At 38.2% G+C, this 70,083-nt stretch overlaps 7 protein-coding genes across 14 annotated transcripts; 3 read left to right on the forward strand and 4 right to left on the reverse strand.

The window, feature by feature from the left end:
* Positions 1 to 1,665: 1,665 nt before the first annotated feature.
* On the reverse strand, positions 1,666 to 3,576 carry LOC109173647 (probable protein phosphatase 2C 25). Of its 2 annotated transcripts, none has more exons than XM_019322908.1 (4): positions 3,078 to 3,576; positions 2,547 to 2,885; positions 2,328 to 2,464; positions 1,666 to 2,202 (listed from the first exon to the last, which is right to left on the reverse strand). In XM_019322908.1, exons 1-4 carry the CDS (start codon positions 3,543 to 3,545, stop codon positions 1,998 to 2,000), a joined length of 1,149 nt encoding a protein of 382 aa, XP_019178453.1. In that variant the 5' UTR covers positions 3,546 to 3,576; the 3' UTR covers positions 1,666 to 1,997. The 2 variants fall into 2 exon arrangements, with proteins under 2 accessions (XP_019178453.1, XP_019178452.1); XM_019322907.1 differs by having other exon boundaries at positions 1,666 to 2,159; positions 2,285 to 2,464.
* Positions 2,752 to 12,447, reverse strand: LOC109173642. Of its 4 annotated transcripts, none has more exons than XM_019322897.1 (12): positions 12,069 to 12,435; positions 9,199 to 11,505; positions 8,555 to 8,684; positions 8,335 to 8,420; positions 7,603 to 7,841; positions 7,200 to 7,286; positions 7,015 to 7,114; positions 6,639 to 6,849; positions 6,426 to 6,552; positions 5,881 to 5,941; positions 5,638 to 5,779; positions 2,752 to 2,840 (listed from the first exon to the last, which is right to left on the reverse strand). In XM_019322897.1, exons 1-11 carry the CDS (start codon positions 12,156 to 12,158, stop codon positions 5,639 to 5,641), a joined length of 3,579 nt encoding a protein of 1,192 aa, XP_019178442.1. In that variant the 5' UTR covers positions 12,159 to 12,435; the 3' UTR covers positions 2,752 to 2,840; position 5,638. The 4 variants fall into 4 exon arrangements, with proteins under 4 accessions (XP_019178442.1, XP_019178441.1, XP_019178443.1 ...); XM_019322896.1 differs by having other exon boundaries at positions 6,426 to 6,555; XM_019322898.1 differs by lacking the exons at positions 6,426 to 6,552; positions 6,639 to 6,849; positions 7,015 to 7,114 and having other exon boundaries at positions 12,069 to 12,445.
* Positions 12,448 to 21,678: 9,231 nt separating this feature from the next.
* On the forward strand, positions 21,679 to 22,647 carry LOC109173524. The gene has a single exon (XM_019322765.1). The coding sequence runs from the start codon at positions 21,679 to 21,681 to the stop codon at positions 22,645 to 22,647; it is 969 nt and encodes a 322-aa protein (XP_019178310.1).
* Positions 22,648 to 23,551: 904 nt separating this feature from the next.
* LOC109173645 (internal alternative NAD(P)H-ubiquinone oxidoreductase A1, mitochondrial-like) lies at positions 23,552 to 36,560 on the forward strand. Of its 2 annotated transcripts, XM_019322903.1 has the most exons (8): positions 23,562 to 24,303; positions 25,180 to 25,393; positions 25,484 to 25,644; positions 25,850 to 25,915; positions 26,246 to 26,406; positions 26,489 to 26,603; positions 27,075 to 27,254; positions 27,340 to 27,842. In XM_019322903.1, the coding sequence occupies exons 1-8, from the start codon at positions 23,854 to 23,856 to the stop codon at positions 27,490 to 27,492; spliced, it is 1,500 nt and encodes a 499-aa protein (XP_019178448.1). In that variant the 5' UTR covers positions 23,562 to 23,853; the 3' UTR covers positions 27,493 to 27,842. The 2 variants fall into 2 exon arrangements, with proteins under 2 accessions (XP_019178449.1, XP_019178448.1); XM_019322904.1 differs by lacking the exons at positions 27,075 to 27,254; positions 27,340 to 27,842 and adding an exon at positions 36,511 to 36,560 and having other exon boundaries at positions 23,552 to 24,303; positions 26,489 to 26,669.
* Positions 33,514 to 36,959, forward strand: LOC109173646 (internal alternative NAD(P)H-ubiquinone oxidoreductase A1, mitochondrial-like). Its single transcript, XM_019322905.1, has 8 exons — positions 33,514 to 33,954; positions 34,995 to 35,208; positions 35,311 to 35,471; positions 35,662 to 35,727; positions 36,060 to 36,220; positions 36,332 to 36,446; positions 36,531 to 36,710; positions 36,798 to 36,959. Exons 1-8 carry the CDS (start codon positions 33,514 to 33,516, stop codon positions 36,948 to 36,950), a joined length of 1,491 nt encoding a protein of 496 aa, XP_019178450.1. The 3' UTR covers positions 36,951 to 36,959.
* Positions 36,960 to 38,584: 1,625 nt separating this feature from the next.
* On the reverse strand, positions 38,585 to 41,630 carry LOC109173643 (zinc finger CCCH domain-containing protein 66-like). 3 transcript variants are annotated; one of them, XM_019322902.1, is made up of 3 exons: positions 41,371 to 41,630; positions 39,007 to 40,978; positions 38,585 to 38,973 (listed from the first exon to the last, which is right to left on the reverse strand). In XM_019322902.1, the coding sequence occupies exons 2-3, from the start codon at positions 40,966 to 40,968 to the stop codon at positions 38,899 to 38,901; spliced, it is 2,037 nt and encodes a 678-aa protein (XP_019178447.1). In that variant the 5' UTR covers positions 40,969 to 40,978; positions 41,371 to 41,630; the 3' UTR covers positions 38,585 to 38,898. The 3 variants fall into 3 exon arrangements, with proteins under 3 accessions (XP_019178447.1, XP_019178445.1, XP_019178446.1); XM_019322900.1 differs by having other exon boundaries at positions 38,585 to 40,978; XM_019322901.1 differs by having other exon boundaries at positions 38,585 to 40,982; positions 41,373 to 41,569.
* Positions 41,631 to 52,813: 11,183 nt separating this feature from the next.
* Positions 52,814 to 57,843, reverse strand: LOC109173763 (protein SMAX1-LIKE 6-like). The gene is made up of 3 exons (XM_019323057.1): positions 56,332 to 57,843; positions 55,107 to 55,350; positions 52,814 to 55,014 (listed from the first exon to the last, which is right to left on the reverse strand). The coding sequence occupies exons 1-3, from the start codon at positions 57,507 to 57,509 to the stop codon at positions 53,116 to 53,118; spliced, it is 3,321 nt and encodes a 1,106-aa protein (XP_019178602.1). The 5' UTR covers positions 57,510 to 57,843; the 3' UTR covers positions 52,814 to 53,115.
* Positions 57,844 to 70,083: the final 12,240 nt, after the last annotated feature.

Genomic DNA, 70,083 nt, shown 5'->3' on the forward strand with positions numbered 1-70,083 from the left:
ATTTTTCTCCCTGATATATTAAATGGACATATTTACCCTTAAAATAAATATTTCATTTATTTTTCTTCTCCAACAAATTATAACCACGATTTGAAAAAATAAAATACATTAAGTGTTAAATTTAGAATATTTTAAAAATAAAAAAATAAAATTTTAAAAGAAAGTTTGAACCAACCGTACAAATTGGATCCAAAATCGTGAACCGACGGTTCAAAATAAAACTCAAATTGCGATTATATATACTTATATGTGAGAGCCAATATAAATGCGGAAAAAAACATACACTATTTGCAAATATTATAATTCTAATTTAAGCTATTGCTAGTAGTTGTTCCGATTTGAACCTCCGGTTCACGGTTTAAGATCCATTTTTTTTCCAGTTCACGATTTTAATAAACGGAAACCCAAATATTGGGTTATGTTATGAATCATAACCGAAATTTTTTTATTTGATTGCTATAATGTTTGGTTCAGTTCGAACCGAACCGTGGTCATCCCTACGTATAAGCAATAATTTGGTGAAGAAGAAAAATAAATAAAATATTTGTTTTAAGGGTAGAAATGTCCATTTAATATTATCAGGGGGAAAAACCGTCACTTCTATAATAATTGAGGGGGCAAATATGAATGCATGAATAACTCAGGGGGAAAAAGTGTTATAAGCATATAACACAGGGGGAAAAAATGCCATTTTTCCTATTATTTTTCCTAGAAATTAAATTTGAAATTTTTCATATAAACTTCAAGTCTACAACAATCTCTCTTGAAATTCATAGTAGCCCAATTTCCCAAAATCTATTATGGACCATCCCGCAGCCTAAACGAACACCAATTTGAATGAACCCAACTTTTCTTTTTCTTTTTAATAGGAGAACACCTATTTTGACTTAATATAATTCTACGTAACAACATATATTATTTACGGAAAAATCTACCATCACTATCCGAATGTACATTCTTGATAAAGTCTGCCTTGTAATTTTAGCCGACAAGAAATTAAATCAGTCTAAATTATTCATACCTTACCAACTCAAACTAAGAATGGTACAAAGTAGCTCTTGAGATTGAAGTTGAAACTTTGTAATTACCAATCTAACTGTTTTACTGACTCGAGTCCTCTATATGACAACATTTAATTATACATGATAGAGTAATTATACATTATTATAATTATACTTAGCCAAGTCAACATCAGAAAGAGTCCAGTCTCCTCTAGTCAACATGACAACATCCGATAAATTTCCTCTTTGTACCTCGGATGACAAAGTCATCATTGTATTTCGTACTATGTAATTTTTTTTAAGAATAATTGTTTAACTTTAATTTTTCAAATTTTTAAGTCACTATTATTTATTGATTTTAAAATTAAATTTGCCGTTTCATTAATTTTTTTTTATTGAAATTGTAAATGTAAATTAATTAATAATTTAATTTTCTGAAATTTTAAAACAACTTACTTCTAAAACTAGAGAAAAAAGTTAATAATTAATTTTGTTTGAAGACTTCAAGCAATAGTTTTCGTATGCACAGTTATGTTTCGCAGTCTTCTTCGATTCGTTCGAAGAAGTCAATGGAAGAAGACGATGGACTAACTGTAACTAACAACTGCCGTCTTGGACTTAGCCTCTGATTCATGAAAATCGGTAAGATCCATTGCAGAAAGAATTAACAAATACAGAGTAGATAAATAGTAAGTCTGGTGTGATTTAGTTAAACTATATTACTTTCTTTTTATAAAAAAAAAAGTAATATATTTAAACTAAAAAGAATTACAATGGATGTTATACAATTTACAACACAGAATTTCTAGCAAAAATGATAAATTAGAAACCAAAAGGTCAGGCGCCTAGAGCGTTGAATATGTTCTACACATCCATCATCCATGGTCATCTCCGGTGGCGTGAGATCATTGGAGAAATGAAGGCCGTCTCTGGTCAGTTAGCGGCGAAAGAATTATACTTCCTTCTCTCTCTGTAAGCCTATATGCAAAGATCATATCATTGAAACTTTCGCAGTTGAACTAGCATCACACTCACATCGTCAAAAGAGCCTCGTGAGACTGAGAGATCGACGAGCTTCCTGCAGGCTGACAGCAGTTGGGGCTTCTCTGAGTCTGTGCATAACGGACGAACAGCATCTACAGCTTCCTGATTACTAACCTGCAGAGCAGACGAGCACGTTTGTTGGTTTAGTTTAATCCCAATATCCATAGATGTTCTGGGAGATAGATCAAGTTCAAGATCATAGATTTTCTGTTTGAAAGATCAAGTTCGAGATCAATCACCTTATCCCATAAGCCATCGGATGCAAGGATCAAGAATTCGAGTTCATGAGTAAGGGGAAGAATTCTGGTTTCAGGTTCTGCTATAACCCATTGTTTAAGATAACAATCTCCAATACTTCTGGACACTGCCAGGGATCCCTGGATTCGCCAAACGCCATGGCAATAATCCACATAGCCACCCTATATCAAAGCACAAACAGGTCGGTCAGGCGCTATTCAGATATAGTATCATCACACAACCAGTTCAAGAAAACGAGCTTACCGAGGCCTCAATTCTACCCTTTTCATCAGTCCTCGAAGGGCGGTGATCGGATGTCAGTGGCTCAGCAACCCCTCCTCTACTCACAACAGCCCGACAATCACCAGCATTCGATACCACTAGATTGCCTTTCCTGATCAGGGCTGTGACACAGCAAGCCCCGCCTCGAAGATCTTGCTTGAGAAACTCGGAATCTGTGTTCAAATATCCCCACTTCACAGCCTCCTCAGTGTTGTCATCCCCCCTCTTCTCAACCTCATCAACAATATTCATATCCAAATTCTCTGCTGCAAACTCTGCAGCTTTTGCTCCTCCATGCCCATCAAATACACCAAAAACAGCCTGAAATAGCAGATTCCTTTATTGCTTTATGATGCAGTACTCGCTAATTTTAATCTCCAGTTCATCTATACATTAATTAAAAGTCCCTAAAAAATCTAATATTTTTGGTAACAGAGCACAAAACAACCAAATTCATAATTTCAAAAAGCTTGAGAATCTAAGATTGAAACTTGAATATAAACTAGAGGATACCTGTTTGGAATCGTGGTGAAGGTTCACCTTAGCCGAGTACCGATCTTCCATAGCAAATCCTCTTCTTCCGCGCTTACAACACACCGAAAACTCATCGCTCTCAAACTCCACCACGCTCTCCATAGCCGCGGGAGTCGGCGGAACATTCCCGAATCCCATCGACACAATTGGAATGTCCAATCTCGCCGGCCGCTTCCGCTTCAAAACAGTCGGAGAAGTGGACGCGGAACACTCGGAAGAAGCTCGGTTTAAGCCGCTGGGCGGCGGTTTGTGGAGCCGGAGAATCCGTAGCGGTGAAGACGGCGAAGAAGAGGAGGAAGCTGCTCCCGACGGGGAATGGATCCGGGATAGGGTGTCCGGCGACGAGGAAGATCCGGCGGCCGCCTTGCATGGAAGAGAAGAAGAGACGGAAACCCTAGAGGGAGAGAAGACCGGAGAACTGGAAATCGCAACGGTACAAGACATCATTTCTCTAACGTTCAAATTTTGATTTTTAGGTTTTCTGATTTATGGAGATTTGGAAGGGAAAACAGAACGGGCTTTATATACAGGAAGGGAAAGTGGGGTAGGCTTTCTAGGTAATAGTCAAAATGGTCAAAATGGGCCCCACAATCTCGCCTTCCCCGTGTTTTAAGAAGAGATTTTTTCGCAATGCTTTTGACCATAAATTTGTGCACCCTAATCTAACATTGTCTCAAAATGTAATTTACTTTACCAATTTTTATCAATATTTTTTTAGTCGAGACCGCTATATAAGAACGACGTTTACTATATACGCATCTTGTAATTTTTTTTTATCATTTAAAAAAAATTATTTTTTTATCTCATTTTATATGTCATTTTTACCATACATTATTCAAACTAACTATTGTTCTTTTGTTTATTTTCTTTAATATTTTTTAATTTAATAGTATTTTTAATATAATTTTGAAATATTTAAATTTTATATACTAATATTAAACTCAACATTATGAAAACTAAATTAAAAATAACTTCAGTTAAACATCATTAATTGAACCATATACATAAAATGTGTAGGTAAACTAAGGAATTGTTTCCCCTTTTGCCCCTTCAATTTTGAATGCATTTCACTGATAGTTAGTCTTTTCAACTAGTTTTTCAATTAAATACCATTTGAAACCTATATGTTCATTGTTCATAATTACTTAATAAGGCTAAAATATTAAGACACGTGATTTTTCTATCGTAGAATGCACATGCTAGTTTCATAAAACAAATTGTTAAAAAATTCAAAGTCAAATGACTAATAGTAGAAATAATTGTAGTTAGGGATTATGAGTTCTACTATGGAGACTTCCAAATTCTACTCTATCAATTATATTTCTGGGTAAGCATGAATAGGACATTTTCATCTTGTGGGTCCAGAAAAAGTAGTCTTAGTCCAAGATTTGTAAGAGGAAGTAAAAATTGAGAATAAAATTTAAGAGTACAAATAGTATTTTTTCAATGATTATGAGTCAAAAACTCAAAATCAAATTCAAACATCTTAATATTCGACTATAGCGAATGTAATAGAGTTTTTTCTTTTCTTTTTTTTTTTTAAAAAAAAAAATATTTTTTATATAAATATCATATAACTTGTAAAAAATGTCTTGTTTTTGAGAAAAAATTGTCAAATTTTATGTTGCAGATTTTGTCAAACACGCTGTTTAAAACGGATGAAAAGGCTTCTAGAATGATCTGTTGACTTATAGAAGTGGTAGTTTTTTTTTTTTTTTTTTTTAAAGATATAGAAGTGGTAGTTGTATTTTCAAAAAAAAAAAAAAAAATGAAGTGGTAGTTTTCTGAGCGTAACATGCCGACACGTGGCGTGCAGTCAGACTCAAATATGCAAAAAAGTAGCCGTTGCAGCGTGGTCGGCTGCCATTGGCCCTTAGCCAATGAGGGGTACGTGGTTGGGTGCCATTGGTTTGACTACGAGGACGCGTGTTTGGACGCCATTGGTTATTGACCAATGAGGGCACGTGGTTTAATAACATTGGTTTGCCCATGAGGGTACGTGGTTGGATGCCATTGGTTCCTCACCAATGGGGGCACGTGGTCAGATTTCATTGGCTAGCGCCATTGACCGTTCTGATCTCTCGTCAGACCCACCTTCATTAATTTCTCCGAAAAGAAAATCAAATGACGTCATATATACACTATTGACTGAGTATAATATAATGGAAAAAACATTAACCTTGTTCACAAAGACGAAATTTTCTCGTCCCACACCCTCATATCTCGATCCGATAAGGTCCTCATATCTCGGTCCGACAAGATAATAGATATGTAAATTACAGATAACTCAGTAGAGACTAATACCTAGTGAGAAAAACATTAATCTTATTGATGATGATGCATTAAAGGGGAAAATATGCAGCATTTCTTGAAAAGCTAAAACCACCCAAAAACAAAAATCCCCTTCAAGGCTTCACTACATCTGATCCTTCAAGACAGATTTTTTGTACACCAAAATGCAAGAACATAACAGTCAGCAGATTCATGTTTTCGGAAAAACCTATGTACAACAAATCTACACTCCCGGTTCTTATCAGTTGTTACGCCAGCTTAGCTTCCACAGGCTGCAGCGTTCTCCTGCGCTGGTAGCATTTGAACGTCTCGTCTTCCTTCTGCTCAGCGCTTGTGGCCGAGTAATCCAACGTCGCTTTATCTGAGCAGAGAGGAAGCGTTGATTTGAACTGCGTGTAGAGATTCAAAAAGGCGTTTAGTTGTGAAGACAGGATATGATAGTAGTAAAAGGAATGAGAGTGTGGTGGGGTTTAAGGAAGAGAAATTGTACCTCGAGAACTAGAGGAGCTGGGGCGCTGTCGTTGTTGGCACTAGATCCTCCTCCGCTTGGCCTGAGAAAAGCATAGCAGACAATCCGGTTATAATCGGTTCTGGTTTTAATATACTCCCAACGCACCCATGAACTGGCTCGGGTCGTTCAGAGCTTATCTCGTTTTTACTACAAGGTCGTCGACCGTCATAACAGTTATATTATTATTATTTTTTTGGTCAGACCACAAGGTGTCCTGAGCAGATCCTAACTGTAGGAGGCACCTTTAAGCCTGTATTATACTCAGACTAATACCCGTTCGCACCGGGCCGGCCCAATTAAGGGGCAAAGTGCTGGCCATATTGGTTTTTCCATACGAGAGGGAGTTTGAACTCCCGACCTCTTTTAAAGGACGAGAGTGCACGGCCACTCACGTCAACCAAGCTGGTTACAGTTATATTATCATGATTTTTATTGCAATGAAATGGAAGCGACCGAATCATTTAGTTCTATAATACTATCATAACTGATTCACGTGACAATAGCATAAGGGAGGAGGAACATACTCCAACGATGCTTGGTCGACAGTTTCGCTCCCGTTAAGTTCTTCGCCTTGGAAGACCTCGGAGATTGTGATATTCCCATCCAAGTCAGCATTACCGTTATTGTTATGGTCGAAAGACTGCTGATCTGCTTCTGCATTAAGGGCGTTAAAACGTTGAATCTAAATCCATAGAAAAGATCTCAGCTTCTCTTCAGAAAGGCGGAATACGGTTTACCTGCTGCTGATACACTCGAGTCGATGGATGGGACGTTTGTCAACAACTTTTGACACATGATTGTGCCGTGGAAATCAAGGAATGTGTATTTCAAGAAGTTCAATCTCTCGGAATCTTTCATCTCTTTGAAACCAAACGATGTGGTCCACGTGTCCAATGCACTGGAAACAGCCGGCAAAACTAGCCTTTCTACTCCTAATTCCACAAGTTGCTGGAAAACAAGTAGCAAACGGCGTAAGCAACCAATCAACCGTAATAAAATTTAGGGACTCGGAAGTTCTTCTCGTACAAAAAGAGTTCATAAACGAAAAAATTCTCAACCATCTTAGTGAATTTATAGCTCAATGAATCAACAATTAATAACTCATTAAAGTACCTTCTCAAGCTCGTTCATCAGAATTCTACACATCCCATGTCGTCGATATTGAAACCTCGTGGCAACAAGAGGTATTTCAGCGACTTTCTCGTCATGGACCCTTAATATGGCAAGTATTTCAGGTCAGTGTTTAGGAAACGCAAAATTGAGACACAATTTATCCTAACTTTATAATTACGAGGTACCTTACAGTAGCCACAGTAATCAGCTCATCGTTTTTCTCCAAAACCACAGTATAGAATCCTTGAAAATTTAGCCGGTTCAATTCAGACCTGCAATATGAACTTAATATTAGCCAACAAATCAAAACAGTTCCTATTACCTGTATGTGCCCGTCTGCCCGAAAGAAAGTCTAAATTAGCGATGAAATTTAGGAGTAAAAGAGAAGTTACAGTAAAATTTCCTGTAAGACAAAATGGCATGATGAATCTAGTAATCAATGGACATTACCATAAATAACAAACTTATTCAATTCTAAATCACGAATAAAGACGGATCACAAGTCATATTAAATGAAAGCAGAAAGCTTCCCAAAAAAAGAAGAAGAAGAAGTGAATATGGAGATTTCTGAAATACATAAAATCTCACCATCTACTAAAGATAACGTCTTTCATGAGATCCCTCCGGGTTCGAGATTCTTTGACGGGCTCAAAACACTCATGCATCACGCTAAGAGCAACGCTAAGTTTGCCATAATTCTCTGCCATAGACTCATCATCAGGGGCACCGTAATAAGAATCATTCGGATTTTTCAGCAATGTCCAAGTTAGCTTATCAGTGCCCACTGGAATTGGTTTACCCAACAGCTGACGAAGTCCCAAAAAAATCTGCAGAGAATATACGGGGCAATAATTTCAGTGGCAAAGTTGACAAAAACCGCTAGTACAATAATACACTAATACTTGATACTAAAATATTAAATATTAACCTAATTACCTAAAGAACATCTATAAATCCTATAATTGTAATTGTAAATTGTATACAAATGACGGCTTTGGACTGGAGGACGAGTGGAATTAGTTTGGCGGAGGAAAAACGATTTAGGAATTAGACAATTAGTAAGGTGATTTTCTTTTTAGGGCTATTCGCTCAAAACGATGTCGTCTTGAGCGAATAACCCCTTAAAAAAAAAACGGCACACAGTGTATATTCGGCCAGCTAGGTGGCGCCTAGGCCGCCTAGGTGCCTGGCCGCGTAGAAGGCCAACTCCGGCATTGCTCGAGGCGGCCGGGCACCGATTAATCGGCGCCTAGGCGCGATTTTTGCAACATTGTTGAGTAGGAATTGAAAACTAAAAGGTGCCATAAATGTGTGATGTACCTGTTCACATCTTGTATTGCAAAACCAATTTCCTTTAGGATAATTGTCCGGCTCTGAACTCTCATCTCCAATGCACCGATAATGATCTGCAACAATGCCATCATCGTAATGATAAATCAAACCAGGTAAAAGGCTGTACAATTATCCAAGAATAGATGTGCGTGTGTGCATGCCAACATGTGTGTATTCCTGAGATTCGTGTAGATGAGACAGCACTTACATTGATGCCCGCACTGATAACAGCAGAGAATGTTATTATCTGCGAATTGGTCATTGCTTTTATCGAACCCACTCTGGCCACAGATTCCACAACAGCATGACGGGCAGAACCAGTCGCCATCCGGAATAACCTGATTAAGCGTGAAATGCAGTTAAATATCAATAGTAGGTTGCACCTTATTTTATCAATGTGGGACTCTTAACACTCCCCTCAGGTGGACAACCGGGCCATTTTGAATCTAATCGACCCTCCCCCTGAAATGAAAGGGCCTTTGAATCTAAGGGTGGTTGACCACTTGAAATTGGACCGGACCCTCCCCTGAAACGAAAGCTCTAGACACAAACAGGGCTCTGATACCATGTTATAAACTAAGATTGGGTTAGGGTCACTCAACTGGGCTATAATGCACATGGGCCAAACCACACTAAAAGATTGAATCCAACCCTCTCTTATTTTATCAATATAATGGACTCATACAGAACCAGTCTCCATTTTGAATCACCTGATTAAGCACAAAATGCAGTTAAATATCAATTTTAGTAGCCCCTTTCCTTTTCTTTTCTTAGTTGTTGTTTTAATTACAATACATGACTCGTATAGAAGCAGTAGAATTGAACAACAGAACAATTATTAGTAGGAGATACCTTCATACCAAGGCAACTAGCATGAAATGAGGATGGGCACCGATCACATAGAATTAAATCACCACCATCGCGACAGATAGAGCATATATGGTCATTTTGGTTAAGATGTCGACTCCCTTGCACCATACGGGGTTCTGTCTTTGAGTTTTTCACGCTACTTTTGTGTTTCATCTCCAACTGGCACTGAAGTAACGATCTTCCATCTTCCAAAAAGATATTTGCCGAAGGCCGGTGATTAGTGCTTCCTGCATGGATTTCGAAGTTGCTAAGGCTATAAACGTTCTGGCAGCAGTTGCATTTGATTCCATCCCGAGTTATTTTCCCCTCCTTCAATGGGGGGTCATCTTTCCTTCCACAATATCGCACAATTGTCTCAGGAAGAACCACATTATTGTCGATCAACCAAGATAAAATGGTGCGAGGTGTCTGATGAGAGGAAGAAAGAGCGGCCTGCCTAGCTCTTTTACTTGATCTTAGCACACGGGGTGAAGATTTGGTATCTGCAACCTCTCCTTCTTCAATCGAACCCCTAGATTCATGGAAAGAAAGCTTTCTCTTCGTTCTCGATTGACTGGTCCTCTGCCCGTTTTCTGTGGGAAAAGTATCAGGACAGGACGCACTTTCTTCAAAATACCAATTGCAAGATGTTAGAAGTGAATAAAATACTTTTCTGGTAGGAGACACATAACGAAATTGATTCTTGCCTCGCCCCCAATAATTAAAGACTTTCCATCCGCTAAAAACTAGATGCTTCTTAGCTTCATAAGCGAGCCGTGCTATTTCCTTTTTAGAGCGAATGGCATTTTCTTTTTGACACAACACATAATCATTCACTGCTTGAGGGCAGTATTCAGGATCAATGACGACTTCTAAGGAAGGCGGGGGGCATGAGGTGAACCCATCGGGTGAGCTGCCCAATGTAATATCGAGTGAGCTATCGGGAGAGACATCCTGCCTTCTTGTCACGGGAACCATAGAAAGAGATTCTGATGCGGTTTCAAACTCATTACACGCTTGAGAAAGTGACATATATAACTTCCCAGAAGGTGAAAAATATCGTAACCTAGTAATTTCACTATCCTTTACGCACTCGATTTTCCAGCCCAGATATAAAAGATGTTGCCTTACTTTCGAATGTAAGACTGCTTTTCGACGGCTCAGCTTGAACTTTCTTTGGAACTGAATAATTGCATCGGGGCAAAACTCCGCTTCAAGAGCCAAGGGAAGCCACTCCACGGTACTCTTTCTCTTTCTAGAAGATTTGAGCTTCTCACTCGGCACCTTGGAAGTCGTACAAGGAAATGTTTCTCCATAATCATCCACCGAACTCCCGGGTGCTCCAATTTCACTATGAGATGAAAATGGAAGCGTGTGAAGTGGCAAGGATTGCGTTTCATCATGGCTCGGGATGAGTTGGGTATCCACATTCTTACCACTAAACCCGACCTCAACCTCTCCTATGCTCGGGACAAGACCGTCTAGAACCACTTCGTTTTCAACAATATGATGACCGTCTTCTACTTTGCTAGAAGATTTGGTAAAGGGTACGAGGGCAAGCAAATCATTAATATATGTTTCTGGTTTCAGCACGGCGTTGAGAACAGATTCAGAAAATTCCAAGAGCGGTCCTTCCTGTACAAAGCGTTCTGAGGAGTTCAATAATCCTAAGAATTGATCGACACTGAACTTTAAATTCTCAAGCATTACTTGGGATACCAATTTCCTCCAATAATCTGTAACAGAAAACGTCCACTCCTTTTGGCCGTTTTTTCCATTCTTCTCCCCCACTTCATACCAAATTTGCTTTACTGAGACAAAAAGGGGCCACTCTTGCTTGACTTCATCGATTATTTCAAGAAAACCCCAGTTATCTCGAGGCTTCCATTCTTCAGTAAGCTCATCCCAGTCTTGAGTTATCCGCAAGTTGCCAACACGGACCATCATATCATCACCCTGATCAGGAAAGAAAATCTTCCGCTCCTCAGAACCATCTTCGTGGTCAAAAATCACACCTTCCCACCACGCATCCTCAATAAAAGAATCCACACATTGTCCATACCGAAGACTAGATTTTGTGAAACCAATCGAAGGTGGCAAAGGCCTTATCACACCACGACTGTTATTTGGCTCCCGTTGAGCAGATTTGACACCATCAATCAAGGGACTGACACACACAAATTCAATCAAACTAGCAGATTCATCATCACATAGAATGTGATCATATTGCACATGACGAAACGATTTCTCACAGCGAATCACCTCACCAGCATGCCATGAACCCAGGAACCCTTCTTCCAAAGACCTCACCTGCACAAGTTCCATAACATTCAGCAAAAAGCAATATCTTAGATTAAATTCACAAAAAAAAGGAACAATTTTTATGCCACCCATTCAATCAGAGGTATCTATACAAATCATTACATCAAACTATTGCTACAAATAGAAGATTTTGAAGGCATCTGCATTTCTACTTCCTTCACTGAAACACAAATTTACAGTTGCATGAACAGTAAACCACAATCAAGAAAAGAAAATCATGGATTAATTTCCCAACTATGCTTCAATCCATTAAATTCAATGCCCATAATTGAGTGAACATTCACTAAAACCCACATGCAATCACAGAACCACAAAGGCCCCAATTCCCATTTCAGCATTACGCATTCAGACTGAGAATCACAAGAGTGGAGCAATGCAAGGAAAGATTAACCATGAAATAGCAATAGCCCAATAAAAAATTCAATCATTTAATTGAAACCCATTCACCCTTTATTAACAAAATCGCATATGGAAGAATATATGTCATGCGTAAATACACATAAAGATCGTATTTTTTTTTAACCCAGAAAGATAAATGAACTGAAGAATACCTCAACTTTCTCCCCAGAAAGGAGTTTAGGACGAGTCTGATCCCTTTTGCGTTTGCCTCTTCGGTTGCGTTCTTCAAAGTCAGCCGCCATTGGAGAGTCTTCAGGTTTAGGCTTTGCTCTGAAGTTTCAGTTTCCAGTGATAATCATGATATATATTTAGTATTGTACGACTTTCACGGTCCTACATTAAATTGAATTTAGGAATTCTGTTTTTTGTTTTTCAATTTCGATTTATTTTGCTCAAAATAAATTCTTGGATTCCAAGGAAACGCACTCGAAAACACGGCCTTGAACTGTTGGGTCTCTCTTTTAGTCTGTTGCTTTCACTCTCTCTCTATCTCTGTAAAGTGTAATCTGTATCTATATTTTGAAGACACAAAAAGTAAATACTCCTTGGACCATAGTATGGATAATGGACTATGGAAATGATTGCGTGCATGCGAGAGCGAGGAAGATCAATCGTGTGCCCACTTGTCCAAGTGAATAATCAAAAGAGAACAATCGAATGCATATGTGGATTGGAGGGGTGATATCAAAGATAGATTCAGTTGATTTTTTCTTTTGTTAAGCGATCTGCGAATCGAACAACTCATACTTTGATTGTTTGTTTATAAGTCAGGTTGCGAGGAGTTGACTACCCACTCTCCCCTCTTTCTTTGTAATGTTTTATAGGATGATTTTTGTAATGAATGAATGTTCATTGTTTTGCTTTTAAAAAAATGTGAATAGGAGGGACAAGTTACCATCTCTCTCTTTAAGCATTTAGGATGTTAATTTTTATTGAAAAAAAAAAAAAATATATATATATATATATATATATATATATATATATATATATATTGATGGGTGGATCGGAATTATCAAACCTGGTTAGGAACGCAAATGGTAAGAGGATAGAACGTTGTCGTAAGATTGCGGAGACCGTATATTGTATTGTAATAGGTAAGATATTACAACGATTAGTTAGGACAATAGTAATGAAAGTAGTGAACGTGTCTTCATTGGACAAAAGAGGAACCTTTTATACAAGTCACGTACCTCCTAACTGTCCACCTAACTCGGGGAGACGGTTGTCCCCCTGCTTTGACCGTGCCTGGTCCGGAGACCGGGCAACGCGGCTGAGATCGGCCGCTAAGGTCCTCTGTCAATCTCCTACTGAGGCGGCTGTTGAGGTCTCGTGCCGAGGCCACAAGGCCCCACGTCGAGGCGTCGTGCCGAGGTCCTGTGCCGAGGCGGACGGATTAGGCACGTAGCATCGTCCCGGGACCCGTTCTTGTTCCGTGCTCTCAAATCGGTTCGAGTCGACCTATAATATATCCAATATATATATATATATATATATATATATATATATATATATATATATATATATATATAACATTTAAAAAAAAAGTTACAAAAGACAATTGTGTTTAGTAAAAAGTTATGCACCATTTCTTGTGCCAACAAGTTACTTGCATGTTGTCGTTTCCTTTGATAGCATGCAACCTGCTAACACATCTATAATATTCTTGAGTTTGATTTCTTTTTATTATTTGAAGATATTGTAGAGTGATATTATACTCTGCAATATATTTCTCTTTCCATATCATAAATTCTCTCTCTATCTCTTCATCCACATGTAGGCTATATGATATTGTTTCTTGCACCTACCAGTTGCATGCTATGCATGATAGCAGGCATATTGCACACAACTTGCTTTGTTGATACATTAGATTCTTGTACTAAATTTATTGCTGCTTTTTATTTGGAGATGCTGCATGTTGATATGAAACTCTGCACATCTCTCGTTCTATATATATCAACAATTTCCCCTCTCCTTATCCACATGCAAATGGTATGATGTTAATTGTTTCTTGTGACAGCACACATATAGCATGCAACTTAGTTGTTGGCACATTCATGATATTTTTGTGTTAGCTTTGTAACTTTGTTGTTGTTTTTTTTTTTTCTTCTTCTTCTTAAAATGAGGTGTTGTACAGTAGAGTGATTATACTACACAATATCTCGTTTTTTTTTATATATTAGTAAATTTAGTTCTCTCTCAATGTAAGATGTGTGTTGTCATTTCATGTAACTAGTGTCAACGGGTTATGCGATGCGAACATTCATGAGATTATTGTGTTAGCTTTGTTGTTATTGTTGTTTAAAAAAAAAAAAAATTATTAGATCATACTCTCTATCATCTATATTCTCATTTAGGGTCCGTTTGGAAAGTAGGAAAATGACTTCTGAAAAATGTTTTCTGAAAAATGAGTTATTTTCCGGAAAATATTTTCCTTTTCAGTGTTTGATTGCATTCTGGAAAACTGTTTTTGTGTGTTTGGTTCATTTTCTGGAAAATGAGTAGAATTGTATAATTAAACATTTTAATTATTTTATTTAGAATATTACAACATATATAATAATATAATAATAATTTTAAATATAATAAAAAATAACTAATAATATATCAAAAATATTATGGTGGTGGTAGTGGTGTAGTGGTAGTGGTGTTATTTGTTATATAATAATAATAATAATAATAATAATAATAATAATAATAATAATAATAATAATAATAATAATAATAATAATAATAATAATAATAATAACTGGTGGTGATATGACGGTGGTGGTGGTGTGGTGGCGGTGGTGGTGGTGGCGGCGGTGGTTGCGGTGGTATGGTCGTCGTGGTGGCGGCGGTGGTGGTGTGATGGTGGTGGTGGTGTGATGATGGTGGTGTGGTGGTGGTGGTGGTGGTGTGATGATGGTGGTGTGGTGGTGGTGGCGGTGGTTGCGGTGGTATGGTGGTGACGGCGGTGGCGGTGGTGGCGGCGGCGGCGGTTGCGGTGGTATGGTGGTGGTGGCGGCGGCGGTGGTTGCGGTGGTATAGTGGTGGTGGCGGCGGCGGTGGTGGTGTAATGGTGGTAGTGTGGTGGCGGTGGTATGGTGGTGGTGGTGGCGGCGATGATGGTTGCTGTGGTATGGTGGTGGCAGCGATGGTGGTATGATGTTGGTGGTGGTAGTGGTTGTGGTGGTATGGTTTTGGTGGTGGTGGTGGTGGTGTGGTGGCGGTGGTATAGTGGTGGTGGCTGCGGCAGTAGTGGCCGATGGTGATGGTGGTAGTGAGGTGGTGGTGGTATGGTGTTGATGATGTTGGTGGTGGTGTGATGTTGGTTAAAAGTTGGAAAATGACTTCCCCAAAAAGAATGGGAAGTCATTTTCCTCCAAAACAAGCCTATTTTCCAAAGTCAACGGAAAATGATTTCCATTGACTTGATTTTCGAGGCACATCCAAGCAATGGAAACTTGGAAATGATTTCCAGAACTCATTTTCCAAGTTTCCAAACACACCCTTAATTATATATGAAACTTATATACGGGCTCGTTTGGTTCGTGGGAAATATTTGAAAGGAAATGGAATTGAAATTCTATGAAAAAGCAATTACTGAGAAGATGAATTCCATTGTTTGGTTGGTGGAAAAGAAATTACTGGGAATATTGATTCTATTGTTTGGTTGGATTTGTGATTGTAATGAATAATGAGTATAAAGATCTATATGTCCATATAATCCTAGGGTTTGCTATTTATATGTGTGTAATTAAGAAAGAAGCACATACAAGGGTAAAATAGTCTTGCAAGCTTACTTTTTGTTCTCAACCGCCAAGGAAAATAAAATCCTAGATTGCACCTCAGAATTTGTTTTCCTCAAAAGAAATGAAAGCATTTCCCAATGGAAAATAAATTTCATGAACCAAACATTAGAAAACAAGCTTTTCTTCAATTTTTAGAAAAACATTTTACTTGAAAAATCTTTTCCATCCAACCAAACACCCCCGTTATAGGGTTGGATGAAAGAGCTTGTTGTACACTTATGGTATGTTTGGAACATGTGGAATGCTCGATATGAGAAGATTTGGAACCATTGTGTCATCCCATCATCAGCACTGGACGATTGTTAATGAAACTCTTGGAGGGAGGTTAACACAGATGGGAGACGGATCGTTTGGGAGAGTGGAGCCATGACCAAAAGTTGGCAAAACCCCTAATATGATGGATGAAGTTGAACTTAACGTGGACGCTGCTATCAATTATGGCCACAAAAGAACGGGTGTTGGATGCATTATAAGGAACTAAAATGGTGTTTTTGTTGCTACAAAAGAATCGCCTTAGCAAGGAGTCTAGTATCCCAAATTAAAGATCATAGGTCGAAGCAATGAGGGTTTAGGAAGCCATCAAATGGGCAAAGAGCTTAGGGAATGAACAAAATCCAAGTTGAAATGGATGCATTACACGTATGACAGAGCCTTCAACAACAGAGGCACAATTTCAAGTTTGATCTCATAATTATATTAAGGAATTAGCTAGACATTTTTTTATATTAGCTTTTTATTTATAAAACGTTAAGCGAATGAGATAGCTCACTTGCATGCAAAGGAAGCCTTATTCAAGACAGATCATATTGTTTGATTTTCTGTGCCTATTTTTCTTTATGGTGTATTAAGCTCTTTTTGAATTAATGAAGTATGTTATTTCAAAAAATTATATACACATAGGGTTAGAAATTATTCATAATATTTAAATTAAACTTTTTTTTTTTTGAAAATAAAGAAGCTAATTCATTAATCATAGGCTTAAACGTTTACAATAAAGATCGATGGAATGGTCAAACATTCCTTACAGTTAAACATAGAAACAACTTCCTTAGCAATGTTATAGAAAACTTGATTCGTAGACTGTTTCACAAATTTGAAGCTGAATTCTTCGGAGGAACTTAAAGCTTCTTTAATGATTTGGTCAAGCGTGCCCAAGACCGACACTAGTTGAATAGTCTTGCACACCACCTGAGTATCTATTTCCATTATTCTATCTATTGATCTCCATCGGACTGAACTGCATATTATAGTTGAGAGGAGTCTCTTTTTCATTGTCATGCTTGTCACACAGGATGAGATTCACATACGCCATGACCAGTTTTATCGTTTCACGCTTTATGAAAAAGAACTCGCCAAGTAAACGAGAGGAAGAAACTCGTCAAAACAACGAGAGAAAAAACTCAAAAACTGCAAACAAAATTAAACCAGTAAAGGCAGTAAAACAAATCAAAGGGAAACAACAATGCAAAATAAGGGAGTAACGACCGGTAGCGGTTGAGATGGAAGAGAAAACGATGAAGGCGAGCGTTGTCTGCGGTGGAGATGGCAGTAGGGCAAGACGGTTGGACGCCGCTTCCGATCCGCTTGCTTCACGGAGGCGATGGCCGTGTAAATACCAGAAACGAGAGAGAATTAGGGTTTAGTGGTTTAAGGAGTAATATAAAAAAAAAAAAATTAGAATCACAACTTATTAGAAAAGAATTGACATACATTTAAATTAAGGGGGTGTATTCAATCCTGACTTTCATAGAGTTTTAAAGACTTTTATGAACTTTAAAAGTTTGGGGGTAGTCAATTCAAACTTTTAGAGAGTCTTTAAAAGTCAGGCGATATTCAAAATCAAGATTTTTAAAGAGTCTTTAAAAGTCGTGTGGTATTCGATTAAGACTTTTAGAGAGTCTTTAAAAGTCACGTGGTATTCAAAAAGTCATGAACTTTTGTAAACTTTTTAATTTTAAGACTTTTGTAAACTTTTTCTTCTCAAATATAAATAATTGAAATCCAACCATCAACCCCCAGATTTCAAAATTTTCTTTCTAACAACTTCGAATGTTTTCTCTCTCTATTTAAATTCTATTTTTTCTCTCAATTTAAACTTTATAAACCCATTTAAATTTAATAAAATTATTTTTTTCTTCATATCCTATATTTTCCTCATAATTAAACTCTACCAATTTTTTTCTCTCTCCTAAACTTTACAATCTTCCCTTAAAAATTCGAAATAATATTATTTTTACTTCATTATTGCTTGTTTATATTGATTTTTATTTTTTCTATGAATTTTTTATCCATAATTTTCTCTAATTCTCCCTAAATACATGAACAAAGTAAATTTTTCATCATAAAATTTTAGTATATGTTTCATAATATTCATATAAATACTTATATATTTTGATTTTTATTCTTTTTATGTTTATTATATTCGTAATATATATTTTTCCTTTTTTTTTAACAACAAGTTACTACGAATAGCGAACTACGGTTCACAACAACAATTTGGGGTTGCAAACAGTAACACCTTGTTGTTGTTCGCAGTCTCAAATTGCTATTGAAAATAATAGTTCTTTGTGTGTGTGTGTATGTATGTATGTATGTATGTATGTATGTATGTATGTATATATATATATATATATATATATATATATATATATATATATATATATATATATATATATATATTATAAATATTAGATTTTATTTTATTTTATGCAACTTGTAATTATATTTTTAAATATTTTATTTGATCAATTCTTTTATTATAAATTTTATTATTCAATATTGTTATGAATTCTAATGAAATATTTTTTTTATGTTTATTAATAATATATATAAGTAATAGAATATAAGTCTCAACATACTATGGATAAAAATAATAATGTTGAGAATGTTGATGTGGGTGAAGAACGACATAATAAGAAAATTTTATGATATATTATAAATATTTTGTAAGAAAATTATAAATGATAAGAATCAAAATCATTAAAAGTTTGTAAGGATGTATTCAATTTATAATTTCAATGACTTTTGTAGATTTTTTAAAATAAAAAGTTGATAAAAGTCTATGAATGTTTTTTATATAGACTTTTATAAAGTCTTATAAAATTTTAAAAAGTTTTGAACGACTCTATGAAAGTCAATCAAAGTTTATTAAAATCTATCATTTTAAAAGTCTTTAAAACTTTACAAAAGTCATGATTGAATACACCCCCTTAAGACTTAAAATGTAAACTAAATTTTAGATTTTTGGTTAACTCGATAGGTTATTGGTTTGAATATTTTTTATTGTTTTGTATTCGGATAACCAATGTGATTCATCTTATACAACAAGCTTCTTGTACTTGATTATCCTTTCAGGTGATATTCATCCTATTTTAATGACGAACCATATTAGTATGACTTAGAGTTGGTAGCCAACGCAAGTGTGCAGAATATTTTAACCAGGAAATCAGATCACTCAGCTCTTTTCCTTGGGATTCTCAATCTTCGGGAAAGGAGGGGTGGCCTGAGAAGAGGGTTTAGATTTGAGATGGCGTGGCTACATAATGAAGGATGTCGAGCGGTGGTGGAAAAATCATGGAGTGAAGGGAGAAGTAGGGGATTGCAGGAGTGTGTCACATTATGTGGTGACTGATTAACACGCTGGGGTGGAGACCGATTCCACAAATTTGGTGAAAAAATATTGTGCTTGCGGAAAGAACAGTTGCGCCTAAGAGGATGTACGGATCCAGTGTCTCTAGCTGAGTTTCAGAGATTGGAAGAATGCTTGACACGTGTTGAATTGCAGGAGGATACTTATTGGAGGCAGAGGGCCAAACAGCATTGGCTCAAGGATGCGGATGCAAACACCAGATTTTACCACAGGTATGCTTCTCATCGTAAGAAAAAGAATGTTATTACTAGAATTATGAATGATAATGGGGATTGGATTGAGGGGGATGCCATGAGAAATATTATCTTGGATTATTATCGTGGTATTTTTCACTCAAGTTCACCTACAGTTGATAATGCTTTCTTTGAGGGTATACAACCACGAGTAACGGCTATACAGAATGAGGGGCTATTGCGCCCTTTTGAAGAGAGTGAGGTAAAATCTGCATTGTTTTCAATGTATCCCGATAAAGCACCAGGCCCAGATGGGATGAATCCTGGATTCTATCAGCACTTCTAGGATGTGGTGGGGACTGATGTTTCTTCATATATTGTGAATTGCCTGAATGCTGGCTCGTTACCTGGTAAACTGAATGAAACAAATATTATTTTGATCCCGAAAAAGAAAACCCCGGAGATGGTTTCTGACTATAGGCCAATTGCTTTGAGTAATGTCATTTATAGGGTAATGGCCAAAGTTATTACTGCCAGAATGAAGCCACTAATGGAGAATATTATATCTGAGTCTCAAAGTGCGTTTATCTCTGAGAGACTAATTACAGATAACATATTGATAGCCGCGGAAGTTGGGCATTATTTAAACAGGAAGCAATGTGGACTAACAGGTTGGGGGGCTCTAAAGCTGGATATGGCAAAGGCCTATGACCGTATGGAATGGTTTTTTTTGCAAAATATGTTAATGGCGTTGGGTTTTGATGAAAAATGGGTGAAATTATTGATGATGTGTGTGACCACTGTGTCTTATAGTGTACTGGTTAATGGTTCACGGAGTGAGCAAATAATTCCGACTCGTGGTTTACGACAAGGTGATCCCCTATCGCCTTATTTGTTTATTATTTGTGCTGAAAGGCTTTCATTATTATTACAACAGGCACAGGCGAAGGGAGAAATACATGGATGTAGAGTTGCTAGAGGGGCACCTTCTATTACCCACCTATTTTTTGCTGATGATAGCTTGCTTTTTTTTCAAAGCAAATGCCCAAGAAGCAGGTGTCATTAAATGTTGTTTGGAAAAATATGAGGAAATGTCTGGCCAAGCTGTCAACTATCACAAATCGAATATTTGTTATAGTAAAAATACCAGAGATGAAACACGGGAAGAGGTTGCCAATATATTGGGTGTGGTGCAGGCTCAGAATTTTGGAAAGTACTTAGGGCTTCCATCATTTGTGGGCAGGAATAGAAGGGCAGCTTTTTCTTATATTGAAGATAAGATAAGACAAAGGATTAGCTCATGGAATAAAAAACTCTTGTCACAGGCAGGGAAAGAGGTTTTATTGAAAAGTGTGGCTCAATCTATGCCTACCTTCTCAATGAGTGTCTTTTTACTACCTGCCCCTCTATGCACTGCCATTGAGCGAACCATGAATCGATATTGGTGGAGGTCAAAGAATGATCAAGGTATTCATTGGAAAGCATGGGATAAGCTATGTATCCCAAAGAAGTATGGAGGATTGGGGTTTAAGGAGTTGCGAGCGTTTAACCTTGCTATGCTAGGAAAGCAAGGGTGGCGGTTCCTCACACAGCCACAGTCATTGGTTTCAAGAGTTTATAAAGCCAGGTATTATCCCACTAACTCTTTCTATGATGCATGCTTGGGAAATAACCCGAGTTTTTGTTGGAGAAGTATTTTGGCAGCACAGAAGTTGATTTGTGGGGGAGTTAGGAGAAGAATTGGGAATGGCCAGTCAACATTGATATGGGATCACCCTTGGTTGCATGATGAAAGTCGGCCGAAAATATTAACAGAAAAACCACCCCAGTTGGCACAGGCAAAAGTAGTGGGTCTGATGGATCAACAGACGGGAACCTGGGATAAAGATATTCTAACAGATATTTTCATACCTGAGGATGTCGAGCGAATTTTGAAAATACCCGTGGCACCAGATTATGAGGATTTGTGGTATTGGTATGGGGACCCAAAAGGTGAATACTCTGTTAAAAGTGGGTATAGAACAGAAGTTGGAGAATATACCCCACCAGTGGGGACATTTAATAAATGGCATAAATTGTGGAAGCTTAAAATCCCCCCAAGTGAAAAACATTTTTATGGAGAGCTCTGAATGATATTTTGCCCACTACAATGAACCTACTTATAAAGAGGGTGGATATTGATCCAACATGTGCTATGTGTGGAATTGGACATGAAGATGTTGTGCATTCTTTGATTACGTGTGACTATACGGCAGACATTTGGACACAATCCCACCTTCCAATCCCTAATAATGTTACAAATATTTTTAGAGATTGGTTTAATGATTTGATGAATGTTTTAGATGATGATGGAATTATTTATGCAGTGGCAATTCTCTATTATACTTGGCGCACAAGGAATGGAGCTGTATGGGATGCGTACTTACCCAGACCTCGGAAAGTGATTGTAATGGCATCAACAGCTCTGAGTGCATGGAAATCAGTTCATCATCGAAGTCGAAATCAGCAGTCCAATGCTACGGTTTCGGACCGCCATGTAGCAGTGACCGAAGACGCTATAGCAGCTGTGTCCATGCCGATAAATGGGACTGCCATGCCGAACACGGAACTGCACCACCCACAGCAGTCCACGCCAAGCAGCTCACACCATGTTACTCAGAACATGAGGGATCAATGTTACTTCGATGCGGCATACGACCCACGGACAAACAAAGCAGGAGTGGGGGCTATTATCTTAAGTGGACAAGGGGGTTATATTTCGGCTATGACTACTCCAATGATAGATTGTTTTTCACCCCTAATGGCAGAAGCTTTCGCATGCAAGGAAGTTTTGTCGTGGTTGAGAAACCGCGAAATAAAGTCTATCGACCTCTACACGGATTGTTTGGTGCTTCAACAATATCTGTCATCTATGACACACTCGTCACGGACCTACTTGGGTTATGCCATTGATAGTTGCAGGACTAATATATTGATTTTTGATTATTGTTTTCTTCATTATATTCCTAGATTAGAGAATTATTTAGCTCATACTTTAGCATCTACTGCTTTTACTCATTCGACTTTTATGTACTGGGACTCAGATCCACCAGTTTCTATTTCTGCATACTTTGAATAAAATGCTGTACAGGCTCCTTTCAAAAAAAATATTAGTATGACTTAATTTGTGTTTTCATCGGACGATATATAAATAAAGAAAAATGTTAAATATCATTAATCTACTCAGTCGAAGAATGGAAATAATCATTTTCCAACCAATAATTATAACTGTATATTTAAAAATTTAGTTACGATCGAACACTGCCCTTGATTCACAATTCCAATCGTGTCTCCCTATAAAATTATTAGAAAAATTATAGGTGTCATATATCTGTCAATCTATATCATATAATACTTGTGAATCCATTTGAAAGGACTCACTTGAGGTTGGCAAAATTCGTCATTTTTCACCAAAATGATCAACACTACTATTGACTCACTTGCTTCAATTAATCACCCTAAAATTCAGTTCCGATGTAAAAGTTTGAATTCCATCAGGGCGTCTGGTTGGAAAGAGGGAAAGAAATTGTAATTCCGTGAGAAAAGAATAAAGTGAAAATTTAAATTATATCGTTTGGTTGGAATGAATAGAATGATTGAAATTGAAAGGCAAGAAGTGAATAAAGACTAAAATATCATTGTATAATAATAATATAATAATTATAAAAATGATAAAATGGTAATTTATCATGAAATGAATTGCAATTCTTAGAGTTTCCCTTATAAATTACAATTCCATGATTGGATAGAATTGCAATTCTCTTCAACTAAACTATAAAATTACAAATTTATAAAAAAAAATTGATAGGAATGGAATTACAATTCGGTCTTACCAAATACTCCATTTGGTGAAAATTATTCCCGTGGTGAAAAAGTCTAAAGCCAAGCATGACATACCAAACCCCTATAATGGGCATTATTTGTACGTATGATATTATTTCTTTCTTTCTTTTTTAAGGAAGTTACAATGACTGTAGATCCTAGAACACTCTTGACCGCTCAAATTATTGGAAAACAAAATCATGAAGGTTTGCACAAGATAGCTAAAGGCTTCCAGAAAAAGAGTTAGCAAAAACTCAGGATTCAGGAATATCCGAATATGAGTTTTGGACCCACCGACACCGACATCTAAGGTTCTTGTATAATCCTGTCTTTCACCTGTTAGCCGCCATCTACTGATCTATTCATCCACCCATATTTCTCCTTCTTCTCAACCCTCTGAAGAATCTTGATAGAATTACATACTGACAAAGAAAAAGATCGTAATTTTCGTTTTTATACCACCATGCCTTGGTTTAGAAATCTAATCCAGCTCACCACCGCCACTACCCGCAAACAATCATCGTTCAAGGCGGCGTTCCCGGCGGCTGCGCCGCCGTCACTAACCCAGTGTCTGTTGTTTAGTACGGAAGCAAAGAGTGGCGGCGGCGGGACGAGGTATGCGGGGTTGGGGCCCACGAAGGCGGATGAGAAGCCCCGAGTGGTGGTGCTGGGGACGGGGTGGGCGGGGTGCAGGCTGATGAAGGGGATCGACACCAATATATACGATGTTGTTTGTGTGTCGCCGAGGAACCACATGGTGTTCACACCTCTGCTGGCCTCCACTTGCGTCGGCACTCTGGAGTTCCGATCTGTTGCTGAGCCTGTCGGCCGGATCCAACCCGCAATTTCCCGGGAACCCAATTCTTATTTCTTTCTTGCTACTTGTTCTGGAATTGATTTCAACAACCATACAGTATGCCCATTATCTTGCTCATTTTCTTTTCCTTGGATTACAATGAAACTCGCACTCACTATTCGAGGGTGCATGGCCGAATTTTGGGCTGTGCAAGCTAGGCTGCAGCAGAGGACCCCAAATTTTAGCGGCTCAATATTTAATTTTTATTTAGCTAGTTTAGAAATAAAAATTAAAAGTTTTCAATTAAACTTAAAAGGCTCTATGAAAAAATGGTAGGAATGTGTGTTTATTGTATTTCAACTTGGAGGTTAGAGGTTCTGTGTGACCTCATCCTCATTTATTTACTTAGAACAAGGCCACAAAAATCTAAAAACTGGCTGTGCGAGCGCGTGTAATGTTAAATTTCACTATATGTTTTACTTTGGGGTTACCAAGTCAAGTGTGTGCACCTGGTAAAACCTGTCTTGTAACCCTAGCTAGCAAATGATGGGTTCAAACCAAGCCTTGGAAACTTGAGGTTACCAAGCCAACATTGTGGCCAATTTGGTTGGGGTTGCCCCATCTGACTTATTTTCTCACCTTAATGTGCAATGAAGTTTCCATTTTTCTCACCTTAATGCCACAATTTGCCAGCATTTTAGTCTGATGATGAAATTATACTTTGTACTATATTGTTAATGTAGTAGCAGAAACATACACCATATTAATGTTAATAATTCAGTTGAATGTTTCTTGTATACTCTTTCCTTATTACTATGTGAGTATGTGACTAAATATTTGATGCCTTAAGCTCAATGTATAGTTTTCAGTTAAAAGGAGTGGAATTTACTTTTTAGTTCAAATGCTATAAAGTTGATGTTAGATTTCTGGTGGGATCCTGTTTTCTCAGCAGCTAAAGTAAACCATTTTTTTAATTTTTTTTTTTGTTTGTAGATAAAGTGCCAAACAGCGACAGATGGAGTTGAAACTCCTGAGCCATGGGACTTCAGTATCTCGTATGACAAGTTGGTAGTTGCCGCGGGAGCAAAAGCCTTAACCTTTGGAATTAAGGGAGTGATGGAACATGCTATCTTTCTTCGGGAAGTTTACCATGCTCAAGAAATAAGGAGAAAACTCCTCCTAAACCTGATGCTGTCTGATGTGCCCGGTATGATTGCCATATCTTAAGTTTTTGGGGGCTTTAAGTGATAATATTGACTGTTGGACTCGTTCCTGACTTGGTTATGGAATGAGGCAGGAATTAGCGATGAAGAAAAGCGCAGACTCCTGCACTGTGTTGTCGTTGGAGGTGGCCCCACGGGAGTTGAGTTCAGCGGGGAACTTAGCGACTTCATCAAGAGGGATGTTCATCAAAGATATGCTCATGTAAAAGATTATATTCATGTCACACTAATTGAGGTAAACCGTTCTAATTCCTTATACAATTGTACTTGTCTTTAAGGAAAAAAAAAAATGAATCTTTTGGAACAGATGTGATTTTGCACATGTGGTGGCATTCTTATTTGCTTCTCGGTATGAAGTTTAAGTGTACTTATGTTACCTTTAATTTGAAATTGGATGGGGATGTCTTGGTAAATTGTAAATGACGATTATTCCTTTACAGGCTAAAGAGATTTTGTCTTCCTTTGATGATCGTCTTCGTATATATGCAACCAAACAATTGACCAAGGTGAGATTGACTGATTGCAAATAGTTATTGCGATGCTGCTAAGTATATTAGCTGAACAATTATCTCCGGCTACTATATACGGAGCATCATCCTTTTTCTTTACTACTTCACATATAGAACACAAATAGTCTGTTACGAGATGAAAGTTTTTACCAAAGTTTTGAGTAATTTGCCACGCCCTTTATGTCCCTTTAGCTGCCCTATGGCAGGAAAATTCCTTCTTGAACTACGTTATTATTTGGCATTTATTTCATGTAAAAGTGCACTACATAATATTTATGCTCATCTGTGGAGCGTTAATCCCTTTATTGCAAATCTATCAATTTCCAGTCAGGAGTTCGTCTGGTACGTGGGGTTGTACAAGATGTGCAACCAAAGAAGATAATTCTTAATGATGGCACGGAGGTCCCATATGGCTTGTTAGTGTGGTCTACTGGGGTTGGACCGTCTTCGTTTGTGGAATCTCTGGATATTCCAAAATCTCATGGAAGGCAAGCTTTAGATTACTGCAAAACGTTGTTGATTTGCATTTACTTTATGGAAGGGTTTTGACTCTGGTGAACGGATTTACAGGATTGGAGTTGATGAATGGCTACGTGTCCCTAGCGTGCAGGATGTATTTGCAATCGGGGACTGTTGTGGCTTCCTCGAAAGTACAGGCAAGCCCGTACTTCCAGCCTTGGCTCAGGTGAAATTTTATGTGAAATTATTTATCCCCGAGATCCATGAGTGACCTTTCAAGCTACTTCCTATGCATCACCGAGTGTGGGATTCTGGTGAATTGGTGTTTACAATGAAACTTCTACATGAATGCATTGTGTTTATAAATCTTGTCCTACTTCTACTTCGTTCAGGCAAATGGTATGATGCTTTTTAGAGTGACTTGAACTGTTGTGTATGTTTCTTATGTACGGAACGGAGCGGAGTGGAGTGGGCCCCACACCCCCGCGGTACAATACAGGGGTATTTTAGTACATGTACATGTTTAGAGATACCTATAAATTATGTTAATAAAAGAACAGCTTCATTCCTGTGGATGTAGGCACTTTGCTGAACCACGTAAATCTTGTCTTATTTACTTTCTGTCACTCAACATGAACATTGTTGGACAACGTGAACTTGTTCTTTTAACGTACTTGCGTGTTGAATGCTCTATTAGGTTGCAGAACGTCAAGGAAAGTATCTGGCAACGCTAGTGAACCAAATTGGCAAAGCTGGCGGGGGGAAAGCAAATGCTGCCAAGGATTTGGACCTCGGGGATCAATTCGTTTATAGGCATTTGGGCAGCATGGCAACCATAGGCCGGTATAAGGCGCTTGTTGACCTTAGGCAGAGCAAGGTTAACTAACCTCTACGATACATATACTCTTTCTTCTCTCTTTATCTGGTGGGTTATGCTTATACTTATACTGCACTCCGTGCAGGAGGCGAAAGGCGTATCGATGGCAGGATTCACAAGCTGGTTTATTTGGCGCTCGGCTTACCTGACTCGTGTGGTCAGCTGGAGAAACAGATTCTACGTCGCTATCAACTGGTTGACGACTTTGGTGTTTGGTCGTGATATCAGTCGGATATAAGAAACGAACGACCAAAAGGCGCCCTCGGTTCATGCCTGCAGAAACGCACCGCGATTTGCTGCTGCTCGAGCTCAGTTCTGGTAAAATCCTTCTTCTTGTTGCAGGAAATCTTTTTACAAGTTCATGTTTTCCTCCATCCTCTTCATCATCACACCGTTGCAATGAATCATTACTGCAGATGAAAAGAATAACTTCTTGCAATTCAGAGTTCTTTGTTTCTTACTTTTCTTGCCTTCTTTTTCATCTGTAAATCTTTGCCAAACAGAATTATTTTACTTGTATAATTTGTGTTGATCCTGCATCCCCCCTCCCCTCTTTTTTACTTGGAAGTGGATAGATTTCCTTATTAACTTTCTTAGTTAGAATCAATTAACTATGAATAACTTAAATTGATTTACAATATTATAATTTGTACTAATTTTTTTATTTTTTATTTTGTGATCCTTTATTACTCGTAACGCACAATTTTTTGATACAATAATCATACTCTACTTATTTGATTTCCCTTTCGAGTTTCGAGGCTCCTTGGCCGGCTTTTGATGGCTGGGAAAGATTAATTAAAGTGCAAAAGGATAATACAAAGGAATGGTCTACAAACAGCAGTCAGCAGCCATGGACCGAGTCAACTCCAACAATAATGCATATGGAGGACATAGTAATAATAATAATAATAATAATAATAATAATAATAATAATACATTATTCTGTTTTGTGTTTTTCAGTTTCCATTTAATTTGCTCAAAATAAATTCTTGGATTCTAAGGAAACGCACTCGAAAACACGGCCTTGAACTATTGGGGTCTCTCTTTTTTTTTTTTTTTTTTTTTTTTATGAAGGGGAAACCCAAGGAATACAGCACAATATGGGGTGTGTTTTACATAAATCTCCAAAAGGAAAATCTAGCTATATCATCTTCTAGACTACCCAATATAACATCTGGTGGTGAATTCAGTATATGCACGCCAGGAGAGAAATTTCTGGAGTAAAACGTGAGGCGATCTGCGACTACGTTCTGCTCTGTTATTACTGGAGTGATTTGCCATTTTTCGGGGCATCAGAGTTTTTTTTTTGCAAGCTTCGAGGACGTTGTGAGCTGGGATGCGAGGTAGGCTGCGTCCTTTCATGTAGTCGATGGTTGTAGCAGAGTCGCTCTCTATGATCAAGTTGCTATAGTTCTTGGCGACCGCTAGTTGGATTCCTTTTAATATGGCCCATGTTTCGGCTTCAAGAGGTGTGCAATTACCTATGTTGTAAGTGAAGCCTTGACACTACCTGCCCGTGCTGTCCCTTATTACACCGCCGCAACTGCCCTTGTTTGTGTTGCCTTGGATCGAGCCATCCACGTTTAGCTTGTAGAAGTTATCCTGCGGTTTTTCCCAGCACATTTGTTTCCAGGAAGCTGCAGCTTGTGGTTTTAGTTTCCCTGAGAACCTGGTAAATGCTTTATCGAACTCCATAGCTTGAGCTTTAATCCATTGAATCTTGAAACTATGAGTCTGGACTGAATTGTTGAACACTGCTTCGTTTCGCCATTTCCAGATCCACCATAATGTTGTGGCGAATAGCGAGCTGGAGCTGAAGAGACCTTTTGCATTACCTTTTCCGGCTATGCCTATTTCTAGCCAGTTTGAGAAGGGAAGTCTCCTCATCTTATCGAAAGAGTTTGGGAAGATTGCTTTCCAAATGATTTTTGCTAACGGGCAGGAGCGAAGGACATGGTCCTCATCCTCGACTGAATCTCTGCAATTCCAGCATTTGTTGCACTCGGTGAGTCCTCTTCTTTCCCTTAAGCTATTGGTCATGATTCTTCCGTGGGTAGCAAGCCATATGAAGGAACGGATTCGGTTGGGGACTTTTAACTTCCATATGCTGTTCCACTTTGATGCTTCAGGTGGACCTTCAAATGCGCTTGGTTCACTGTTTGCTATGTCGTATGCCGAGGATACGGAGAAAAGCCCGGATGCTTCTCTGGACCAAGCTATGGTGTCCTTTGCTTCTGGATCGTCAACAATTATGAAGGACGCTAGTCTGTTTGTCAGATCATCGGGTAGGAGGTGGTTCAGATTGTCCCACGACCAACCAATGTTCGTCTTCCAATAACTCGCCACTGTTCTGCTTAGTTCTATTTCCGGAATGTTTTCTGTGGCTGCTTCCATCAGTGGTTCGTTGCTTATCCATTTTTCTTGCCAGAATAGTGTATCCATACCATTTCTCACGTGTTTCCTTATGCCTTTTTGTAAGATTGGTATGGCTTTAATAATTCCTCTCCAAGCGTTGGAACTGCTGGTTTTGGTACGCCAAGTGGAACAATCAGATGTCAGGATTGGATATTTGGCCTTGAAGATTTGGATCCAAAGCTCGTCGTCTTCCTGTAGAATTTTCCAGCCTAGCTTTGCTAGGAATGACAAGTTCATTGGTTCCAATTTGCGAATCCTAGTCCTCCGGAGGCTTTATTTTTTGTGACAGTGTCCCAATTGACTAGATGACATCTTCTTTCTCCTTCTTTGCTTCCCCAGAGGAAGCTTCTAATTAGTTTTTTCTGTTGTTGATAAGGCCGATTGGGGGGAGTGTGGACTGCATAGTGTAGAAAGGAATGGATGAAAGCACCGATTGTGCAAGGATTTGTCTGCCTGCGAAGGATAGCGTTTTTGCCTTCCATCCAGCAAGCCTTGACTCCATTTTCTCGAACAAACTTACGAACGTTTCGCTTTTGATCCTTCCGTGTAGGGATGGGAGGCCAAGGTACTTGCCGAGATCGGTCACCTTGGGTACGTTCACTGCTTGGGTGATTGCGTGCTGAACTTATGGAGTTGTATTGTTTGAGAAGAAGACACTAGATTTCTGGAGATTCATCCTCTGTCCAGACATCGCACAGAACCTCTCCAAGCAGCTTCTGATCACTAATGCTTGTTCCAGCGAAGCTTCTCCAAACAAGACCAAGTCATCTGCAAAAAAGAGGTCAGAAATTAGAGGAGCGTTTCTTACAACTTTGATACCTTTCCATTTACCCGTTCTGGCTGACTCCTTGATGATATGGCTTAGTCTTTCCATGCATAGGACGAATAGAACAGAGGATAATGGGTCCCCTTGTCTGACCCCTTTTCCGGGCTTAAACCATTCCGATTGCTGGTTGTTCCATAGTATCGACAACCTTGAAGTTGAAATGCATTCCCAGATGATCCTTCTCCAAGTATGATTGAATCCAATTTCCTTGAGAGTGTTTGCTATAAACTCCCAAGAGAGTCTATCGTAGGCCTTTTCGAGATCGATTTTCATAATAAACCAGCCTATCTTCCCTTTCTTGATCCTCATTGAATGCAGGATTTCCTGGTATGCGAGAATGTTTCCTGTTATAGACCTTCCAGATATGAAGCTTGATTGGTGTTGTCCGACCAATTGAGGTAAGATGTTCCGGAGTCTAGCTACAAGGCATTTGGTGATCAGCTTGTAGTGTACGTTACATAGGCCAATGGGCCTAAATTGTTTTATGCTTTCCGGGTTTGGTGTTTTCGGAATTAGGGAGATAAGTGCGTCGTTGGTCCCTGCTGGTAGTATGCCATTGTCCAGATTAAACCGCACAACCGCACCTGGGCACTCTAACCGCACCAGAACCTATATATATATATATATATATATATATATATATATATATATATATATATATATATATATATATATATATATATATATATATATATATATATATATAAGGGTTCAGGTGCGGGTAGTATAGCTTCCTGTGAGGTTGGATGTGCAGTTAGATCTGAGCCGTTGATCAAATCTAGATCAACGGCTCAAATCAATGAAGATTTTAATTAAAAAAAAAATGCTTGTCTGGAAGTAAGAAGCATAAGCTAAAAATAGCGCACCTTAAGTGATAGAAACACGCACTTTAAGCTTAGATCTTAAGCACAAACTCACGCACATTAAGCACAACCTCACGCACATTAAGTACAAAACGCACGCACTTTAACTATTAACTCACAGACCTTAAGTTTCAACAACTACTGACATTAAGCACAAACTTACGCATATTAAGTACAAAACTCACGCACACTAAACACAACCTCACGCACATTAAGCACAAAACTCACGCACTTTAAGTATTAACTCACAGACCTTAAGTTACAACAACTACTGACATTAATCACTAACCTCACACACATTAAGCACAAACCTTACCCACATTAAGCACAAACTCCACTTACATTAAGAACAAATCTCACACATCTTAAGCATAAAAGCCCACGCTTTAAGTTTTAACAACTACTCACATTAAGCTCAACTCCACACACATTAAGCACAAAACTCACGCACCTTACCTTCTCCTATTAAAAAAAAAAGTCAAAATGCCAAACATGGCATACTAAACCCCTATAATAGGGGAGTGCATCTGACGGTTCGGATCGGATTTGATAGACGGAGGGCGTATTAACCGTTCAGATATCGCATGTTATTTTTTGTACCCAATATTTTTTTTAAATGTAAGTTAACCATTCGGTTTTATGATGTTTCGGTTCGGATCGGATATCTGAATCGAGTTCGGTTATTATTAACTTAAAAAAGAAATAATAAATTTAAACAAAAGCCTTGAAAATTGAAAAAATATATCATATTTTGTTTCCATATTTCCAGAATTCCAGATTTCCAGTAAAGTCTACACTCCCATGCGTGCTAAATTGCATATTAGCAAATAGCAACTTACTAAATAAAATATTGAGTTAATTACCGAATAGTCCATTAACTATAGTAAAATTATCAATTTGATCACCGATTATTTTTTTGATTAATTAAATCCCTCAACTTTAAAAATCTTAACCAATTTGATCCTTTGTTTGTTTTGCCGTTAGACATCCGTTAATTCGGGACTAAATTGGTAATTTCACTATAGTCAAGGGACCATTTTGGTAAACAACTTTTCGGAGGATATGGTGCATGTGATAATCGAAATGGTTCCTTGACTATGCAAAATTACTAATTTAGTCCCGAGTTAACGGATTTCTAACGACAAAACAAACAAAGGACCAAATTGGTTACAGTTTTTAAAGTTGAGAGATTTAGTTGGTAAAAAAAAAAGTCAATGATCAAATTGATAATTTCGCTATAGTCAATGGATCATTTTGATAATAAGGGTCAAATAAGTCACTGAACTGCACACAAAAATGCAATTAGGCCACCAAACCTAAAAAATCTACAATTGGGTCCTTAAACTAACCAATTTCATTCAATTTGTCCATTTTTCTAAGTTTATCAAGTTGCTAACAGGTTACCCTCCACCTAAGATGTATGTGTGACATTTTTTTTAAAAAATAATTTATTTTTAAATTAGCTTTTTTAATATTTAATAAATAAAAACTAAAATAATTTTTTTTAAAAATAAAATAATGTGTTAAGTCTTAACACATTATTTTATTTTCAAAAAAAAATTATTTTAGTTTCTATTTATTAAACATTAAAAAAATTAATTTAAAAATAAATTATTTTAATTTTTATTTATTAAATATTTTAAAAAATTAATTTAAAAATATTTTAAAAAAAGTCACATATATCTTATGTGGATGGTAACCTGTTAGCAATTTGAGAAACTTAAAAAATGAACAAATTGAATAAAATTGGTTAGTTTAAGGATCTAATTGTAGGTTTTTTAAGTTCAATGACCTAATTACATTTTCATGTGCAGTTGGTCTATTTGACCCTTATTCCAAAAACAAACTCATGAAGGTTTGCACAGGATAGCCAAAGACTTCCAGAAAAAGAGGTAGCAGAAACTCATGATTCAGGAATATGAGTTTTGGATTCACTGACACCGACATCTAAGTTTCTTGTAATCCTGTCTTTCACATGTTTGCCGCCATCTACTGATCTGTTGATCCACACCCGCCACCCATTCCTCAGTCAAACCCCCGCACATATTTCTCCTTCATCCATCTTTCATGCCAATTGCTTCTTAAACCTCTGAACAATCATGATACAATTACATACTGACAAAGAAAAGATCGTAATTTTCGTTTTTATACCACCATGCCTTGGTTTAGAAATTTAATCCAGCTCACCACCGCCACTACCCGCAAACAATCGCCGTTCAAGGCGGCTGCGCCGCCGCCGTCACTAACCCAGTGTCTGTTGTTTGGTACGGAAGCACAGAGTGGCGGCGGCGGGAAGAGGTATGCGGGGTTGGGGCCCACGAAGGCGGATGAGAAGCCCCGAGTGGTGGTGCTGGGGACGGGGTGGGCGGGGTGCAGGCTGATGAAGGGGATCGACACCAATATATACGATGTTGTTTGTGTGTCGCCGAGGAACCACATGGTGTTCACACCTCTGCTGGCCTCCACTTGCGTCGGCACTCTGGAGTTCCGATCGGTGGCTGAGCCTGTCGGCCGGATCCAACCCGCCATTTCCCGGGAACCCAATTCTTATTTCTTTCTTGCTAATTGTTCTGGAATTGATTTCAACAACCATACAGTATGCCCATTATCTTGCTCATTTTCTTTTTGTTGGATTACAATGAAACTTGCACTCACTATTCAAGTGTGTGTATTGTTAAATTTCACTTTTTAACGTTAGTCAGGAACAATGTTGCAGAAATCCCGTCTAGGCGCTGGCCTGCCCCCTAGCGTATCACTATAATCAGTGGGCCGATTGGCTGGTTAGGCGGCTGACTAGACCGTTTAAGCGCCACCTAGTCGCTAACAACCTAGGCTTTCTAGGCATCGATTAGGCTAGCTAGTCGGCCGATTAGCTATTGTTCTTTTTTTTTTTTTTTTTTAAATGAGTTATTTCACTCAAAACAATATCGAATAATATAGTTTTGAGCAAAATAACTCTAAATTGTTCAAAGTCTTATTTAATATTTGAGTATTAAATATTTTATAATTATCAAGTCTTAAAAAATTAAAAAAATTCAAACAAATTTTTTAAAAAAAAAATAAAATAAAAGATACACGGGTGCCTAACTATTTTTTCAACCATGGTCAAGAAATGATAGGTCCATTAATAGATTATTTTTATCGAAGTCAAACTTGAAACTTTGGGGTTACCAAGTCGAGTGTGTGCACTAGGTAAATCCTATCTATCCTAGCTTGCAAAATGACGGGTTCAAACCAAGCAAGCCAATAGGTCGCTCCCACTGAGAGTCAAATTTGAAAACACGAGTTTACCAAGCCAACATTGTGACTAACTTGGCTGGAGTTGCCCCATCTGACTTATTTTCTCACCTTAATGTGCAATGAAGTTTCCATTTTTCTCACCTTAATGCCACAATTTGCCAGCATTTTAGTCTGATGATAAAATTATACTGTGTACTATATTGTTAATGTAGTAGCAGAAACATACACCATATTAATGTTAATAATTCAGCTGAATGTTTCTTCTATAATCTTTCCTTATTACTGTGTGACTAAATATTTGATGCTATAGTAAACCATCAAATGCTATAAAGTTGATGTTAGATTTCTGGTGGGATCCTGTTTTCTCAACAGCTAAAGTAAACCATTTATTTGTAGATAAAGTGCCAAACAGCTACAGATGGAATTGAAACTCCCGAGCCATGGAACTTCAGTATCTCGTACGACAAGTTGGTAGTTGCCGCGGGAGCAAAACCCTTAACCTTTGGAATTAAGGGAGTGTTGGAGCATGCTATCTTTCTTCGGGAAGTTTACCATGCTCAAGAAATAAGGAGAAAACTCCTCCTAAACCTGATGCTGTCTGATGTGCCCGGTATGCATGATTGCCATAATCTTAGTTTTTCTGGGCTGTAAGTGATAATATTGAGTTATTGACTGTTGGACTCATTCCCAAATTGGTTATGGAATGAGGCAGGAGTTAGCAATGAAGAAAAGAGCAGACTCCTGCACTGTGTTGTCGTTGGAGGTGGCCCCACGGGAGTTGAGTTCAGCGGGGAGCTTAGCGACTTCATCAAGAGGGATGTTCATCAAAGATATGCTCATGTAAAAGATTATATTCATGTCACACTAATTGAGGTAAACCGTTCTAATTCCTTGTACAATTGTACTTGTCTTTAAGAAAAAAAAAGGGGAATCTTTTGGAACAAATGTGGTGACATTCTTATTTGCTTCTCGGTATGAAGTATAAGTGTAGTTATGTTACTGTTAATTTGAAATTGGATTGGGATGTCTTCGTAAATTGTAAGTGACGATTATTCCTTTGCAGGCTAATGAGATTTTGTCTTCCTGTGAAGATAGTCTTCGTAAATATGCAATCAAACAATTGACAAAGGTGAGATTGATTGATTGCAAATATGCCATTAGTATGCCTATACGTTAAATAATCTGCATGTTTGAAATCTAAGATTAGAGTTTCTCGTTATTCTTCACATATAGAACACAAATAGTCTGTTATGAGAAGAAAGGTTTTACCAAAGGATATCTTCATTGCTGACACTTGCACAAGTTTGAGTAATTTGCCACGCCCTTTATGTCCCTCTAGCTGCCTTAAGGCAGGAAAAATCCTTCTTGAACTATGTTATTATTAGGCATTTATTTACTACATAATATTTATGCTCATCTGTGGAGCGTAAGTCGCTTAATTGCTAATCTATCAATTTCCAGTCAGGAGTTTGTCTGGTACGCGGGGTTGTACAAGATGTGCAACCAAAGAAGATAATTCTTAATGATGGCACGGAGGTCCCCTATGGCTTGTTAGTGTGGTCTACTGGGGTTGGACCGTCTTCGTTTGTGGAATCTCTGGATATTCCAAAATCTCGTGGAAGGCAAGCTTTAGATTTATTAATCAATTTGTACTTTGCTTTCTGCTCAATTTTGAAGTATTTCTGATTTGATTCCCCTTTGAAGGGTTTTGACTCTGGTGAACGGATTTACAGGATCGGAGTTGATGAATGGCTACGTGTCCCTAGCGTGCAGGATGTATTTGCAATCGGGGATTGTTGTGGCTTCCTCGAAAGTACAGGCAAGACAGTACTTCCAGCCTTGGCTCAGGTGAAATTTTATGTGACTAATGAATGCATCAGTTATTTATCCCCAAGATCCATGAGTGACCTTTCATGTTGAATGCTCGATTAGGTTGCAGAACGTCAAGGAAAGTATCTGTCAACGCTAGTGAACCAAATTGGCAAAGCTGGCGGGGGGAAAGCGAATGCTGCCAAGGATTTTGACCTCGGGGATCCATTCGTTTATAGGCATTTGGTCAGCATGGCAAGCATAGGCCGGTATAAGGCGCTTGTTGACCTTAGGCAGAGCAAGGTTAACTAACCTCTACGTTTAAACATATACTCTTTCTTCTCTTTATCTGGTGGATTATGCTTATTACTTATACTGCACTCCGTGCAGGAGGCGAAAGGCGTATCGTTGGCAGGATTCACGAGCTGGTTTATTTGGCGCTCGGCTTACCTGACTCGTGTGGTCAGCTGGAGGAACAGATTGTACGTTGCTATCAACTGGTTGACGACTTTGGTGTTTGGTCGTGATATCAGTCGGATATAAGAAACGACCCACCAAAAGGCGCCCTCGGTTCATTCCCGATGCCTGCAGAAACGCACCGCGATTTGCTGCTGCTCGAGCTCAGTTCTGACATCATTACTGCAGTTTTTTCTCTGCAGATGAAAAGAATAACTTCTTGCAATTCAGAGTTCTTTGTTTCTTACTTTTCTTGCATTCTTTTTCATCTGTAAATCTTTGACAAATAGAAAGTGGATGGATTTCCTTTATTAACTTTGTTAGTTAGAATCAATTAAAGTTAGTTAGAATCAATTAACTATGAATAACATAATCTGATTTACCTTATTATAATTTTTTAATAGAGTTTTTTGCACTTTTGGTCCCACGACTATAGTGGCATTAGCAGAATTGATCCACGACTTTTGAACCTTGCAATTATAGTTCACGACTATTGATTTTTTTGCAAAAATGATCCTTCCGGCCACTTTTCTGTCAAAATTCCACCGGAAAAAAATTCTTCATTTTTAACAGGGCTAAAATTGACATTTTACTTATCTCAACAATATATATATATATATATATATATATATATATATATATATATATATATATATATATATATATATATATATATATATATATATATATATATAAGCGATTGCATTTGAGAATCTCCGCCGCTTCTCTCGCCGAAAATCTATACAACGAAGCTTTTTCGATGTCTTCGAATGATCCGGCAGGCGTGCTGGCTCCGCCTTCAATTCTGTTGCCGGATAACCCAACTAGCCCGGGGAACGCCATGGCCACTCCGCCGCTTACTGACAGCCCTGCCTGCTCCAGGAACTCCGCCGCCGTAGTAGTATGTAGCCCAGTAATATTGTATGTAGTCAAATGTCAATTTTTTTCTTTTATTTTTTGAGATAAGTAAAATGTCAATTTTAGCCTTGTTAAAAATGGAGAATTTTTTTTCCGGTGAAATTTTGACGAAAAAGTGGCCGGAAGGACCATTTTTGCAAAAAAATCAATAGTCGGAGACTAAAATTGCAAGATTCAAAAGTCGTGGATTAATTCTGCTAGCGCCACTATAGTCGTGGGACCAAAAGTGCAAAAAACTCTTTTTTAATACAATAATCATACTTTTTTACTTATTTGACTTCCCTTTCGAGTTTCGAGGCTCCTTGGCCGGCTTTTGATGGCTGGAAAAGATTAATTGAAGTGCAAAAGGATAATACAAAGGAATGGTCTAAAAACAGCAGCCAGACATGGACTGAGTCAACTCCAACAATAATACATTATAAAAAGACTAAAGAAAATGTTTTGTTGGATAATGCCAACAAATTTTCCTCGTACGGTTGCCAGAATGGAAGGCAAAGCCGGCATCAATGTCAGCAAAAACAAGTCTCATACTGTTGTGTAAACAAGACAAGATAATAATGGTGAGCATATAACTATGTGCAATTTAACTATCAATTTAAGTTTTTAGTTGAAATGGAACACATGTTTCAATTTAGTATTAGAGTCATGCCAAAGGTCATAGACTAATTTATGATGTCTAGGCAAAGAGATAATGCTTCATGTTGTAGAAAATAAAATGCTAATATTCCCATTAGTATTTAGGGAAGTTAGATAGCACAGAAACAGAAAATAAAGAAGGGGTGAGGTGAAAAACAACAAAATTAAATGGTAAAGAATGAAATTTGAAAATCAAAATCCAACATCTCATACAATTATTATTCAAAGATGTCTACAAAAGTATGATATATGGTATTACAACATAAGCCAGCTTTGAAGAAATATATGTAAGAACCTTGAAAAGATGAGCAGGAAGGTTTCACCAGGCCCAGCTTCATTATTCAGATCCTTTCTTTGATTGTATTCATTCACCAACTAAGCTGTGAATCTAAAGCAAAAAAAGGAAAAAATTCAAAAAATGGTAAAAGAAATTGTTAAGGATTACACCCCAAAAAAAATATGCAGAGTTAATGTATCTCATTTATGCCATGATCTGTTCTTGTTCCATGTATATCTGCTGGTCTCCCCAGGTGGGATGCATCTCGGGACTTCCTTGATAATACTGAGGATCCTCTGAATCGATGAATTGGCGGGAACTTACAGCGGGGGTGTCCCTCACTAGAGACTGAACCCACGAAACGTCGGGCTCATCAGCAGGCGTCGTTGGGAATGGAGTTCCAGTTGTGGCGTAAGTGGTGCCACTGCTGCTTCGGATGCCAAAAGAAGCGGATTTTCTCAACTTGCTGAGCTCGTCCTTTTGCATACCCCAATCCAATTTGCCATCGGGGGAGCCCCACCCGGAAAGGGTTGAAGGCATTGCGGTTACAGGAGACATTGGCGAAGAGATCATACCATGGTGGTGGCACGGGGCACTGCGGTCAATGAAGCTCTGGCTTCGTTTTGCAAATGCTGCAGAGCGTGCTGCATTCAGAGCTGCACTCGAGGGATCTCTCTGGAACGATGGTGTTCTAACCGGGCTTGAAGAGTGATGGGGGGATGGATAGCCCGACACGAAATTCTGCCTTAAATGCATTCCCTTTGGGGATTGCAAATGGGTTGTTTCATTATCCCGCAATAGTCCTTGTAACTTAGCCAGAATATTGGGATCCAACGTCTCGAAAATATCGTCAAGGTTTGTGGGGTTTAACCCGGGATGCCTACTCATTTCCCCGTTTAGATCACCAGATGGAGCAGTCGAGAAACTTTTTCTCTGGCTGGATGGCGAGGAAAGAACAGAAATTTCATCCATTAGTCCAAGTAGTCCAGAATCTAAATCGGAATCCCGGGCATGAATTGAAGTTTTCAACCTGCTACCGGGCAGCTGCAAGGTCGGTGTGGCAAGGCTAATCTGATTAGGCCACAACGAACGACCCCTAGGAGAGGAAGGCCCGGAAGGAGTGAGAGGTGGTGTTGAGGTTGGGGCTATCATCATAGATGGAGAACCGAGGGCAAGTGGGCTAACCGATGCAATATCCAGCGGTGAAGCCCCGAGAGAGTATGATCTAGGAGAAGGCACTGCAGAACCGATTGAAGCATACAAAGGCCGAAGCTCTTCGGGTCTGTGGGCAAAGAAACACACCCTTCTGTTGCAGCTCGACTCGTCCTTGCACATACGTGTCCGGTATTGCGCAGGGTGAAGCCAGCACTCGAAGATTCCATGAGCGTATTCGCAAGAATCTCCCCGCTGGCACGTCCCCTTGCGAAAATCGGGACAAGGAACGCAAGTATAGTGGAACTTCCTCGGGTCACGCCTTCTTGCGTTCTCGCCTGGATGAACAAAGGGGCACTCGGTCCAGTCATGAGAGTAAGCCCTCGAACACGGCTTCACCTTAAAAGTGTACATTCTGAACTCATCAGTCCCATAAATCCCGTTCTTTATGTCTGGAAGCGAAGGATCAATAGGATACTCTTTCTTCTCGCTTCCATCTTTCAACACAATTGGACTCAGCACCTTTTGTTCTTCTATCTGTTCAAAAGTATCCCGATCAATCAACCCAAACCCACCGGTTTCTTGACTTTCTTCAACATCACTCTTGCCTTTAAGAAGGTGTTCCACCGTCTTCCTTCTATGGCCAAACACACCGGGGGCGATGAGGTCAGCAGCCCGCTTTCCATTAGCATCCACCAAACCCGCATCAGCAGAAGCATCAAGCAAGAGCTTGACAACCTCGGGCAACGCAAGAGAGCCACCAGCAACAGCACAGTGAAGAGCCGTAGCCCCATCAGAGCCACAAGCTCGGTTAACATCAACGCAACCCTTCTCGAGAATATAGCTTAGCACCCGTTTGCTACCAAAATACGAAGCAATCAAAAGGGGCGTCCTCTCCTCGTTCCCCATCTTTCTCGACCCAATTCTTCTCCCATACCACAACCCTGACTCATTGATATCACAACCCTCTTCTTCAACAGCCTTTCTAAATCCATCAAGATCATCAGCAGCAGAAAACTCAAGCAAAACTGAAAAACCAGACATAAAGCCCTCTTGCTTTTGAGCCTCTCCTTCCATACCTAGATCATCAACACCCTCTTTCCTCCTAGACCCACTGCACATGTTATCCTCTCTAAACACAGCAAAGAACAACAATTCAATATGCAATCTTTGCTCTTTAATACATAACAGACACCAATAAGAACATTAAAAAAGATCCAAATAACACAACCCAATTCTTAAAACTTTCCAACATCCTAAAATCCATATGTTCTTTACATGTTCACACCAAAAACACAGCACCCAAGGTTTAAATTTACAACACAATCCAATCCTAGTTGTGAATCGCTGTAAAAAGGAAATGAAGGGTGCTCAAAAAAAAACATCTTTAGCAAGAAAAAGTCTAGAATCCGCAAAGTTAACATTTACAGGATCACAACCAAAAACGAAAAGAACTGAGGATCATATCAAAGCATGCTTCAAACACAGTATAAATGACCAAATAGAGTATGGGAAAAGGCATACCTCAGCTTGAGCAGAGCAGGAAAGAAGAGAATTGTAAAGAGAAAGGGTACAAAAAAACCCGGGTCTCCCGCAGAGAAAAAAAGGGTGCGCTACACTCCAAATTCAAGAAACTGGGCTCGCTATGAACGCTACGCAATTTCCCTCCCTCTCTCTTAAACTACACATCCATGAAAGGGAAAGGTTGAGAGAGAGAAGGAGAGAGAGAGACAAAGACAACATAAAATGTTGAAAATTTCAATCCATAAATATGCAAAGAAAAATAAAGAAGTATTTTCCTTATTAGTCAAAAAGTTTAGTCTACCATTTACAAAATTACAATAACCCTACCAATAAGCTTCATTGCCTTTTTTCTCATTTTCAAATTTTTTTGAATATTATTGACTCTATTAAAGATTTGTTATATACTTTCTCTAATTATCGTAATTTAAAGAGTCAATATCTCATCATCGAGGTTCGATCTTGTGACATTCTTCAAAGAAAGTCACAGAGCGTATCATCTAAGAATTTAGTACTATGTATTATAATAAACTAATTATAAATATATCACAACATCGATATGGTAGTTTAATATCGTTTATATGTATCTATAATAATTAATACCACGAGTACATTTTTTTCTCGGTCAATTAACACTCCCACACAATCATCTTACAAAACTTGTTGGATTCCGGATTAAAAAATTAGTAATTTTTCGTAGTCAACTAACATACGTCCTACAAAATCAGTTAAATTCCTGACTAAAGATAAATAATTTCTTTAATCCGCGAGCATACATCGTGCAAAATCAACTGAATTCCTAACGAAAAGATAAGTACTTTTTCATAATTCACAAGTATAAGTTGTGCAAAATCAACTGAATTCTTGGTGAAAGATAAGTAATTTCTCGTAATCTAATAGCATATGTCCTGCAAAATCAGTTGGATTCCTGGCGAAAGATGAGCACTTTTTGTAATTCACGACCATATGTCATTCAAAACCAGTTAACTTCCTAACGAAGATATGTGTAATTTCTCGCAATCCACAAGTATACGTCCTGTAAATCTGGCTCGATTCCTAAGGAAAAATGAATAGTTTCTTGTAATTCACGAACACATATTCCGCAAAATTGTCTAAGTTTTTGATAAAAATGGAATAATTTTTAAAAATTTAGGAGCCTGTACGCTACTATGAGTGTAAAATTAATTAATTGAAATAAACATATAAAATATATTGACAATATAATTTTCCTAATTTGATGATTATGCAATCTAATAAAATAAGGTGTTAAAAATAGGGTGAATGGAGAAATGAAATATAAATTCAAATGCAAATGAGAAATGAAATGAAAATTCAAAAGAGGTGGGCTGGAAGCTGGGCCTGGGCTTGGGATATACTAAGAGCCCATTTCATTTATTATCTTTCACCGCCTCAGGTATTGTAGCTCCACGCGTAAAGAAATGGACCGTTGGATTAAGATTCGCGTCCCCGGTTTTCTTTCGTTTCCCCACTCACGCTTTCCGTGTTGTTCGCGGTCCAGGAAGAATGACGTGGACGTATCTTTAACGTCCAGCTTGCTACCGTTCTGCAAACATTCTTCCAAAAAGACTGAAACCCAACCCTAAGGACCCCCCACACCCCGGCCCGTAAATCCTCGGTCTGTAAATTATGGTGAGACTCGATCCCTGGTAATTCTTTCATTCAAAGTTTCATCTTTATGACCAGTTGAGCTACCAATGCGGGCACCGTTCTGCAAACATGTATTTATTAATGACATTATTATTTCTCAAAAGGTTAAAATTTACGAGAAAAATTATACGATAATGAAACGTCTTTGATCATTTTTTTTTGAGTACTATTGATTGTATTGCACGTTAGTATATATTCTATATTTTCTCTAAGTACTACAATTCAAAAAGTCAATACTTCTACCACTGAAATTTGATCCTGTGACATTCCCTCAAAGGGAGGGACAGGAGTGTCATTTGAGCACAAGGTACTTGACAAACGTCTTTGATCAAATAATAAGGATCTATTTTCCATCTTCTGTTCCTAACTAACTAACATGTGTCAATATTTTACTATTAAGTGTTTGGTGCCAAACCCTTAGTTACGTGATAAGTGACAAGATATCATCATTCTTTTCAGTAAAATAATAACTGTCAAGTTCTTTACCATGTTATGAGTCGAATAGCTAGTGTAAAGCCCTTATTTGGTGTTCTCATTCGAGTGGCAACCCCTCTAGAATTTCACTTATGACAATAAAATGATTCTCAAAGGTCATCCTGACATGTCAAAATATTTGGACCTCAAGAAATGTTAAATATACGTAATAAAATGTTTGTAACGAATGAAACTAACCCAAAAAAAAAAAAAAAAAAAAAAAAAAAAAAAAAAAAAAGAAGAGACCTGGAATCTTGGACTCAGTAACTTGAAGCCAATGAAGGGTCCGCAACCTGATAGCAAGAAATATACTAAAGAGAACGCAAGGGGCTCGGACAGGAAACAAGAACCCCTAAGACAGGCCTCCGAAATCCGACTCAGGGCCCCTAGCCATTCCACCCCAGAGTCAATCTCCTAGCTTGGAATGAGGAAATTTGATTTAGTCACGCAGCTCATCACGTGCACTTTGACTTAATCTCACGACTCGTCGCATTTTAGGTGTTTATTGGACCTTTTCTTGGTATAAATGACCATTGTCTTAACATTACAGAACCATGTTCAATTATACTACAGAACGCTGTTTGTTATATTCCTACACTAATACAAAGAATCTTATTGCATTTATTTCATTTTACTATTTTATCCTTATTATTTATGCGAATTCATTGATTCGTACATACCTCGCGTCAATTAGTTTTATCAATAACCATCTAGTTTATTATTATTTTAGTCTTTTTTTTTTTTTTTGGATCCAAAGGAGGGCCAAGCCGAGTGCCTTACAACATACACCCTTCGGAGTTAGTCCTCACACATGGCAAAGCACTCGAGTCCACCAACAACATATCCGCAACGCTGTTAGGGGGCTCCTACCAATCCACCCACATGGTGTTGGAGTTCCGTGTTTGTTTTGCCAGAATATCTGCCACCACATTCTGTTCCTGATATATATGTTGAATAGAAATCTCCTAGTGTTTGCGCTTCCAACTTTTACACTTTTCAATGGTATTTTGCGGAAGGCCTCTAGAGAAAATCCCACCTTTGATTCGTTGTGAAATGACATGTTCTCATTTCTTCCCCCAAGACATGTTCTCATTTCTATATATGAATACTCACTACTTAGGGTGTGTTTGGTTCATGGGTTTACCATATTAGGAATGTGAATTAAAATCATAGTTAGTGTTTGGTTGACAAATTTTTAAAACAAAACTATGGAATTTGATTACTGCTCCAATTAAAAATTCAATTCTCGAATTAAAAATGAATATCATTCACTAATTGCCTTGAATTTTTTTTTTTTTTTTAATCTTTATTTCCATTACAGGGTCATACATAACCAAATATCAATATTAGTAATTATTCAAATTCCACCCTACTATTAAAATGCAAAATACTCTAACCAAAACCCATTATTATTACTAAGTATTTGATTTTTATTCTGATTCCAATTTCCATGTACGAACTAAACACACCCTCAGGTGCGTTTGGTTGAGGTTATATAAGAGAATGTGACATTCCAAAGCTAACATTTTCATGATTGGTTCATATTATATTAGGGAATAACATTCCCAATGAATGAAACATTCCCTCCTCCACATAGAATTTTGAAGGGAATGTGATTATCTTCCATTTCTTAGGTTATGTATGATAACCTTGGTTATTTATACATTTTGCCATTTTAATTCTAATTATTTAAAAATATATATTTTATGTTAGCTTATTATATATATATATATATATATATATATATATATATATATATATATATATATATATATATATATATTCATAGGTTAAATTCATATTTTTTTCTCAGTAATTTATCTCCTATGAAATTGCAATTCCTTTCTCACGTAATTCTCTCATTCCAACCAAACTCCCCGTAAGTGTATAGTAAACGTCATGTCATCATATAATATATGCTCAAATAAGAGGGATTAAGGGCCGTTTGGTTCACGGAATGTTAGATTCCTGTGTTTGATTAAAATTAAGGTATGTAATATAATCATGTTTAGTTTAGGATGATCTTATATTATATTATATTATATATATATTACTGAGAAAAAAATATGAATTTAAATTCCCGTGTTTGGTTTACAGGAATAAAATTACTGTGAATTTCAATTCCAATGTTTGGAATACATGAGAATTCAAAGGGAATAAATAGTGTAAAGTCCAAAATGCCCATTTCTGTCGTGAGACATCAATTTTAAGTTAAAAAATAGGAGGATAATTTTGTCTCATCATTATGTTTTTTTTTTATTCCCAAGATTCATGGAATTAAAATCTCAAAGGGGACATGAGATTTTAATTCTATGAAAATGAGGGAATTGCAATTCTGTGGAATTACAATTCCTTCTAATCAGACTAAAGAATTTAGTGACATTTAAAATGAGTAAAAGACATTTTTGGTCCTAGACTTATAGTGGCTTGGACAATTTTAGTCCTTTATAAAAAAAATTTGCCATTTTATGGACAGAGTTATTGTGGCGAGGACATTTTTGGTCCTCCATCTATATTTCGAGGACATTTTTGGTCCTCCGTCTATATTTCTGTTAGATAATCGTATGAGAGAGGTAGGGGTGTGCAAATTTCGGAGAAATTTCGGTTAACCGACCGAACCGACGTAATTCGGTTAACCGTTTTTTAACCGAAATATTTCGGTTCGGAGAATGGTTAAAGGTTTTCTCAAAATTCGGTTAACGGTTAATTCGGTTCGAAAGTGTCGGTTAACCGAATTAACCGATCGGTTAACCGAATTTTGGAATATATATATAATATATTAAATATTAAATATAAATATATAATATGTACTAAAATCCCAAATAGTCAAATGGATTATGGACTTATGGTATTGTTTTTGTATGTTTTGATATGAATTTATTATGATATCTATTTTATTTTAATTAAATTTATTATTTTAGGAGTTATTTTTAGGATTTTCAATTTTAGGGTTAAAAATTTCGGTTAATCGGTTAACCGACCGATTAACCGAAAAAAGTTCGGTTCGGTTAATTCGGTAGATCAAATTTCGGTTCGGTTAACGGTTAAGGCAAAAAAAATTTCGGTTAATTCGGTTCGGTTAAAACGGTTCGGTTAACCGAACGGTTAACCGAATGAACACCCCTAGAGAGAGGGGCAATTACATCAATTTAGGCTATCTCCTTCTATATATTATATCAATGTGTGTTTGGCGGCTTCGATTCTCCTTCTATCTATTTGATTAGTAACCTGTTTGGCGGCTTCGATTCTCCGGCAATTTCTTCGTACAACTGCAACTTGGACTCTCCGACTCCTTCGAATTATGACCGAGAAGAAAACAAAACACACATAGATATAATAGATAGAAGGAGATAGCCTAAATTGACTTAATTACCCATCTCTTAGACGGTTATCTAACATAAATATAGACGGAGGACCAAAAATGTCCTCGCCACAATAACTCTGTCCATAAAATGGCAAATTTTTTTATAAAGGACTAAAATTGTCTAAGCCACTATAAATTTAGGACTAAAAATGTCTTTTACTCCATTTAAAATTAAGTGGGAATGAAATTTAAATTCCCTCCAACCAAACACCCCGTTAATTCTCAGAAGAACTTACGTATATTTATATTGGATCAATCCCAATAGAATCCACATCGTTAATGACAAAATTATTATTTTATTTTTGTGAATATTAAAAAAGTATTAAAAAGAAAAAAGAAAAAAGAAAAAAAGATGGAGGGTGGTGTGGTGGCTGTGAGATTAGCATATCCGTGATGGATGATTGAAGTCCGTGATAGAGATGCGCACTGCGACGACGTTGAAGATAAGGAGTGATTAGTCATTTTCCATCTGTATCCAGTTTTCGAACCTCCATTGCTTTTCTTTCTCTAGAACCACTCTGTCCCCCACTTTCTTTTTCTTTCTTCTATTTTTTTTAGTTAGACTACGAGGTATCTTAACTATATCTTAATTGTAAGAGACACTTTTAAGTCTGTACAATATTTAAATTAATTTTCGTTCATATCAGACTGGTTCAATTAAGAGACAAAATACTGTTCATATTAATTTTTTTTTTTAATATATAAAAGGTGATTCGAACTCTCAATCTCTCTTAAAGAAAAGAACAATAGTACATGGTTACTCACACCAAGTCGCCAATCAAGGTTTTTTTTTTTTTTTTTTAAGAATCAAATAAAACCAAATTTTATATGCTTCCTCGTATGCATTACAAATAATACAAGTACACGTAGGCAAGTGAGTGGAAATCGTTCTTTTAGTGTGTGTGTGTTTTTTTTATGGATTATTATACAGGAGAGCGAAAAAAGTTATTTAAAAGTCTTTTCAAATTCTATTTTTTTTTTATATTTAATGTATATTTATAGAGTTAATTCCAGCAATGGTCCTCCGACTATGTTGATTTTCCAAAATTAGTCCTTTACTTTTAATTTGGACATTTTACGTCCCTTGACTTTCAATTTCTTTCCAATTGAGGTCTTTTCGTCAGATTACGGCAAATTGGACTTTAAATAAAAGGGTAAAGTAGTTATTTCATCGGCCTAATGTATAATTCTTTGTATTTCTTCCATTTATACGCGACTTCGGACATCAAATTCACTTAATTGCTTAATTCCTAAATCCACTCTAAGAACAAAATTCCATTAGGGATTAAGCAATTAAGTGAATTTGATGTCCGGAGTCGCGTATAAATGGAAGAAATACGAAGAATTATACATTAGGCCGATGAAATAACTACTTTACCCTTTCATTTAAAGTCCAATTTGCCGTAATCTGATGAAAGGATCTCAATTGGAAAGAAATTGAAAGTCAAGGGATGTAAAATGTCCAAATTAAAAGTCAAGGACTAATTTTGGAAAATCAACATAATTGGAGGACTATTGCTGGAATTATTTTAAGAATTAATTTTTTATTTACTCATTATTATTAATTTTTATTGTATAATACATCAAATTCATTCCCTTAATTAGAAAAATCAAAATCCATTTTAATCTAATCCAAACGGAGATAAATTTCAGTTGTTATAGCATTGACCAGGGTCCACCTTACAAGGTGTACCTTGGTCCTAAATTGTATATTAGTATTGAAATTGTGAACATTTATAATATAAACTAGTTTTTTACGCGCATTGCGCGATTGGAATAATGTCCAATGCTTTTTTGTTAAATAAATACTTTAAAGTATATTAAGGTAGGATTATATTGAAATTGTTCATGCATAGATAATTGAAGGTTGAATTTGCGTATTTAAATAGGTAATTCTTCTCCCAAATGTTGAGTCCCCCACACTCCGACCCGACAGAGCATTGTGGGAAGTTGTAAATCACGGTGACTCAATGGTTCAGCAGACAGGGCCAAATGCTGATACGCACAAGGAATCTGCCCACTTTGGACATAATTCCCGCACTGTCGCCGCCGAGGTTCAAACCTTGGTCTCTTCTCTCAAATACTACCCACTAAACCATTGAGCTAAGCCCGTGCGAGTTAAATAGGTAATTCTAAGTTTACAAATGCAAGATAATATAGTCAAGATTGATTATAATTGTCAATAAAATAATTGTATAGGTATAGTTGAAACCAAATACGGGACATAAGGGAGAACAAATAAAAATTAAGACATAAAATATTAAATATATACTAATATTGTTTGAGGAGATTCCGACATTAGGATTTGTGGTTAAGTAATTATATTAAGACTTTAATATTAGAATTAGATTAATGGTGTAGTTATAATTCTATATTAGACTTTAATATTAGAATTAGACTAACGGTGAATTAACGGAAAAGTTAAATGGATAATCATATAATTAAGGATAAATTAGAAAATCTTAAAAGAAAAAAAATTAAAACCTGAACAATATGAACCATTCATTTGATTTAATAATTTGGCGGTCATTTTTTCTACCCAATGTTAATAATTAAATAAATTCGCTGGTCAAATTCGCTAGTATAATCCGCTAACGCTAACCGCTAACTGCTGATTGTCAAACAAGGACATTGCGAGGTAGTTCTCACTTCAATTTGTTGTGTGATTTGAATACTCTCTTTGTCACAAAATCTCTCTAAGTAGTTAATATGGTTGGCTTTATTAATTATATATTTTTAATTTTTTCATGGTATTAATAAAATACTTGGTAAATAAATATATAGCATTATTTTGTATTATAACTTTGATATTTAATTAGAAAAAGAGTGCACAAAAAAAGATAATAGATAATGTAGTGAATATAATCAATTGATGAATTTGAATGTAAACATTTTTACATTTGAGAAAAATTAAGACAATATAACTAATGAAAATATTTCTTTTAATTAATTTATTGATAATTAATAATTTTTTTTTTCACTGAATAAAGACATTGTAAGAACAATGTAGCGAATATAATCAATTAATAAATTTGAATATAAAGAATTTTTATATTGAAGAAAAATAAAGACAATATAACTAATAAAATTATTTCTCTTATTTAATTTATTGATAATGAATAATTTTTTTTTTTTGAATAAAGGCATTTTGGACACATAATTCTAAATTAAAGAAATGCATATGTATTATTTTTTGTTGTAACTACTAAATTATTATTTATATAATTTAATAAAAGTAAAATAGAGTACTAATTATGCCAACATTGATTGGGATGAGGTTCGAACCTAAGACTTTTTTTTTATTGAAATCAATGAGTAAGTTAACGGTGAACTAACGGCAATTCTTAAAATTTTAGCGGAATTAGTAACGGTGTGTGGGTATTTTAAGAAATTTTAGTGTAAAATTTAAATCTGATCAATCTTTTAATCAATCTGAGCTATTCATTTGATTAAAATTTGTGACCGCCATTTTTTCTACCCATTATAAGCCTAACTCTCATGGACTCTTATTAGTATAGTAGATAGTAGATAGTAGATTTGTGAATACAATATCTGGTCATCACAATTTGTGAAATTATAAATAGTAAATTGTAAATATTTAATATGTAAATTATGTATCTTTGAACTTGAATCCATTTTATAAGGTGACCTCGGATCCACAAAATAATTTACAGATGAATTTGATACATAAAAATATACGGAGTAATCACTTAAACTACCAATTTATGCTACTTTTTTCAACACTATTATTATTATTATTTTAAAAAAGACGTGTAGAAGTTGAAGAGTTTAAAAGTGCAGCAGTGATGGGTGATGCTTGGAGCTTTTAAGAATGGTCAACAGAATTGGGCTGAGGATAAGAAACCCACAAAATTGTCATTTTCTGTGGATTATTGGGTCAATATAGCTCGGATTTTGACCCAGATATGGCTATTACAAAAGTCTTTTTTTTTTTTTTTTTTTTTTTTTCAAAAAAAAATTTTGTTTTAAGTGTTCAAACACAGTTATAAGAGCAACAACAATGGTAAAATTTATTGTCCGGGAGCAAAATCAAGTGGCTGACTTTATCGCCAAAATCTCACATCGTTTTGTCAGGGATATTCACTTGTTTAGCAGCCTGCCTGTAGAACTGCTTGGGCTGTTGGAGGATGATACGCTTTCTTTTCCTATCTGGCGGAATATCTGTAATCCTTAACCATGTTTGTAGCTCTCTGTTTCCCCCTTCCTTACATATATAAAAAGTCTATAGGTTAATTTTGACTTATTTGACTACTATTAGTTGTTTGACTTGGTTTAAAAATCAGTATAAGTGTTTGGTTAGTTAGCTTTTTGTACTCTAAAATGTTAAAATTCAAAAAGCTACTCAAAAGCAACTTTTTCAATTAGCTTTTCGAGAAAAGAAACTATACCAAACAGCTATCAGCTAACAGCTAATTTACCAAACAACTTTCTACAATCAGCTAATGTTATCGACTAGTTATACCCTCTAATTAACCCAATCAGCTAAGCTAACAACCATTTACCAAACAGGGCTTAAATAATGAAATACTTGAGGTAAATCATCTTAAAAGTTATCCATAACTGATCGGCAACTCTCATGGAGAGTCAAACTTATAATATTGTAGCTACACAGTCAATTGCCCAACCAACTTCAGTGAGGTTGTCCCATATATATGTGGACTATATATATTAGATTGTTTTACTAATTAAATAAAACGCAATATCACAACATCAATAAGGAATCAAGGTAAACTCGATGCTAGGTAGCTGAGTTTCTAATGTAGGGGTACAAGTTGAGAAGAGTTTAAATAAGTTCTAAATCAATAATTGTTTATAAAAATTGTATTTTTGGTCCTTCAGTTATACTTGTAGTACAAACGTAGTTCCTGAGTTATATGCGTGACTATCTTTAATATTTAAGTTATGCACGAAGTGACGATTTTAGTCTCTCAGGGAATATTTCTATCACCAATTGTCACTTAATAAAGTGGCTAATTTAATCCTTCAATGACTAAAATCGTCACTCTATGCATAACTTATGATAGAAAATATACTCCGATTTTGACTTCCCTATACGTTCGTACTCTCATTTTGTAGTCAGATTAGAGTCAAACAAATTCGGATCCCGATCCACAAGTCAAAATCAAACCTGTCACGCTTTGGCCTGTATAAAGAACCTTAGCCCTCCATTTTAGGGGCTGCTCTCCTTTACTCTCTCTCTCTCTACAGACTCTCTAAGGACTTAATAAAAGAGGCTCTTAAGCCCAATTTCCAGGGGCTTTTTCTCTATTCTTGATAGGTGTTTATACATGTTCATACCAGTGAATGTTTATACAATTAGTTCTATCAACTTAAAAGTTAAAGATGGTCACGCATATAACTCGGAGATTAAGTCTATACTACAGATATAACTCAAGGATCAAAATACAATTTTTCTTAATTGTTTATTAAAATATATAATGAATACCAAAAGAATTCAAGTGAATGGAATTAAATAGAGAGTTGAAATGGGAAAATTATTGTGTGGACCACGGTTCAAAACATCGTCGTGAATATTATGATGTACGTTATGTGTTAGAATAATGTACATTATGAGTTAAAATAATATACATTACGTGTTTAGAATAATGAAACATCTGAGGTAACATAATATACATTATGTTTAAAATAATGTACATTATGTTTTAGAATAATGTACATTACAAGTTATAAAAATATATATTACAATTGGACGCATGAAAAAATAAAATGAAGCAAAATGACGTCATTTTTAAGTCGTGATCTACACAGCCGTGTGGACCACGAACCATGCAATAACTATTGGTTGAAATCTGTGTAGGCTGTAGGTAGCAAAAGTATGGCAAGACTTACAACCCAAACCAAACAGACTGACAAAAATATCATTTATTTTATTGGGGACCAAACTCACCTAAATATTACCTGTATTATCTTGTTAGTAATAAATTGAATAATGTCTGGGGGAGACTAGAGAGAGATGGCCAGAATGGCAGACTGACTGCTACAGTGTAGTCTGTACAACAGTAGTGTACTAGGAAGGACTGATAACAACTGATCTAATATTTAAATATAGATACAACAGTAAACTGAAGGCCCAACCAAAATTACAGGTATACATCCCAAAAAAGGCATTTCTTCAACAGACAAATCCTACTAACATTCTTAAACATTCAGAACCCATTTTTATATATATATATTTATATATACCTGCAAAAAAACAAAGCTCAGTTTACACATATTCTGCCTGGAAGGTGAATTCCACAGGCATGATGAGCTTCTCCAGGAATGCCTTCACATGGAACTAACTTTATGGCTTTATCTGATGATGATGGTGTGAGGTGGAATCTCTTCTGAGCTTCTATGAAGCTCCTGCAGAGAACCTCTTGGATCCAGTCTTCGACGCCTTCTTTTCTGTCGGATAGCCATGCTGCTGCGAGGATCTGTGTCATTATGTCCAGGTCGATCTCTAGTGTGGTGGTTGATCCGACGGTCTCCAGGAGTCTGTGGTTGATTTGGTTCAAGATTTTCTTGGCGATTGTGTCGAAATCGAATGGTTTGAAGGTCACGTTTCCATCCATTTGCTCCTTGAAATCGTCCAACCATGCTTTGGAACCCTCGGAGCCAGACCCAGACTCGCTGTTAGAGTTGTCACTGTCGTTGTTCTCCTCTTCCATCATCTCCTCCACGGGCAGGTTTAGATCGAGGCAAACTTTTGATGTGGTAAACGCCCTTTTAGAACTTTGACACGCCTCCCTGTTGGTGTCAGTCAGTTTTCTCTTGTTTAGGGAAAACGGGGTTAGAGTCCTGTTCCGAGAGGTGATGAACACGTTTGTATTCTCGATCCTGGTGCCATCTCTGGTGCGTGATCCAACGATAATCTGCATTTGCGAGTCTCGGGCTGCTAATACACTTTCTTCTGAGAACATGGGAGAATCTTTACCAGAAAGGCAGTCATTTTGAGCCTTTGGAACATTTGAAGTAGTAATCACAAACATCATGTTATTAATGCTGATTTCTCGCCCATGCAAATCCGGGAATTTACCCGTTTTCAGAGACTGAGACAAGCTGTTCTGAACAAGAAAGTCAGCCTTCTCTATATTTTCGAGAAGCACGACAGAATGCCGTTTCTTGCTTAGCTCATCAGCAATGTAGTCAACAACCGTCTTCCCCCTAAAATTCACGTAACGACTTTTCAAGTCGTGACGGTCAAAGAAAGAGTTTGCGGGGTGGATCTGATTGTTAGAGTTCAGATCCACAAACAGCAGGCTATCCTTGCTACCAAACACTTTCTCGGCAAGCATTCTACTAACTTTTCTTTTCCCCACTTTGTCGGGTCCCCCGAAGGTGAGCCAGATGTTTCCTTTGTTAGGGCCATGACCCCTTCCTTGTCCATTTCTGCAACAGGATACTGTATGGCTAATCGCATAAATTGCTTCATCTTGCCAGTAAACAATTTCGGAAATAGATTTATGCAGGTACTTAAAGTCCTTCATATCTCCTACCCGAGGAACGAAGCTACAAGAAGATTGAGTAATATAGTTCGAGGCATGCTCACTAGTTTTATCGGAGGAAACTGAGCCAGAGAAATACTGAAGGCGGTCTTTATGATGTTGTTGGAAGCTTGGTTCCGGAAGCTTTTTCTCGGTGGATACGTATATGGTTCCCAATCCTAAGTCCGTGCTAACGGAAGTAGTCAAAGAGGATGAAGTAGAATCCAAGGGAAGATGAGAAGCACCGGGGTTCCAGATATTCCCCGTTTTTGGCTGCTGAAGCTTCAAATCCTTAGCGGGTGGTTCCACTTGTTGCAAATCGCTACCATCTTCACGGATCACTGATTTGGATAAGACTTGTTTACTGGACGGGGAGAGATTTTGCAGGGACAAGGGTGTGCCGGGATTTTGATCACTCAACCTGCTTTCGTCTAAAACCAAATCTTTACTTTTGCTTTCACTCCTAGCGGGAGGGGGGGAGTGAAAGGTATCAACACCGGAGACGTGGAACCTGGCATGCAAAACATCGGGTTGAAATGACTGTGCATGATGATGAACACGGTGGCAGATCTCGTTCCACTTCTTCTGCAACCCCACGACTTTGACATTGAAAACAGCGTTGTCATCTTTGGCCTGCACTGCAATGATAAATCACATGTTCACACAAACGTTTTCACAGACTTTAAATAGAGAGAGCAAACCCTAAACTAGCTTCAATGACACACCTCTATCCCAACCAATCTATTGCTCGGTCCACTTTCGGCCATTTGTAACCAAGGAGAAACATTTGCAGGGTGCTGATCCGCAACTGAAGTAGCGAGTCCTTTCAGAAGAGTCGAAACTTCTTGCTCGTATTTCTCATTGCAGAGGTTGCAACGAGCAGGGGATTGACTTCTGCTGCTCTGTAGATTCTCAAACTCGGATGGTGTTGGGAAGAAACCAGCAAACGGAACAAACGAACCCATCAAGCTGTAACGATATCATTAGCACCCATCAGTGAGATATATCGTTTAGAAGCAAGAACATCCACTCATTGATCTTATTAGCATAACACCAATCAATCAGCACAAGCAAACTTACATATTAATTGTTGGTTAGATTCATTCAAGGGATGCTAATTATAACAAAAATATCCACCACAGAAGCCATCGAGCTTTCTAGGACACAGCAAGCACAGTTGCCTAAAACGGGCAGTTTCAGAGACATTGAAGCATGTGCTCCATCTCAGCTGATAGTTGAATTGCACATTAATGGTTATATTCTAAGCAGTTTCAGAGACATTGAAGCATGTGCTCCATCTCAGCAAGCAACACGTGGACCGTAGTCGCTTATGGGGTGACATAGAGATTCGAACAACATGTGCTCCATCTCAACTAAAAGCCTAAGCTGATAGTTGGATCGCACATTAATAGTTATATGCTCAACATTCACAACACGGAATACATCATCAGAACAGGAAAGTATAGACGAGAACACAACACAATCTCCCTGAAAAGTTAGGAACAGCATGGACTAGCAAAACAGTAGTTGTAATCTCGCCATCAAAACATGCGAATTCAGAAACTGTGAGCTATTCTTAACCTATGCACTTTCTTCCCAAACATGAAACTCACAATTTCAAGTACACTATGAACTCTAGAACCAACTTTTCCATTCCAAACTCATAACAACAAAAATATGTATGGTAGTATATAGAGACAATGACAAAGCATAAAGCAGCTAAAACACTAATTTTAACCATTTGATGGGCAAATAACATCCAGACACTCAAAGATAGTAACTTTCTTTGTTTGCAGTAATGGTAGGATCTATCTATAAAGTCATTATAAATAAGATTGTTTTATTCAGACATAAAAAGCAAGCACTGAAAGGCTGAAACTCCATGGGCATTATAATATAATATAAGATAAATCTGGAAAGATAAATAAATAAATATGGTGTAAAGCTTACCTGGATCTGGGGTTAAGTCCTCCAGGTGGAGAAGTTGAAGTAATGGGCAACAGATGCAAATCCCAGTCTTTCTGAACAGAAGGGAACCGAGCCAAGAACTTCATATACACGTCATCACTCGCCGCAGCTCCGACCAACCACAGCTTGCCACGGTGAACTTCCACCAATCTGCTCAGCTCTGACACCACATACTTCACCGCCTCCACTGCCTCCCCGTCAACAAACACCTTCAATTCGCCATAGTTCACGACGACCCCGGACCCTTTACAGCTCTCCACCGCATCGCTTACTTCCTTAATCTTTAAACCCATGATTTTTTCGCTCTCGGGTTGCCGGAAAAACTCGAGGATGTCTTTTCCGATGGAGATTACTCTGAGGCCGTTGATTTCATGCGGAAAGACGCCGTCTTTGCCCTTTTGAACGCAGTCCGTGAAGCTATTGAGGGCATCATTCGCACAGGCCCCGATTAGCAATGGGTTTTTGGAAGTTTTCCTGGCGAGAACTTCTCCGATTCTTCGGGAGTTCTCATCAACATTTTCGTTTCCCGGAAGCCTAGAAAACGGGAAATTGAAGGGGCGTCTATTGAACTCGGAATCGGGTAAATTACAGAAGAACAGAGGAGGATAGCGAGGGCTGGAGAGGCGGGAGAGGGTTGGAGGGTTGAGAATCGCGAGCTTGATATCGTAGCTCCGGAAACCCGCCTCTCCGAAGACCCGGCTCACAATCGGGTCATCGAGAATGGATAAGACGAAGTGTTTGAGCTCGACTTTGAGAGTGGAAATCGACGACGAAGCCGAGCCCTGGTGCTGGAGCTGCTGGTAGAGATGGAACGTGTCGGGGTGGCGCCGCTGGTTCGCCTGCGACCGCTTCACGGCGGCCATGAGCGAATTGGAGATCGGCGGCTCGTCTAGGGCTTTCGCCGTCGGCAACCGATCCAGCGACACGCCGACGGAGAGCTCCAGCGCCCGGAACTGCAGCCGCGGCGAGTACGCGCAGCTCCTCGCCCGCGCGCACGCCTCCCTCAGCGCCGACGACGGCAGCGCCAGCAACGCCGATACCGCGTGCAGGGACGTCGTCTGTGCGTGGCTCCGCCGTCGCGCCACCCCCACGGCGTCGTCCAACACACGCGCCGCCTCATCCGTCAAACATTGCCTGGCCGTGCTCACCGGCGTTGGCATCGCCGCCGGTAAGCCTGCAAAAAAAAAAAAAAAAACACTCTTTTCCCTAACCCCACAAATTTATATACACTCCCAGACACAGCAAAAAGGGCTGCCGCATCCGTCACTCAAATAAAATATATAACCATATAAAGAAGGGCAATTATATAAAAGAGTTTCAGTCCTTCTTTTTATAGTAAAGATTGCTTTTCCCACAACCCAAAGCTTTGAATTCGAAGAAAATTTCTTTAAAAAATTCCAAGGATGTACATTTCAACACCTTTTCTATTTATTTATTGTTGCAGCTTTAGACTATAACAAACAACTCAAATGAGAGAGAAAGAGATAGATAGATATAGAGAGAGAGAGAGAGACTGTGTATGTATATGTATATGTATATCAGTATATGTGTATGTGTATCTGTATGTGTGTGGACAGTGGGGGGAAGAATTTTTGTTGTGATGTTGTAGGCTAGGGCCACCGCAGAATTGCATTTACAATGAATCACAACTTTATAGTGTCTCACTAAATATATGATTTAAAAGAGGGATATGACTAAATTCAGACAATTAGTAAGCAAATTATTCGAGTAAGGTTCAAATGTTGAAGGTATATTTGATTATTAGAGAATCAGAATTAGTCACACCATAATAGAATATCATATGACATGTGTAAAATATAAAAAAGCATAACTTAGTCGTAAGTGCACCATCGAGCATTACGAGTATACTAACTAGGTAGGTCAGCACCCTACCGATAAAAATTTCAATTAGGGATTGTTTAGATGCACTGTAGTAGGTTAATGTTTTGACGGTAAAATTTTCAACTAGGTATTATTTGGATGCAACGTAGTAAGCCAACGCTCTAACGGTCAACTAGAGATTGTTTAGATGCACTGCAGTAAGTCAACGCTCTAACAGTAACAATTTCAACTAGGGATTGTTTGGATGTACTGTAGTAGGTCAATGCTTTAACGTTAAAAATTTAAGCTAGGATTCGATATCAATAATTCAGTTGGAGGAGTAGTGCGATTGGGTAGTGAATAAAATATGTAATTATGTGATAATCTCATGTTCGCTTTACTTTATAGTTTTATACAATGAAAGCGCGTTAACTATTTACTCTTAGAATATCGTATTGGTAGGGAATATCTCGACCGGCATAGCTTTACCCCGGTTGGTGTGCCTTTGTCTTTGTCTTCTTGTCTTTGCAGGTAACAGGTCGGGTTTCTTGTGAAGAACCCGGTCGGGGTCCGACCGGGAGTTGCCCGAGCGGCTGTGTCGACCACCGAGCGGTAGCCCTTAGGCGAGAAAGCTGGCGAAGGACACGTGGCGGCTTCATGCGTTGACAGGCAGGGCACCCGGGACGGCGACACGTGGTGGCTACGTGGGAAGCATGCCGAACGGCCGGATTTGTGTCTCCGGCTCCGCGGCTATAAATACCCGCGACAGCTACAATGTGGAGGACTTTTGGACGATCGATAGGTTGTTGTTAGAGAATCCCGACCGCAGTCAGTCGGTACTCAGAGCAACCAAGTAGATTGTACTTAGGACTTTCACCGTGATCAATAAAGATATTTACTTGCTTTGATTGGTCTCGTGTTCATTTAATTATTGCGTACGTGGCAATTAGCAGTATCACGTATATTTGTCATGCTTAACAAAGATTACATTATTTTTTTTTCAATATAACTTTATATTAACTACGTTATTATTAGCAAAATCATATATGCACGTATTATTAGCATTAAAAAATAACCGTTTAGAAAAAAGCACGATAAGTAAAATAAGATATCTAAAATTAATAAATAAAACAAGTAAAACAAGATTAAATGAGTAATATATATATAAAAATCAAGAAACTCACTTTGGGAGTTTAATTGTGGGGGGGGGGGGGGGGGGGGGGGGGATTGGGGGTAGGGGGAAGAAGTTGATAAATTTAGTGAATTATTATTATTGAGATGAAAGGGTTGTATGTATATATTTGCATGGTGGTAATGGGTTGGACATGCTAGGGTGGCTGCTAAGTATAGATTCTGGTTAGCATTGCAAAAAAAGAAAGATCTTTTCAGGTTTGTTGTTATCTTTAAGTGGTCAATTCTACTAGCTTTTTAAAAATAAATGACTCCTCATTTTAGAGAGAGATAGAGTGTTTGTGAATCTTCTTTTTTCATTTCTAAGATTAATGCTACCTTGCCAAAAGAAAAAAAAAAAAAAAAGTCATCTAATATTCACTTTTAACGCGTTAGTATTTTTTTCTAATGTTCAACTAACTCACGATAAGATTGATTAATCCACAGTTACCCAGAGAGAATAAAGTATTCTTTTTCTTTTAAGACTTGTAAATAATGTTCATATCATACATCAACGACATTAGGTATCATATATCCGTAAAGAAAAGTTTGTTCTTTTTTTTCTTTCTTTTACATGATGTGAGAAATCAACAATTACTACTCGTGGATATGCACGAAGTAAAACTTATTTTTGTGCAATAGTTTGTAAATTATATGAAATAATTAAATTGCACTAAGAAAATTATGTGCGATAGGCTCGACTAAAAAGTGTTAGAAAGAATTAAATTCTTAACCTTCTGATATAATAATCATATTTGATCGACTCGACTACACTTTTCGGGACAATTCTTTTCTTCTTTTGTGAAAAGGTAAGTGGGAGAGAGTGGGAATTGAGACATGAGGAGAGAGATGCTGTGCCCACTAGATGATCAAATGGGCCACAAATATGCAAAATAAATAAATAAAGAAAAAAATGGAGCACTAAGGTCACAATCAAGCTTTTTTCAAGCTTAAAGATGAGAGGTAGCTTTATTTTTTCTTTCCTTGCAATGAAGATAGTGTAGAAAGGTGAGGTTAAAGTGGGGATGGGTCAATTCCAATTCTCAATTTGCAAAAGATTTGCATGTGATCCGGTGGAACCACACACAATGCCTCATTCCACATCATGCAATAGTGTTGACTATGAATTAATTTTCTTTTTCTTTTCTCTCTCTTAAAGGTAAAATAATAGTAATAATATTTTTTAGCTTTTAATCAGCTTGATTGACGTAAGTAATCATACACTCTTATCCTTTAAGAGAGATCGGGAGTTTAAACTCCCTCTTGTATCTAAAAATCAATTAGGCGAGCATTTTGCCCCTTAATTTGGCCAAGTCAATATGAACGGAGATTAGTCTGAATATAGTACGGATTTAAAGGTGCCTCCAACAATGAGGGTTTGCTCAGGACACCTTGATAAAAAAAATATACTCCGTATCTTTTAGCTTTGAACTTAGAAAAATATTATCTGCAAATAAAATGTTAATTTTTTCTTTTGGATCGATTTTTTATAAATTATTTCAGATATATCGAATTTTGAAAAGAAGTAGAAATTATGAAATTTAAAAATTAATTCCTAGTTATTCAGCATTTAGCTTTTGCCCCATATATATATATATATATATATATATATATATATATATATATATATATATATATATATATATATATATATATGTATATATATATATATATATATATATATATATATATATATTGTGTGCATCCATCTAATATTTTTTAATGGTCTAAATTAGATTAAGTGTGTGCGAACGAGAATTAAATGTGTGCAAACGCTAGTAGCTTATTTTGAAACGGTACCTAAGGTAGCGTTCCAAAATAAGCTCTTATTTTAAGCTACGAGCTGAGTTTAGGAACATTACCAAACAGAGCTTATAGCTTATTAGTAGCTTAAAATAAGCTATAAGATCCTAAATAAGCTCTGCCAAACAACGCCTAGGTAGCGTTCCAAAATAAACTCTTATTTTAAGCTGCGAGCTTAGTTTGGGAACATTACCAAACAGACCTTATAGCTTATTAGTAGCTTAAATAAGCTCTGCCAAACAGAGCCTAGGTAGCGTTCCAAAATAAGCTCTTATTTAAAGCTACGAGCTTAGTTTGGGAACATTACCAAACAGAGTTTATAACTTATTAGCAGCTTAAAATAAGCTATAAGCTCCTAAATAAGTTCTGCCAAACAGAGCCATAATTTGCATACATAACTCATAACCTTAATTAATTTGTATACATTAATTAAGTAGTGAATTAGTGGACTACTAAAATATTAATAATATATTTTTTTTGGGAAAAAAGGGAGGGGTACCCAAACAGCTAATAGCTCACTCGGTTAGGCTATAGCGTCCGGTGGCTCAAAGAACTCCAGCCAATCATAGCGTCTACGAATTGCTTCCTTAGAAAGCTTATCAGCTACATTATTCATCTCTCGTGGGGTGTGATCACACGTGACTTCCCAGCCCATCCGAAGCCCTGCAATGCAACTCTTCACTAGAGTCGCGCAGGGGCCATGCGGCATTGTACCTCCATTGATCCACTCTATCGCTTGTTTTGAGTCGCTAAACAGTCGGAGCTGCTTCACACCACTTTCCCAAGTCCTTTTTATTCCAGTCAGGATAGCTTTGAGTTCCCCTTTAGTAGCATTGGTTGCTCTCGTTGTGTTGCTGAATCCCTTTATCCAGGTTACATCTGCGCTCCTTAGCACGCCTCCACAGCCTGTTAGCCCATCGTGTGTAGTGAAGGCAACATCAGTATGGAGAATCGGCCAGTGTCCACAGTCTTGTGTAAATCTTGGCTTAGGCATCCTCACCTCCTTTTCTCGAACGCAGACCTTACCTCCTTGTGTTGCTCGTAAATCCAGTGAATCTTTGTTCTCCAGTCCCAAACTTCCTCCCGAAACACTTTATTGCATCGCCATCTCCAAATCCACCAAGTTGTGAATGCGAAAAGCTCCCCCTAGTGATCAATCACCGGTAGTAATATTATTAGGGTTAATAATAATATTAATATATTATGGTTAATAATAATTAATATTAATATATTTCGTTTACTTTTTAAGTAGTGATTCTTTCTTAATATAATTTCATGAGATAGAGTATTCCTTCTTAGTTGTTGTCTTTATTTATTAGTGTTTAATTGCAATATATTAGATCTATAAGTTGACCTTCTTTGTAATTAAAAAAAAAAAAGAACGGGTGATGCAAACTTAATAATTAAACATAATAATTATTTTTAAAAACAAGAATAAACAGATAAATAATTTTGCAATTAGTCATGCAGTGAATGTTAATAAACAATTATTAACATTGAATAAATGTTAATATTCAATTAACTTTACTTAATAATCTATAAATATTATTCGTGCATCGCACAGAACAATTACTAGTCCAATTTATAACTATAAGTCTACAACTTTACAAACATGCTACTTACAAGTGCAACTACAACTACAAGCATACAAAATGAAATTTACAAAGTTACAAAATTACAGTTCATATATACTTAATAGTTTACAAAATACAAAGATATGATATATCCAATTCAAATGCCATTCTAATTTTCAAAGATGATCATAAAGAAATAAATATAACCCTAATCTTCTTCCTGATAAAATTGAACAAGCTAAAAATATTAGTAAACTTATCAAAAATAATTAAAATTGTAAAACTAAAAAATTTAAACGGTTAAACAGATAAAGCGCTCATAATGCTTTAGTTTTTCATATCAAGATAGGATTGGGGGCAAATTGCAAAATGAGTTATGACAGCAACACCATACCACATAAATAACATACCACAACCCAATTCCAATTTTTCAGACAACATGGTGGAAACACCATTATAGACAACTTAAATTCTTAAGTTAGTCCCCCTGACCACCCGTAACCTCGGCCGAGACTACAACATCAGCCCGCTTTCCGGCCTCAACAGTAGAAACCGGCTTCCCATCCCTTCCGAGTAACCACGACGCCCCCACCTTCCTCGGCCCCTTCCTCACACCAGCCCGCATCTCATCATTATACAGATATTGATCCGCCGGCACCGTCGAGTTGCGAGCCTTCAGATAATACTTAAACAAATGACCAAGCAAACCACAGTAGAAGCAAAAAGTATGCAGCCGCTCGTACTTGAAGCTCACCCAATAAGTCGTCTTGTCACGCTTCAGGAGTTTCATGCGGCGCTTAAAGGGCTTGACTACCGAAATAGCCACCCTGATGCGGTAAAAGGTTTTCCACGGTGCATCAGAAAATCTATCATCAACCCACACAAACAAACTGAGAAAACTGCCTATTTGTTCCATAATCACATCTGAGGTATATCCAAGAGGGAGATCATGAACTTGAACTCACATCTCCACCGTATCAAGAGCTACCTGCATCGGTAGGGTTTCGTCCGTGACCTGTTTACACACAAGCGTGTTGTTCTCAAACGACCATGAGCCACCTCTAGAACTAGTTGCATATCAGTCTCGTGATAGAAAACGAACAGGAATAAGCCTGGCTGTATCTCCGTAACCTACACTCCCTTTACCGGTTGCCAGACCGAAGCCATTACCTGGCTCATGAATTCAACCTTGATGACCTTGGTAGTCAGAAACCTACCAAAAGGCCGCCATGTCTCCTCATCCTCCGCCATAGTCGCGTCGTGACCGCCATCTACCGGCTCAAACACGACATCTTCCTCGTCTAACGTCATGTCCGCCCATCGGGCCGTTATTCCGGGAACCGGTAGTGGTTGCTCCGGCTAAGCGCCGGCGAGAGTTGGCAGGAGATTCGGCCAGGTGGGGAGTGATGGATAGTGGTGATGTAACTATGCGTGAAGTGCAAAAAAACTTGTTATCGGCGGGCTCTGGTTCTCAGACCCGCCCATCATCATGAGTACTGTGAGCTGGAACTGTCGTGGCTTGGGCAATCCACGTACACTTCGTGAAATTGTGGACATAGTGTCCGTAAGAAGCACGATTTTGTGTATTTAATGGAAACCAAGGTTGGGCGAATACATGCAGAACGGCTCCGCATCAAACTTGGTTTTGATGGTTTATTTTGTGTATAGAACGTGCGTTTGAGTGGTGGATTTGCGTTGTTTTGGAGAAGAAATAATACTGCTAGACTACTGAGCTTCTCTAAGAACCACGTAGATGTTGAGGTTCGTAATAAAGATGATAAGGTTTGACGTATGACGTGTTTTTATGGTTTCCCAAAGCGGAATAAGAGGAGGGATTCATGGGCGTTGCTTGGTGCGTTGGGTAGTAGATCAGCATTGCCTTGGGCTGTGATAGGAGATTGTAATGATCTCTTATTTCAACATGAGAAGAAGGTAGGAAATCCACATCCAGATAGCTTCATTCGCGGCTTTGGGGAGGTGGTAGATGAGTGTGGATTGGCGCAGTTACCCATGCGAGGGCATCCGTTTACCTGGGAGAGGAGCGACGGTACTGATAGCTGGATAGAGGAGAGCTTGGATAAGGTACTAGCAACATCAACCTGGTGTGGCATAAATGTGGGGGCTGGTGTGGAGAATATTATGACACGGACTTCAGATCACTCGGCTCTCTTCCTCAATATTAATGCTATGAGCATGCAAAAGGATAGGGGCGGAGGGGTTTTAGGTTTGAGATGGCCTGGCTCCTTAATGAGGGATGTAAGGAGGTGGTTGTGAATGCATGGGATGATTAGAGACCGGATGGATTGTTAGACTGTTAGGAGCGATATGGTGAAAAACTGATGCGGTGGGGTGGAGAACATTTTTAGAAGTTTAGGGACCACATTAAACGATTGCGTAGTGAGCAAGAAGCTATTCGGAAGAGAAGGGATCCGGCTATTTTAGGCGAATTCCAGCATTTGAATAATAAACTCTGCCAGCTGGAGGCCCAAGAGGATATATTCTGGAGGCAACGAGCAAAGCAACACTGGCTAAGTGGAGCAGATTCAAACACAAAATTTTATCACATGTATGTTTCTGCTCGTAAGAAAAAAAACTCCATTACTAGATTGAAGAATGATGATGGGGTTTGGGTGGAAGAGGAAAATATGAATTCAATTATCCTAGAGTACTTTAAATCTATTTTTGGCTCTAGTAACTCTATGTGCAATAATCCCTTATTTGATAACTTTGCCCCCGTGTGTCTCCTGCTCAAAATGATACCTTGTTGCGCCCATTTGAGCCTGATGAGGTAAAGTTGGCATTATTTTCTATGTTCCCTGATAAAGCTCCAGGCCCAGATGGAATGAATCCAGGTTTTTATCAGCATTTCTGGGATGTTGTTGGGGGAGATGTTTATGCTTTTATTGTTAATTGCTTAAATTTGTGTGCTTTCCCGGAGTGATTAAATGATACGAATGTTGTTTTAGTTCCTAAGAAGAGTGTGCCAGAAAAAGTTTCAGATATGAGACCTATTGCTTTGGGGAATGTTTTGTATAGAATTATGGAAAAAATGATAGCGAACAGGATAAAGCCACTCATGGGGGAAGTAATATCGGCATCCTAGAGTGCTTTTATTCCAGGAAGGTTAATCACTGATAATATTCTAACAGCTACTGAAGTTGGCCATTACTTGAATCGAAAGCAATGTGGTTTAACTGGTTGGGGTGCTTTAAAATTGGATATGGCAAAGGCTTATGATAGGATGGAGACATGGAGTGGCAATTCCTAGAAAAGATGTTTGGGGTAATGGGGTTTGATGATCGGTGGATTAAGTTAATTATGCTTTGTGTGACTACAGTTACCTACAATATCATGGTAAATGGCGTGGATACTGGTCAGGTAATCCCTACTCGTGGCCTCAGGTAATGTGACCCTATCTCACCTTATTTGTTTATTATTTGTGCGGAAGGTTTGTCTATGTTACTGCAGATAGCTCAGATGGCAGGATCAAATTCATGGATGCAGAGTAGCTAGGAGAGCCCCTCGTATCTCACACCTGTTCTTTGCAGATGATAGCCTTCTATTTTTCAAAGCAAATATCCAGGAAGCCAATGTGATTAAACAGTGTTTGATAAGGTATGAGAATTTATCTAGACAAATGGTGAATTTTCATAAGTCAAGTATCTGTTTTAGCAGGAATATCCGGAGAATATTAGGGAGGAAGTGGCACAATCCCTGGAGGTTGTGCAGGCCCCGAATTTTGGAAAATATATTGGTCTGCCTTCGTTTGTGGGTAGGAATAAAAGGGTTGTTTTTGCTTATGTGGAAGATAAAATCAAACAGAGGATTGGGTCATGGAATATGAAACTACTTTCTCAGGCTGGTAAAGAGGAACTCTTAAAAAGTGTGGCACAATCTATGTCCACTTTTACTATGAGTGTTTTTTTATTACCTGAGGTGGTTTGTTTATGCATTGAGAGAACTATGAACATATATTGGTGGGGAAGTGGAACTGACAGGGGAATTCATTGGAAAGCGTGGGACAAACTGTGTATCCTTAAGAAGTTTGGTGGATTGGGATTCAAGGATCTCCGTGCTGGGGAAACAGGCCTGGCGATTTCTTACTGATCCCAACTCTCTTGCTGCGAAGGTATACAAGGCTCGGTATTATCCTAAAACCTCTTTTATTGATGCCTCTTTAAGGAATTGCCCGAGTTATTGTTGGCGAAGTATCATGGCTGCACACGATATGGTATGTTCTAGGGCCCGCAAGAGAATTGGAAACGGTAGAACAACTTTGATCTGGGGACACCCTTGGTTGCCTGATGACCCCAGTCCCTTAGTTCAAACACTTATGCCTGAGGAAATGAGGGGGGCTCTTGTGGAAGGTGCATACTTATTTGACCCGGATGATGTGGCACGTATTTCTAGAATCCCTATTAGTCCAGCATATGAGGACTCATGGTATTGGCTCAGTCACCCCAAAGGAGTGTATACGGTCAAAAATGCTTATAAGCGTATTATTGGTAACTATGATCAAGACCTAGGTGCTTTTGATAAATGGGTAGCAGTATGGAAATTGAAGGTTCCACCTAAATGGAAAACCTTCCTATAGAGAGCTTTGTGTGATATTCTCCCCACCACTAGCAACTTGCTTATAAAGAGGGTAGATGTGAACCCGACATGCTCAATGTGTGATTTACAACATGAAGATGTTATGCACTCTCTTGTTCTTTGTGAATACTCTAGGTTTGTGTGGAATGTTACGGAATTGCCTATCACAAATATTTTGTCTAACTCGTTTCAAGTATGGCTTATGGGTGCACTGAATATTTTGACAAAAGAACAATGCGGTCAGTTGGTAGCCGTGCTATACCATTTATGGAGTGCCCGAAACACTACGGTGTGGGAGGGTACGTTATTGCGCCCCGGACAGGTTTGGCGATGAGCTGCTGCCGCCATGCACACGTACGCGCAGCTCCACCGGCGTCTCCCTTGCCCGTCGGCAGCAGAAGTAGCTACAGGAATGGGACAGGTCCGACCGAAGTGCTACATCGATGCGGGGTATCGGATATCCACCGGAGAAGCCACCTACGTCGCTGTTTTATTCTCGCAAACAGGATCATTCCAGGTTGCCGCAAATGGACAACTGCCGGGGTGTGTTTCGCCACTTATGGCTGAAGCACTTGCGTGTAAGGAAGCATTATCTTGGCTTAGGGAACGAAACATGATGAATGTGGATCTTCTAACAGATTGCTCAGAACTACGGAGTTCTTTACTCTCGGCTGCCACGACTATTCGGTCCTATGTTGGTGTCATTGTGGACCAATGTAGGACGTCAATGTCTTTATTTAATCATTGTTCGTTGAATGTTATTTCTAGATCGGTTAATTTACGTGCTCATACTTTAGCTTCGGTAGCTTTCGATCAGGATCATTCTATGTTATGGGACTACGTCTCCCTGACTCTATTGCTCTATTCATTCATTAATATATGGCTATGCCTTATTTTCAAAAAAATTCTTAAGTTAGTAAGTACTTAAGAATATAAGAAACATAGAATTACAGAATCAAACATAAAGATAAAGTGAGATAGGATAAATGATATACCAATTATCATTCAAAGATAAATGTCTAAATTGTCTTACAATCCTGGACAGTACTGAGGTCTTGGCTCAAGGGCAGCAACATGTAAAATGTTGCCAAGCCATTGAGTCACACTTTCTAGCCATGAACTGAGGGTCTGGGCGTTTAAGGGATACAACTCACAAGTATATAGTCATACACTCATAATAGAATATTAGAATACTTAAAATTTAAAATTAAAAGTTAAAATAACTAAAACACTGAAAACTGAAAAATGTAATGGAAGTATATAGGTGATACTGCTAATTACTACGTAAGCAATAATTAAACAAACTCGAGACCAATTAAAGCAAGTAAATATCTTTATTGATCACGGTGAAGGCCCTAAGTACAATCTACTTGGTTGCTCTGAGTACCGACTGACTGCGGTCGGGATTCTCTAACAACAACCTATCGATCGTCCAAAAGTCCCTCACACTGTACCTACTGTGGGTATTTATAGCCGCTGCGCCGGAGACACAAATCCGGTCGTTCGGCATGCTCTCCACGTAGCCACCACGTGTCATCCTCCCGGGTGCCCTGTCTGTCCTCGCAAGGAGCCGCCACGCGTCCTTTATCAGCTCTCTCGCCAAAGGGCTACCGCTCGGTGATCGACACTGCCGCCCGGGCAACTCCCGGTCGGACCCCGACCGGGTTCTTCACAAGAAGCCCGACCTGTTACCTGCAAAGACAAAGAGAAAAGGACGAAGGCACGCCGGTCGGGGTAAAGCTATGTCGGTCGGGATATTCCCTACCAAGAGCCCCCCAGCCCGGGCCTTTTTGACCGTCCGGGAAAAAACGGGACGGGATGAAGAAGCCCAACCGTCAGCCATCAAACCGACCAGCCAGCTGTCATTCCTTCCCTCGCCACGTGTCGGCCATTGCCAGCCTCTGGGACTGCCACGGTCGCCTCGGAATCAGCGCGGGTCGTGTCATGCAAGTGGACTCGTTTCCCGCCTAAATATCCTCCTATAATTAGGCCCTTGAGGCCCTCATTTGAACTTTCTCCAACCTACTGCTTCGATCGGTATCCTCAGAGAGTCCCGAGCAGAGCACTTTAGCAAGGCAGTCGAGCAAAAAACTTCAAGGCTCTCTTCGCAAAGCACCTTCAGTCGGTAAGCTCTCAGCCCCTCTCTTACTTAGCATTTACATTCATACGTAGAACTGGTAGGTCGCAACTAACTGTCCCGGACATCTCGAGTCCTTTACTAACCCGACCGACCTTTAGGTAGATCGAAATGACGGACTCTGACAGCCAAAACGCCTCGATCGCGGACTATGACGAGGAAGTCGAACACCTCAGTGATGAAGAAGTGGACATCATGTCCTACTCTCCCGAAGTCGTCCACCGACTAGTACAAGCCCCCGAGCGAAGAGAAACATCAAGCTCATCCGGGTCATCGAGCTCCAGTTCGAGCAGGTCGGGGAGTTCCAGCGAAAAAGAAGAAGGAACCTCAACAGGCGGACGAGATTCCCCGACCGAGGGCGTTAGGGAAACGCCAACCCGGGTGATTGGGGATCACCCGGAAGCCATTCCTCGAGGGGACGACCGGGAGAACACTCCCGAGCCGGCCGAGGAAGATACAGCCGGGCCGGCCGCACCAGCAGCCGAGGAGTTCGAATTCTTGAACAGCGAGAATGTCGAACAACAAATGAGCCGACTGACCAAAGGTGAGGCAACCAGGATTGCCGAGAGGCTCAGGGGTCGGGTAGAGTTCGACACGAGCCAGAAGCTCGGGAATGTCATTGACCGGCATCGGGGC

This window comes from Ipomoea nil, unplaced genomic scaffold (assembly GCF_001879475.1).
Source record: "Ipomoea nil cultivar Tokyo-kokei standard unplaced genomic scaffold, Asagao_1.1 scaffold0482, whole genome shotgun sequence".
Classification (NCBI taxonomy): Eukaryota; Viridiplantae; Streptophyta; class Magnoliopsida; order Solanales; family Convolvulaceae; genus Ipomoea; species Ipomoea nil.

What these genes read in the sequence shown, in the direction of transcription:
- LOC109173647 (XM_019322908.1), bottom strand. Translation starts at nt 3,545, where the DNA reads ATGATGTCTTGTACCGTTGCGATTTCCAGTTCTCCGGTCTTCTCTCCC. An exon ending in AGGGTAGAATTGAGGCCTCG is followed by an intron (nt 2,465 to 2,546) that starts GTAAGCTCGTTT and finishes GCTTTGATATAG; the next exon opens with GGTGGCTATGTGGATTATTG. An exon ending in ATTCTTCCCCTTACTCATGA is followed by an intron (nt 2,203 to 2,327) that starts ACTCGAATTCTT and finishes ATCTATGGATAT; the next exon opens with TGGGATTAAACTAAACCAAC.
- LOC109173642 (XM_019322896.1), bottom strand. Translation starts at nt 12,158, where the DNA reads ATGGCGGCTGACTTTGAAGAACGCAACCGAAGAGGCAAACGCAAAAGG. An exon ending in CTAGTTGCCTTGGTATGAAG is followed by an intron (nt 8,685 to 9,198) that starts GTATCTCCTACT and finishes ACGCTTAATCAG; the next exon opens with GTTATTCCGGATGGCGACTG. An exon ending in CAGCTCCTCTAGTTCTCGAG is followed by an intron (nt 5,780 to 5,880) that starts GTACAATTTCTC and finishes CTCTACACGCAG; the next exon opens with TTCAAATCAACGCTTCCTCT.
- LOC109173524 (XM_019322765.1), top strand. Translation starts at nt 21,679, where the DNA reads ATGAACCTACTTATAAAGAGGGTGGATATTGATCCAACATGTGCTATG.
- LOC109173645 (XM_019322903.1), top strand. Translation starts at nt 23,854, where the DNA reads ATGCCTTGGTTTAGAAATCTAATCCAGCTCACCACCGCCACTACCCGC. An exon ending in TTGATTTCAACAACCATACA is followed by an intron (nt 24,304 to 25,179) that starts GTATGCCCATTA and finishes TTTTGTTTGTAG; the next exon opens with ATAAAGTGCCAAACAGCGAC. An exon ending in TACTTCCAGCCTTGGCTCAG is followed by an intron (nt 26,604 to 27,074) that starts GTGAAATTTTAT and finishes ATGCTCTATTAG; the next exon opens with GTTGCAGAACGTCAAGGAAA.
- LOC109173646 (XM_019322905.1), top strand. Translation starts at nt 33,514, where the DNA reads ATGCCTTGGTTTAGAAATTTAATCCAGCTCACCACCGCCACTACCCGC. An exon ending in ATTCCAAAATCTCGTGGAAG is followed by an intron (nt 36,221 to 36,331) that starts GCAAGCTTTAGA and finishes ACGGATTTACAG; the next exon opens with GATCGGAGTTGATGAATGGC. An exon ending in TTGACCTTAGGCAGAGCAAG is followed by an intron (nt 36,711 to 36,797) that starts GTTAACTAACCT and finishes CACTCCGTGCAG; the next exon opens with GAGGCGAAAGGCGTATCGTT.
- LOC109173643 (XM_019322900.1), bottom strand. Translation starts at nt 40,968, where the DNA reads ATGTGCAGTGGGTCTAGGAGGAAAGAGGGTGTTGATGATCTAGGTATG.
- LOC109173763 (XM_019323057.1), bottom strand. Translation starts at nt 57,509, where the DNA reads ATGCCAACGCCGGTGAGCACGGCCAGGCAATGTTTGACGGATGAGGCG. An exon ending in GGACTTAACCCCAGATCCAG is followed by an intron (nt 55,351 to 56,331) that starts GTAAGCTTTACA and finishes ATATCGTTACAG; the next exon opens with CTTGATGGGTTCGTTTGTTC. An exon ending in ATAGATTGGTTGGGATAGAG is followed by an intron (nt 55,015 to 55,106) that starts GTGTGTCATTGA and finishes ATTGCAGTGCAG; the next exon opens with GCCAAAGATGACAACGCTGT.